This window comes from Buteo buteo, chromosome 3 (assembly GCF_964188355.1).
Source record: "Buteo buteo chromosome 3, bButBut1.hap1.1, whole genome shotgun sequence".
NCBI lineage: Eukaryota > Metazoa > Chordata > Aves > Accipitriformes > Accipitridae > Buteo > Buteo buteo.
The window spans coordinates 46,505,677-46,577,765 of NC_134173.1; the positions used below are offsets into that span (position 1 = coordinate 46,505,677).

Consider the following 72,089-nt stretch of genomic DNA (forward strand, 5'->3'; position numbering starts at 1 on the left):
TTTTTTTAAGATGTTAAAAAAGAAGGACAGAAATGAAATAAGAAGAGCCATAAAGCTCAGGCCTAAGATAATGCCTTAAAGCAAGAAACTTGAGGTGCCAGATCACCTTGCTTTTTCAGAAAAAGGACTGAGAAGAGACTGGAAACTAAAACAGAAAAAGGCACAAAGAAAACCAGAAGGTGGACTCAGAAGGCAGATAAATTCAACTTAAAAACTAGACATCATAGTTTTACAAAGTTTAGTGGATTTTTCATCTCTCAGTGCCTTCAGGTGAAGACTAGATACCTTTCTAGAAAATGTTTAGGAAAATATGAGTCATTTTGCCAAACAGTTGTTAGAATGTAAGAGTAACTGCGTATTTATTTGTTCAATACATGAAATAAAGAGACTTTATGATTTACTATTCTGTTCTGTCCATCTGCAAAGGTAGAAAGGTCAGTGGAGCAAGGATTTTGGCTAAAGGAGATCAAAGTTTTCTGGTTCAATGAATCTTGTTGCCAGAAATTCACTGCCAACCAGGCATCTAACAAGCAATTTCAGAAGATCCACATCTTGAAAGAATGGAATTTGATCCTTGCCTAACTGTTCAATCCACAGATCCAAGAGCTTAAAGTTGTCATCCTGAAAGTCATATTGCTACATTTGTAGTACCCTCCTCATATTGCATGATCTTATGTCACGTATACACTGCAATATTTTAATGCAACAGCCTCAAAAGGAGATGAGTTTACAGTCTTAGTTTTCTTGGGTTTGTGAGCTTCAGTCAGCACCAAAATGTTATTTATACTTTAGAGACATGTTAGACTACCAAGGACAGCAGCAAGTTTGGGGTTAGCAGCTGGATTTTCTACTGCAAAGCATCATATAAACATGGTATTCTAAATTCTGAATTTTGGGGTCATGAAATGCTTCTAATTCTAAAATTGACTTAATTCTAAAAGCTATCAGCCTTGGGAAGCTGATATCCTATAGTAGTCCACAGACTACAACTGTGGCTAGCAATAGAAGTACATGTTCATCTGCCAGTGTAGATTCCTACTTGAATCTTCCCTAGAAAGGGAGTGTTTCACTCTTCAGCTTACAACCTCATTTGTTCCCCAGGAACTTCCCTCAATCATCTCTCCTTTTCACCCTTCACATAAAAACAGCTTTCATGTGTTGAGTAAAGATATAATCTGTAGGTTACCAACACTACAGCCCATCCAGACTTCTCTAGCTACCACTCCAAAACCCCACACTTCAAAGAACTTTGAACAATTTGAATTTAAGTTTAAAAACCAGTATGAAAATTCACTCCCATCCAGTCCCATTCAGCTGCTGAACTGGAAGTTTTAATCTAATGTGATTTTCTATGTTTGGTTATTACAATGGCTACATATCATGGAGTCAGTGACAAAGGAAGGCAGCTTTTGCTCTTTTTTTTTTTTTTTCATTTTCTGGCTAAAGTTAGAGCCCTTACATGACTTGAATCTAATAGCGTTTGACTGAATAGGAAATCAGAAGTCAGACAGGAATTTTTCAGCCCTAGAAAAGATAAAAGTGAGTTACTGCTTTAATTGGCTGTTGAATTAGCTCATATGAATAATAGCTCACGGTCTTTTCAAGTTCTGTGGTTTAATAAGACTCCCTTTTACTTCTTTGTCTGAAGATTTACTGGAAAAGATTCATTCCTTTGGGACATAGTGATTACATTCAAACTCCAGATGTGAAAAAAGAAATAGCTATGCAAAGCAAAAAGCATAAATAGTACAGGCTGCTGGTAGCACTGGTTTTTTACCACCTTCTCCATGTGGCAAACACAAAGCTCTGTTTTAATTATGGTACAGGGCAAAAACTGAGGCGGCACTTCATGACATGGGACTGCACCATATGGGCCTTGCAGAGCTGCATATAAAAATAAAAAGAAGAAAACACAAAAAGGGACAGAACAGATGTATGCCAGTCAGCAGAACCGTCATCCATGTCACATGGTTGGAATTCAGGTGGTACACAGGCTTTTGTAAGTTCAGAGCTGAACCAACAAACATGGGGAGAAATTTTATGTGATCCAAAAAGTAGATTCTTATTGAGACCCATACCTACGGTACCTACAAGCAGATACTACCAAAAGCCACTTTGTGTGTATCAATAATCAAAATGAAAGGTCAATACAAAAGGAAACAATTCCTTATTCTCTTTGAATTATTTTTGTTGTGAGTTAGTAAGCCCGTAGCTCCCTGCCTGCATGAACTCTTACTGTAATACCTTTTTCCTTGCAAACAGTAGCATTAAACATGTTTATCTAATCTCCAACCAGGCACAAGCCATTAATGCATTGCCGCTATCTTCCATGGCACCCATTAAATCTCTACCGAAGCACTATTTACCCTTAGTGTACCCAACCATACTACTCGGAGGCAGTAACTATGTGGGGCATAGTATGGAGCAAATTCCCACAAAAGACAAGAACGTCCAAAAAACTCCATCACCTTCTACTCTCAGCACAAAGTGCACTTCTGAACCCTACACATTTAAAATAGGAGTATAGCTATTAAAGTACTCATCACAAACCTGAAACTCTGTACTAGACAAACAAACAACCCTGCCCTAGAGACAGAAAAAGGCACATGGGGCATCAGCACATTGTTTAATCCCTCTCTTGGAGGTGATAATGACGTCTTATATCTATGCATTTTGACACAGTCTTTAATCACTATTTTTGCATAGGACCACTGCTTCATTCACCAAACAGCTAATCAATATTTTGCTTTCACCTCATAACTCACTGTGTGGCCCATACTTTGTTTACTGCCCATTATTCAATTGTGTTATGACGGCAGAATTATTAATTTCCTCCAGGGCTTCTCAATGGTGCTCATCACTTCAATATCTGAGTGCTGCACAAATGCAAATTAATTTAGCTTCGCAAAAATCCACAGTGGCAAAGAAAAGGTACTACTGCTGTCTAAAATGTAGGGCATGGAGGCACAGAAAAATTAAAGGCAGAGGTATTCACTGATTTTAGATGTCCTGTCTGAGGCATCATAGATGTAATTTTAAAGTATTTAACAATATCTCAAGCACAGAGGTTGCAGCATCAGTCACAGGTGTGACTGCTGAGCAAATTGGATTTAGGACCATAAATAAAGGTGGTCATTAAAAATTAGATAATTAGAAGCTATTAGACTCTTAGAGGTTCCACATACAGAGATCACAGAACTGGTTTAAGTGGCTATATTAGCACTAGATAGGAAAAGTCCAGTGCAAAAGTGCATTATTCCAGTCACATGATCTTCCTTTACCCTCCCTTGCTTCATTCATTAATGACTTCCCAATTCAAGCAATAAATGAGGCAGGAGTCACGTGGGCATCACTCGCCTCTCCTGCATGGCCCTTGTACATCCCTAGAGCAGGTCCATCCTGCATGATGCTCGAGCCAGAAATCCTGCATAAAAACAGTCTGTGATCACACATGTATTATAAGGGGACCAAATTAAGGTTGCCAAGCAACCACCTCCCCACATTATGCCACAAATCCTTGTCCTTCATCTCTTCAGCAAACAAATGCCAGGCCCCATCTCACAACCCTACTCTTTCCCTAGTCTGCTTCTGCAACCCTAATTACCCATGCTCCCAAAGGCTTCTCCATTGCAGTTTCTTTGTCCAGACAGTACCAGCTTTCCCTCATTATTCCAGTTGTTATTCTGTCTTTGTGTTCTTCATAATTAGCATTTAATCCACCCCATTTCCTATTTCCCTGACCAGCTCTCAGTCCCAAAAGATGAGACAGACACTGTTAAAAAAAATAAAGCATGCTCAGTGAAGAGAGAAACTTCAGAGATTTTAGCTGTTAAGATTTTTAGCAAGTGTCTCCAAAAGCAGTATGAAGCACAGTTTTTTCTAAAGCATTAAAATGTTGCCAAGTTTAAGCGGATTTTTACAGTGAAAAGACAGTCCATTTCTCTGCTACCAAAACAATTGCCTGCCGGATTTCAATTATCTATTGCAGAATGGGTCATGCTACTGCATTTCCAAGAAAAGATCACCAGAAGGAGCAAAACATTGTCATATTGCATAAAATTTATCCTCAAAACCAGCAAAGACATCTCAGCTGACTTTTTTCAAACACAAACAATAATCAATGTGCATGCAACAGTGAAAATGTCGGATGAAGATAATGAAGTCTGGCAAAGCTGTGAGCAAAAACAGTTGTTAAATGAAATTTCCTGTAAACTTTTTAATGGGCTAAGAGCAAGACTAGAAATAAAAAAGTTCTCCTACACTTCATTCTCAAAGTGGTTTTCTGCTGCTGCTTCCCTGTAAGTGTGAATGTCACCCAAATGCAACCAATATCTTCAAAGTCTGTTTTATCTATCCTCAGAGTATTTTTACTTTATCATCATCTGTTGTCTTTACTGTGATAAATCACTGAGTATATCAAAATAAATTTTAGTTGCAAAAAGAATAGATGTGCCCAATATCAAGAACTGGATCCTTGTCTGAGAGCCAGCAATAACATAACACTTGTCCTAAAACACACATATCTATGGATATGCCTGACTACATAGAGAAAAATGGTCTAGAATATACTTGGAGCATCAAATGGTCTGTTGGTCTTCTCCAAGGGGTGTGAGACAAAAGCCATGACAAAACAGCTGATAGCCAGCCAACAGTCACAGGAAATTTAGTCAATCCAAAGACGAGCAAAAACAGCAAAAGAAAGTTTTAATAGTCGTGTACTCTCTCACTGCAAACAGTAAGGGAAACAGAGCAAAGTGAAATAGGCACTTTGCAGCATAATTTTGTTGTTGATTTCCTGCTGCACAAGGCAGTTACTGTTCAGAAAACTGTAGTCAGGAAACCAAATCAGAAACGTGCCAGTATATGCCCCATTTCAATAGGACATTTGGAGGACACTTTCAAATTGGCCTACTGGTCTTGGAAAGACTTGTGATTTAGATCTGCTGAGTATTGGCACTTTTGTTTTTCTAGAAAAATTTCATTGTGACCTTATGAGGTGCAGTGGAAGGTGTTGTCCCCCATCAGCCTAATCTTAACTCCTTCTGCATCATCTACTTGTCTCCTCCCATTTTAAAAGGAGAATCAGATCTGGTATTCTTCCCTCTGTTACTTTTTACTTTAAAAAGTGAAGACCCCTATGATTCTAGGACTGAAAGTGTACTTAGTATCCCACATATAGATAAACATAATAGGTCTTGGTAGGACACACGCTTAAAATAAGCAAAAGAAGATGCCTTTTTACGTAGCAAGGAGCCACCCCATGGAACCGACTTCCATGGGGCATTGTGGACATTGTAGAAGAAAGAAAGATCCATCAAGAGTTACTGAGTAGAAAAACTGTATCAGGCTCAGGCATCTCCCGAGAGCAGTCAGTGGCTGGAATGATCCTGGGGGAATATGGCAGGCACTTCTCCTACTCTCAGCCATCCCTGCAGCATTTGCCTACAGCCAGTGATAACAGGGAGAGGCTGGACTACCAGAGGGTTACTAAATGTGTAAAGACCACAGGAAAGCCTCAAACTGCATATATTGTGGGAACAATAGGAGCTCTGTCATACATGCTTGCCGTCTGCTGATACTCCTAGGCCTGCGTTTATGGCTGCTCTTCCTACACGGTTTCCTATTTCAGAGACAGGTGTCAGCTCTTGTCTAAAAAAAAGAAAAACAAACAAACAAACAACCCCAAACCCTAAGACTTTACCTGTGAATAGTGAACTAAAGAGGAAGGAAATTAGGGAAAACAACCTCAAAGGAATGTGGAAGTGGAAACAAGAGGGCAGGGGAGAGTCAAAGGATTACAAATGTAGAAAACAGGGATTCACAGGGGAACATCAAGCTGAGCATCCCTAACAGCACTTCTGTCGGCACTCTGAACATATGCAAGGATGCGGAGAGGCTGCCCAGGGGTGGCCTACCCGGACATGGATGGGTCAGGAGGAGAGAACCAAAATAGTCCCACAGGCCCTGGCATTCCCCTTCAAGTTACCTCCTCTAAGAGCTGCTGACTACAGGTTGACCCAAGGCAAGAACGTCACTGACTACAAAATCCCGTTATCTGGTGGGGCCTTGGAATGGGAAGATATAGAATTTACAGGCTACTGGATGGATGGCCCTGTGGTCTGATCCCATGCAACAGTTCTCATGGTCTCATGAACAAGGGTGTTTCCCACAAGGCCTATGGTGGTTTATGTATATGCAGCACAGGACAGAGTCTAGATGCAAGCAAGTCCCTCCCATCATGCGGCCTTGCACAGTTCTAGCTCATGTCTCATGGACAAGGGCGTTGAGGGAGAACCCACTATGTACAATCCCCCCATTAGCATTATGCCATTGCTTACAGATTTCTAGGAAAAGAAATATCTGCAAATACCATAATACCATTATTCAGCTTCCCCATGGTGATCCTGAATGCTGCTGAAAGGAACACCATGTGCAGCCGTGCAAGTATAAAAGCTTGCATGAAACCAGGCGAGCACTAAAGCTGCACTGTTCCAACATGTATGTGGAATGAGCCGCAACTGAAATCATTAATGGTGACATTGTTTGCAGCTGGCTTATCAAGCCACTATCAAGCTTTAACAAGATGATTTTCAGATAGGCTATGCCCAGCAAAATAGCACAATTTCAGAAGTGGAGAAATGCTAATAGAAATGTAACAGCACATTACTGCTTTGTAACTCAAATGTTATGTAGGAAAATGAAAGGGTAAGAAAAATAATTCAGGAAGAAAATGGTCACCGTGCTTCAGATATAAGACACAGTTACGCATATGTATCAGTGCTCTTTCTTTCTCCCTATGCTTTCAGTTACAGCTAATCTTTTAATCTGCTTGGTATATTTATGAAGTTCTGCAGAAAGTTTCAGAAGTTAGTTACAAAAAACATTACAAAAATTACAAAATCACACATGCATATGTTTGTAGTCTTCTGTCTCTAAATTTCACATTAACGTACACAGGGTTTAGTTGCTTACTGAAACACAAACTATGCTAACAACTTTTAACCTATACTTAACCTGCTGTGAAGAATAAGGCTAGACAAAAGATTCTTTCACCCATGTTAGGAAAATATTATGGCAAACATTCCTGCAAGAAAATCTTTATCGTACCCATGCTTTCAAGGGCACAGAGGACTGTGTCAAGGTTCTGGTTTAGGAGAACAGAATGAAAATAAAATATCAAATAGTGCTTACCAAGGGAGTACCATCTATCTTGTTATGTACGTAGGGAGAATCTGGTGGAAAAAATAGCACGTGAGTATATAATTAATAACTGTATCATGATATATATGCATAGGAAGGGTAATTAAGGTTGCACAGGCACCATTCTTCTCTGACTTTTGAGGACTTCATCGTACAGTCTGAATAGTATCTTTTACCATAGGTTTTGGTGAGGGGTTGGAAGCAACAGGGATGAAAACAAGCCGATCATGAACTAATTACTAATTAATTTTCTAAAATTGCATAGACACAAAGAGAAATTGCTCCAGGAGGCCTAAAGAAGAAGTACGAGTGACCAAAGGAAAAAAAAAAAAATCAGCTGCTCTAAATAAGGTCCATTACATTTCCTAATGACAAAGGCTGAGTGCAAACAAGTCTCCCAAAATTCAGTAAGAAAAAGCTGAATTTCTCAAGTTATTTAAGAAAGCAAAACAAGGCTGCAGAGTCTCCCAGCCTATGCAGCAGAGACACAAAGCACAGGGAGAGAGTAACAGATTCATGGCCTACTCCCATCTCTGCCATTTGTATTATTTCAGTGGCAATGTAGTTCATTTACCTAGCAACAATAGCCTTTAAAGTGCTGTGTGAACATTTATCTTTCCAGTATCACCAACTTCCCTTCTCTGCAAGGGGGCAAAAAGTAAGATTCTTTCAAACAAATGGAGAAGAGAGCAAATGGGGAAAGAAAAACCAAGAGCTTTTCAATGACCTGGCCAAGGCCACAGAAGAAGTGTCCAGCAAAAAAGCGGGATGAAAGCCCCCCCAGTTATACCCCACTGCTATTCAGAAGCCGTTAAGGAGTGCTTTGCTCAGCAGAACATCCTTACAGCCCGTACATCCACAGACCTGGAAGTAGGCTGGGCTGCAGATGCATTTTAATGTCAATCAAGAGAAGGCCCGGCCTGTGAAAGAAAACAAGTGCTAGCCTTGCTAGGACGTGCTGGAGCTTAATTCACGCTCCTCTAAAATTGATGTGAAACGCAACGTTAAAGGGTGGCAGCGGCTCAGAAGTGATTTATGGAGTGTCTAATAACTGCTCCCGTATATGCCAAGGCTTTGACGTGACAGTGACGGCCATGCAATTTCTCGCACCGCTTTCTCGGCAGCCCCCTCCCCAGGAGCCCGGTACCCCCTTCTCGGGGGCGACCCGAGCCGTGTGTCCCGTCGTCTGTCCTCCCCCCCGCCCCCGGCCCGACAACCCGCGGCAGCACCGCGCCGGCTCCCTCGGGAGGGGCTGCGGAGCCTCCCGGCCCCGGCCCCGGCCCGGGGCACCCGGGGGGCCGGGCAGAGGAGCCGCTCCCGCACCGCCGGGCGGCAACGGCCAAGGCAGCGGGGACGTGCTGCCGGCACGGTGGCGGCGGCGGCTAGGGGAAAGCCGAACGCGGGCTCCCGCCTTGCCAGGGGCTGTGGGAACCCACCGCCGACGGGACCCCTCCCGCTCCGCCTGCCGCCCTTTGCTCCTGGTTTAGCAGAGGAAAAACGGAATTAACTGAGAAAGATGCCAGGGCGGCTTTGCTGCCTGCTGGGCGTGCCGGCTGCCGCGGCGGGGGTGGGGAGCCGAGCCGAGCCAAGACGCATCAGGGCAGCGCGGTCCCGGTGTCGCCCCCGCCCCCGGGCAGCTGAGCCCCGCAGAGCCAAGCCGGGCCCAGCCCAGCCCAGCCCAGCCCGCTTCCCCGGTGCCGCCCCGCGCCGGCTGGGCGGCGGGGGACGGCCGGGCCGGGCCGGGCCGGGCGGAGCCGCCGCCGCAGCCCCTCACCCGCTCCGCGCTGCGGCTGGCGCCGGGCCCGCGGGGGGGGCGGGCGGCCGCGCCTAACCCCTGCCCGCCCCGCCCCGCCTGCCCCCTCCCCGTTCCGTCCCCGCTCGTCCCTGCCCGTCTCCCTGCCTGCCCCGGCCCCCGCCCCGGCCGGGACGCAGCTGCCCCGGGGCGCGCCGCCGCCTGCAGCACCACGGAGAGCGCCCGGGCGCCCCACCGAGCCGGGCCGGGCCGGGCCGGGCCGGCGCCCCACCGCGGCATGCATCCGCCTCAGCCCGGGGCAGGGCCACCCCTGCCGGGCCACCGGGGGCCGGGGGGCGTCCCTCGGTTGGGGCGAGGCTCCCCAGCCCTGCGAGGCGTCTCCCGCCCTCCGCCCTTCGGTGCGCAGCACTCGGTCGTTTCTCACCATTTCCTCTGAGGAATAAGCTCCTCTCACTACAGACATCCCGGCGCAATTAGATCTCTTGTCTCCTGGTCACCCTGCCCCGCACGCAGCTGAAGGCCCCGAAGCGCTTCACCCCACAAGGCCGCGGGGGCCCCGGGCAGGGCCTTCCAGGAAGGGGGATCACCCCCTGCGCCCCGGCAAACCTGCCTCGTCCCCCTCTGGCCGCCCAGCCGGCCGCCCGGCCAGCCAAGGCCGCCTCAGCAGGGAGCCATCGCAGCATCTGCCGCGCTGCAGCTCACACGCTGGTGAACCACACGCGCCTCTCTGTGTGCCCTGCACAGGCTGGGGATATTTCTCGCCCCGAACTCGCTTCCAGACTTTGCTATTCTCGTTTTAAAGAAAAAAAAAAAAAAAAAAAAACAAACCACAAAACAGTTCCTGCAATTCAGCAATCGTCAAGAGCGACTCAAAAGAGACAGCTGGCCTCAGGCTCATGCTCTGGGCCCGGCTTTACTCAAAGATGCTGTTTACTGACCTCAGGGAGGCTTGAAAAGCATAATCCTGCGTTACCTGTCCTAGGGAAGCACACATGGAGAGAGAGCATCCCCGTTAGCGGTGGCACGCTGCGTGGACTGTGCAGCTAGCTGCAAATGGCACCGCTGAAAGAAGGAGAAGGAAGGGTGCCAATGCCCTGCCTGCTCTGGGAGAACGCAGCTCCACCCTGGAGACCTCTGCCCGCTCTCCTACTTTTCTCACCCACCCACACACACCATGAAACAACTCCACAAGTCGTGTCCTACGAATTCCAAGCTGAAAATTTGCCCTATGCCCCGTCTGTCTGCAAGCAGCGTGGGAGGCTGCTATCACTGCAGGCTTTTGACAATGAGGCTGGTTTTCCCCTGGGAGAGGCAGATGAGCTCCAGCTGGACAGTGTGAGGATGAGAAGGTAAAGAAGGAACGTCCTCCTGTTTCTACCACCATCTTGCATACTGCCTCCTCCAGCCCAGGGACTGCTTCCAGCCCTGGGAGGTGTACGGATAGGTCCCATCACTGCCGTGTTTCTAGCAAGAGTTTCAATTAACCGCCCACATTGTTTGGTGGCTGTCAGGCTTGTCACTGGCTTTCCTCTTGCTGGGGATAGAGAATCCTTAAAATTAGTGTAGAGAACGCTTAGACTGTTTCCATCCCCTTTCATGTGACAATCATGTCGGGTCCCATTCTGCACACTTTATCAAGTGAATCAAGCTCGCAGCTTCCCAGTGGCTCTCGTTACAGTACCTCAGGGAAGTGGTTAATGACAGTTTTTTTCATGTTTATCCTGGTTTTGGCTTTCCAGAGCCCTTTGAGAGTGTGAGCAGGCCCAGCTGCCATTCCCCATGTTTTAGCAGAGCTCGGGTTGTCCAGCGTTGTTAGGTCTGGGGGTACTAAAACAAACAGCGAAATACAGAAACATTCAGCATAAAACAATTGTATATGGTATCTTGTATGCACTTGTAGGAAATGGGATGCAGAGGCAAGAATAATCTGAGCAGCTGTTTTACTGAAACAGTTTAGGAAATCCCGTGCATGGGTCCCTTTTTTTGTTGTATCTTTGGAATAAAATGTGCTAAAACAAATTTGTGCGTGTTTTACAGGTAGCAACAGCAGAACCTTCAACACCAATAGGCTTTTTTCCTGTAAGACATAAAACATTTGACATGGAATGTACTATTAAAGCCAGACTGAGGGGGGAGAGGCATTCAAGGACTGATTTCCATTTCAAACTGCATTTTGGCACTTTGTACTCCAGCACCATTGGTGGATCAATATTTAATGCCCGGAGATTCTGGCTCCGCAGGAGTCATGTCAGGGGACCTCTAGAGCCAATCTGCTTGGGTAGAGGAGTGATAATTATTCATGGGCTCCTGCCTCTTGCTCCTTCTCTTGCACAGCCCCACTCTGCTGACTCAGTGCCTTATTCAGTCTTCTCTCCCTCTCTCCACTGCTGTAGCTGGACCCCTTTGCCTTCACCGCCTGTGAGAGCCTGCACGTCCCACCATGGCTAAAACGGCAATGGGTAAGAAACCACCTCTCTTTTTCTTCAGCCCGTGCAACGGCCACTATTTCCTGGGACCGCTACCTACACCGGGTGCTCTTCTCAGTGTCCCTCAAGTTTAGGAAAAAATCAAGACAACGCTAAACGTATTTTTAATTTCTTTGATGGGAATAAAAGGGAGGGGGTGGGGGATCCCGGGGCTCTTTTAGAGTCCTAACCTGAGCTCAGCTTCATTATTGACTGATGGGTGAGGTCGGCACAGGAGCACAGCCTGATTTTGAAACGGCTTTCATTATTTTAAAGACGAATATATATACTATGGCATATTTTTTTAAAAGAAAAAAAAAAAAAAAGGAGAAAAAGAGCCGGAAAGTTATCCCCGCTATAAATACGCCTCCCACCGCCCCCGTAGCCCCCGTCGGCCGGGGCCAGCGCTCCCCTCTGCTTCTGAAAGGAACCGCGTGGGGAGGAGAAGAAAGGAGGGCAGGAGGAAAAGCACCGACGACCGAAACACAGCACGGCGGGGGGGGGGGCTGCGGGCGGCGGCCCGGCCCGGGGGGGGGTCGGGGGGGCGCGGGGGGCCCGTGCTACCGGCGGCGGGGGCTGCAGCGGGGCGGGCACCTGCGGCGGCGCGCACTGCGGGCCGGCCGCGCCCAGCCCGGCACTAGGGGCTGCGGGGGCGGGGGGGAGCGGGGAGGGGGGGGCGAGAAGAAGGAGCCGCCGCTTGCCTGCTGCCCCGGCGCTGCCCGCACCTGCAGTCTGCGGGGCGGGGGGGGGAGCCGAAGTAGGTCACTGCATTATGGGTGGCTGGTATTTTCTAGCAGTTCCCACCCTGTTTTTCTCTCCCGGGGGGCAGCTCTCAGGGCCGGTGGTAGCTTGCGTTTTTCAGCCGCAAGCGAAGCATCCTCCCCCCCCCCACCCCGGTTCCCGCCCCCGGCCAGGAGCCGCACCCTGCGCCCTGCCGCCGCGGCGCGCCGCCCCCCGGGGAGCGGCCGGGCGGGGCGGGGCGGGGTGCGGCCGCAGGAGGGGCGGGCTCCCCGCCGCAGCCCCGGCCGCGGGGACCCTGCGGGTCTAGGGGAGCCCTTTGCCCTCGTGGGGGGTCCCTCGTGGGCACGGGGGGCTCGTCCCGGCGCCGGCGGCGGGAGCGGAAGGCAGCGGCCCGGCCCCGGCCCCGGCCCCTTTGTTCGAGGGAGGCTGCCCGAGCGGGGGGGGGAGCGGAAGGCGGCGGCGGAGGGTGTGGGAGCGAGAGAAGAACGACCGTGGGGTCCGGCTGCTGAAAGCATCCAGACCCTATTGCTCCTCCATTCGTTTTTCTGGTGGGGTTTCTTTCTTTTTTTTCTTTTTTTTTTTTTGGGGGGGGGGCGGGAATGAGGCAGAGCCTACGTTTGACGCATTCAAATTCGAGTTTTCACAATCATTCACCATTAAATTCGTGTACACACAAATCCCACAGAATAAGGACGGAGAGCTCCAACACAATCATTATCCTTCCCCAAGAAGCAAATCCCACTCAAATTCCCGTTCTGTCCAGACTCTGTTACCACTCTTAATCACATTGCACAAAGTTATACCGAATCCTCCTGGCACTGGCTGCATCCGATGCATTACACATTTATTTATTTGAATGCTGGTGTTCTGCTCCCGAGGAATAACGGGTGTGGATTGAAAGCGTTTTAACCTGGCTGTGGCACCCCTGGGAACAAGGCATGAGACAGCTGTAGATGCAAATAGAGGAGGGAGACAAGGGCTGTGGGAGTCTGGCCAGCCCTGCAGTGCCGAGCACGCCGTCCCCTCCCCACTGCAGTAATCTGGTAATCAGTATTGATAATTTGTAGTCGGTTGGAGACTTATCACTGCAGAAGGCCCTGTTAGGGATTCTGTCACTAGGGAAGAAAGGGCTCTTCAGCCTTAGGTTAACGACCTCACAGCACACAAATACGAAGGTTTCTGCAGCAAGAGAGATGCCTGCAATCGTTAGGTTTGCCCAGAGATGGGTTGACTGTGTCACGCCAGTTTGCCTATTAATACCTGGTTAACAAGCTACATACACAAGCAATAAAAAGCAATGTAACTACCTAGTTCAGGTTTCTAAAAATACTAATTACAGCAGGATTCAATTAAAAAATGAAAGATAGGTTATTAAAAGCATCTTCCCTCTTTAAACTCACAAAGGTTAAGGGTTCTCTTCACCTTTTCTTTAAACCTTATTCTTCCTTATTATAGTTATTTGTTGAGAAAATTTGGATCTAGGCAGCCTATTAGAATAAGCCACTTTATTTCAAGAGCTTCTTCAAAGCAACAAATTTTATTTTCATGGGGAAAAATAGAGGCATTCTCAGTCATACACATTTCCAGTTAGTGCTAAATAAGCTACATTTGTTTTGCACTCAAGCTTTACCCAATGGACCACTGAGAGAACTACAGAGCGCCTGATTTTTTTCCCCTGTTGAGCACCATATTTTGCAAAGTGGCAATAAAGGCTAGATCCTGCTGCCACTGGAGCCAACAGTACACTTCTAATCAGCTTAAGCTGGCCCGCTATTATGTTTCTGGCCCTGGTCCAGCAAGGCACTTAAGCAGGTGTCTGAGTTTGAGCATGTGAATAGTGCTACTGGCTTTGGACAGAACTCTTCACGTGACTCAGGTTAGGCAGACGCTAAATAACTTGATAAGCCTGTGTTTATATTCTGCCACAGAAAGCAAAATTAAGCGTCATTTTCTCCTAGGCTCCATTAAATAAAAGGTTTTCAAGAAAAGCTCCTTTGACTTACGTAGGCATTTCAATAGCTGCAAGAACTTCTGGAGCTCAGCACACCCTGAATGCCCATGAAGTTCTTCCTTCTGTTTAGTTTACATAGTACATGAACAATGGACACCAGGCGTGCACGCACGCACATGCATCTATTTATTTATTTATTTATTTGTCTTTGTATCTTATTTTAAAATTCCATATAACATGACTGTACAGAAATTCTGAGGGCTTTTAAATTGCATCTTCCCCTTGATGCCATCTTCCAAATGAAATCTGGATTGTATGGATGGACTCCTTCATACCTTATCCTCCCCACCATACAGGATGTGTGTTAGATAAATCAGCAGCTTTTGCAGGTGTGGTCACTGCAGACCTGGTAGGCAATGTACTTGGTTGGATAAACTTTCTTAGGGTATGTATGTGGCAGTGTGAGGGTGAAGCAGCCAGTGATGGCACCGGAACAAAAAAAGGTGTCCGAAACTGTTATTTCGTTGTTTCCTTGCAGTGTTTAATTTAAAGAATATTATTATGAAAACACCTTCAGACAATTATCATAGAGAAAGTCTCAGTCCCAGTTATGGTTCTTGTTTATTTTATAGGAAGTTGTTTAACAGAAATACATGGGGTATGTGTTAATAATGTGTTAAAGAAGTCTTTTAATTCAGGCTCCTTTTGAGATAGTCAGGAACTCTGTGAGGTGATAAATGGGTGGGATTATGAGGGTATGGGAATTCAGGCAGCGCCACGCTGCCTCCTTTGCATATCTCAGTAAGACTGATTAAACTGTTGTAAAAGTGCTTCAGAGTTGTTCTTCTACTTTGTCATTCGCACTTTAGTTACAAGCTCAGACCTCGATACTTAGCTTGATGGATGCAGTATCACTGCTAAGTTTGTCTATTAACTGAGTACTACATTATTGTTTTATCTGGTATGTAAACATAACTATGAACTTGTAAATAAGTGTATGGTTGTGAGTTTAACTGGTTCAATTATTTTAATAACTAGGCTTTTTTACTGCAAAGGGGTAAGCATTCTGCCTCTGATCTGCCAGTACACTTCAACAGTTGCTTGATCTTCAACGATTGCACATGAGTAGTCATCTGGACATCAATGGCAGCGACAAGCTTCAAGTTAAACAACATATGGCTAAGCGCCAGGCTGAATTTGGACTGAACATGCTTCTTTCCATATTATGCAGTTTTTAGCAGAAGGTTTTTACCTTCCCCTTTTATAAATAAATGCAGTTCTTCCCTTTTTATAAATAAATGAACACAAGTCAAGACCGAATTATTTTCAACTGTCAGAAAATTATATATCTGAAAAGACAAATAGGAAATTACTTTAAAGATGAGAATGAATGTAGACAAGATTCAGAAAAGAGTTTATTGCCTCATAATGTTAGCAGAAATGTGATTTGACTGGGACACCATTATTCCAAATTTTGTCAAGATCTAGCAGAAGAAACATCTCAATTTGTTTATTTTTCTGAGAATTGTGGTTACTAAGCTAATATAAAGTTACTGGCAAGTACAATTCACTGGAGAAATGAAGGTTAACACCTATTCACATTCTTTTCCTGTTTTTAAAGAGTAGATTACTTTTCCTGCTATTGAGAATTAAGGCAGTAATAATTTTAAAAACAGTCCATATGGCTAAGAATTTATACTGCCTCATAGCAGTTCTTTACTTACCCTGTGAAGTATACAGGCAGGAGGATGGAGTGTCATCTATTCCGTCATCTTATGGAAGAGATCCCATAACATGCTGAGGAAATAAAAATAAAATTCAGCTGCTTGAACACTTCCAAAATGTTCTCTCACCTCCCCCTCTATCACCTCTTTGTCCCAATATAAGTTCTATTTAGACTAAAGGCTTCCCTGTTTAATAACCTATTCCTGTAATTCATTCACATTGATTTTTTTCAATTTATATTTCCTTTGATTGATTAATTAAGCCTGGATAATTTTTTTTCATTTCTTTGGTATTTGTACTACAATAATACATTTCACTAGATCACATTTTGCATGCCTATTTTTTACTATAAATATATGTGTAATCTAACCTCATGGTTAGATTTTTCTCAGGTGACATTGATATTCATCTCTTTAGAAAAGAATTCTCCATTTTCAAATTAATAGCATTAATTTAAAAAGCTCATTACAGAAGAGAGGTGGGACACTCATATCCAGCAATATATTTAGATAGCATTTTAGCATTCAAAGACTATACAACATTAACTAATTAATTCTGCTAAAAGCCTTCTGTGAGAAGTAGGCTTTATTATATAGTCTGAAACACAGAGATCAGAGGGTTCCCATGACAGGTAGGTCTGAGCAATGCTTGACCTGTGCTGCAGCATTTTCATGTAGGTCTAATTTAACTACCTTATTAGTCTGTAGTCAAAAGGAACAAGAGATCTTCAGCACTCCTGAAAAACATCAAGCCTTAGGTGTCTTAAAGTAGGCATCCTAAAATGGTACCACTCCAAACAATTGATATAGTTGGAAAATTAACTCACTAAAAGCTTTGCTAAAGATTATACAGCAAGAAAGCCATCACTTGAACGTACGGGACTGAGGGTGGCTCCTAGCCCTGTGACCAGTGGGCAGCGACACAGCTGGAAGTGAAGTCCTCCCACAAGTCTTCTTGCAGCACATGCTCTCCCCAGGCTGGATATATATTGAGTACATTTGCTTTTCAACTTAAATTATCAGGCTTCAAAGCCCTTTATCCTGGCACTGCCAGTAGTTCTGCCCAATGCTTTAAGGAGGAGCAAATGTCGTATCATGAACCAGCAGTGCTTACTTACCTCTGCAGTAACTACCTTCAAAAATCCAATGTTAGTTCTCCATATAAATCACCTTTATAAATAAAAACACTTGCTCTCATCAGGTGGCTTGTAGAGAACATGTCTTCTTCAGCAGTATCCATAAAATGAATGATAGATGAACCAACTTTGCAAATGAGTCTTGCCTCACTGGAGCCAGTGGAGTTCAGCCACTGGCCTCAGCACAACCAGCTGATCTTTAGCCCGTGGGGACACAGAAATTGATAGCTGATTTGAAGGAATGGCTGCTATTCACAATTCTTTCTAGGCTATGCACAGTTGTCATGCTATGAATTCTGTGGACACAGTCTGAGCTGGTGTTGGTTTTCATTCAGTTTAAAAATACTGTTGATCTCACTTGGAAGTGTGAGTCCCCCATAAACATCAGCCAGCAATTCTACCTGGGACGCATACCTCAGTCCTGCAAGGTGCTGGGCACCCATCACTACAGTGCAGGCAGTATCTATTGCTCTAGTTGCTCAGCACTTTTCAGAAAGAGAAAAAAACTGCTTTGGAGACCTCAGTCAGCGCAGACCTGCCTCCTCAGTCAAAAAAATGGACTGATGCGGAAAAGCTGGCTCCTGGGAACAAAGTGTTCAAGACATCGTGTGTCTGAGCAATACCAGCATACAAAGCTGCTCTGTAATTATTTCATTTTCTCTTCCACTTATGATGTTTTTCTTTCTCCTGTCTGCAAATACATAACTTAACAAATGAAGTGAATTTAAGCTCTTTCTGCCAGGATGTGCAGTTAAACTGATGCACAGCATCCACACAAAAGAGTAGACTTCGCTGAATACATTTAGAAATGTTATTTTTTTGCAGGTACAGCTGTCTAATCCAAAAAGTTCTTAAATAAATTATGATTTATGCACTCATTCTGATACACAAAACCCATCACTGTCGTAGCAGTTATTGCATGGAGAAATTGTGATCCTTCAGGGACGCAATCACAAAACAGGATTGTTGGGGTTTGGTGGGGTTTTTTCACCAGTTTTGCCCCAAGCAGGTGGTTTAGTTTAGAGAGGTGACTGAGGATAGAGTTCGTAAGGCTCTGAGGCACCTGCGGTGGGATACAGGTGTGACTGTACCTCCACAACACCTGGGCAGAGGTCAGTGCCTCTGGCTACGGTCAAAGAGCGCATTGCTGAGGTTTGCCCAGAGTGAAGGTACTCATCACTCAGTGACCCGGAGGGAGATGCAGGGGGGAGCGGTGAGACTTCAGCCGTCCTTGGGCACTTCACCCACAGCCACAGAAAAGCCCTGCTTCGGTCTGCTCCATCGTGGTGGGAGGAAAAAGAGGTGGCGATGGGCACACTCCTGCCCCTCAGCCAAACAGCTGGTGGTTGGCCTCCAGGTGTGGTGGTGGGATGTGGTGGCCCTTGTCCCTGCATGTCCTCCCTCCCCAGAGAACACCAGAGCCACCAAGCTGTGGGAAAAGCATCGTGCTGGAGAGGGGACGAGAGAGTACACGGGAAGGAGGATGACCTCCACCTAGGAACTGGGAAGCCCTGGCTTATAGGACCATCGCCAGATTTTGCATGATAAAGCAAAATAGAAACAGTTGTGGGAGCAGAAAATAAAACTTGAGTTTCTTTGGGTGGCAGTTAGGACCCTTCAGCTTGAATCCCCTCCTTTCTGGAAGAGATTGAACCCAGCTCTGGCATTTCCCAGTCGCAGGTGCTCACTGTAGACTGTTGTTGCAAAGGGCAGGAGTAAGATGGCCAGCAACGTTTGCCCTCAGCTGCATTTTAACAGAGAGCAGTGGCTGCCCCTGCATTTATGAAGGACCCTGTCCTATCTATGTGTGCCACGTGCTCTCAGGAAATAGGCTACACAGATTTCTTCAGAGGATGAGATCTGGGTTGGAAGAAGACCCAATTCCCAATGTTAGGGGATTAAACATTGCAAGTCTGAGGCACTCTTGCTTGTACAAAAAAGTAGCACCCTACAATGTACCACCAATTTGAAGAGCACAAATTGTGGTATTTACGGATTTTCATAACCTCTCTGCAGCCGTGCAGGATTTAGAAGCCTGAATTTTTCTTAAATATCATTTTAGGCACCTAGCTACTTTATTGGATTTGTCCCATAATCATTTTATGACCTGACTTTCTCTTCATTAAGATGGGGATAATCTTACATACTTACCTCAGAGCTGTGATGTGAGATTATGTTCCATATTGCAAGGAAATGTGTAACAATGCTCTGATGTTATAGAAGTTGCAAAAATCCATACTGATCAGATTAGGAAACAGAGCAACGTACCTTCTAAAGCTGTATTAGCATTCTGTGCTATTCAGGTACTTCTTATAATCCTTAGGGAATTTCTTAGGTAAAGAAAAAATAATTATGTGTATATTTTATACTACTGATTGGCGTAGAGGTCTTCAAATTGAGAATTTATATTAAGCTAAGGTATGCTTTACCTGAAGCTAGCTAAGGTACCTTTTAATGCTTAAGTTTTTTTACATTTAAATATATTCATTGGCCACTAAGTGGCTACATAGCTATAACTTTTGATCTTGATACTATTTTTGATCCTTTCTAAAGTTATTGAAAACACAAATTGTCCTTTTGGCCTAAGATTTCTAATACACACATGTTCAAATTCGTCCTCTGGTTTCCACTAGGATGACTCCTGATGTGATTCCATTAGCAGGGCTCCCTGAAGTGTCTAATACTATTACGGTTATTATTTTTTCCTTTCAAAAGACTGTAGAGACCACAGCCAGGCCAAAGATGCACAAAAATGTTTACCTACATTTGTATATAAAAGTGTAGCAAAAATGAAATTTTTTGGTTTACTGTATATTTGCACTCCAAATCCTCCATTACCTGAATGGAGCTGTAAGAAACATTTGCAAGCTCCAAGGAAATCTTAATTTAAAATGAATGCATGAATCAAGCTCCGTAATTTTTCAAAGACATTTTTTGGAAGTGAAATTCACTTCTCTAACCCATTTTATCAGCCATTACTAAATACCACATTTAATTATTTTGATATATTTGTTTCTTACATCACTCATGAAAAGAAAGAGCAACTGATGTCACTCAGGAGTCATGTTTATAGTCACTTGAATATACAGTCTTTGTCTCCAGGTACTGGCATTTATTCAATTTATTATGTAGGTGTAATACAAAAGACTATTTCTAAGCTAATATCTTTTCTGTGTGTTTAGACATTTTTTGATGCTGTCAAGACTGCAGTCAGGGAGCTTTCAATATTATATGTTGTAGATAGGAAAGAAGTCCATACTCACTGCTGTTTAAAAACTGAAATCTTTAATATTTGTCAAGAAAACAATTGTTCTCAAGGCAAACAGCTTCTTGCTGGGGAAACAATGTTCTACCTCTAAACATCATTATTTTCGAAGTAAAATACCAATAATGACTTCTTAAGAAAAGTAGTAGTAAGTTATATATATTTTAATCGGCACCGAGGATTCAAGTTACTCCCTTTTGAAGTGCATTCACATTTTTTGCAGTGAAATGTAAAGAAGGGAAATACCTTACTTAAAGAATCATACTGCGTTAGAGTAACAGTGTAAAAAATTTCACCTGCTAGTGGTGGGAGGCCTGAAAAACAGGATTAAACATGACAGAGGTACTTTTAAGTGCTCTGCAAAATTTTAAGTATTACTTTGCATAGCTTGGCAATGCTATTCAGAGGCCTCAGCTCTGCCAGCATCCTGATTTCTGCACAAAAGGTGAGAAAAGTACTGTCAAGGGTAAAAAATTGCAATAATAAAAATAAATACCGAACCCTGGCAGAAAATTCAAGGCATTCAGAGAAGCAAACAGGAGTGATCTACAATACAAAGGTTACAAAATTACATTTAGTACATTTCTATGTAGTTACACAGATGTAATTTCCTAGATTAAAACAAAAATTAAGAAAAGGTATCCTGGAAACAGAATATTATATCAGATGGACCTCAGTCTGTCCCTGAGCTGCTACTCTAATATTTTTACAGTCTTTTTAGCGCCATTTACATATGAGATAAAGGTCTGAGCTAGCAGTTAGGAAGATTTCTATTTCAGATGACTCTGAACTTTCTTGTGAGCAATCTGCCCTGCTAATCAGGGTTTCCCATCTGCTCCATCCCCACCACCTACTGATTTCCAGTTCCAGTCCATTTCCTCGGTACCCTTTCCCTCATTTTCTTAACCCAATCTCATTGTCCAGTCAGTTACAGTGTCACCCTCATTCTTGGTCCAGTTTCAATCATGCCATCCCTTGACTGACCTTACTTTTGGTTTTTTTTTTTTTCTTCTTCTTTTTTTAATTCATCTGCTCTCAGCAATTTCTTCCACCAGGCAGAGTCAACTCTCACCTCTTCACACAGCCCATTCCTTCTGGTAATCCTCCACACTTCCTGTGAGGCCAGAAGGGCAGGAATTAAGACCACAGGATAGTTGTTTCCTCCTCTTTTTTCCAATTTCCAGCGCTCCTCTGGTCCACAGTGACCAAGAGGAGCAGTGTTTGAAGCATCACTCTCAGCCCACGTGGAATCAGTCATGTCCAACACAAAGTGTCATCAGAGAAATTGGCTATAAAGCTTGGACATGTCTCTCCCAGCCATGGCTGAAGCCTGAAATCAGATATTTCAATGACTTATTCCACAGCCAGGCCTGGACAGATTTTTCAGATGAGGAATGATTTTCTGGCACAGAGTGCTAGAGCCTTTCAAACAAATGCAGTAAGTGCTTGTTTAGTTTACCATGTGCATGTATTTTTCCCTAGTCATCTTCCCAGAAATAGTGAAATTATTTTTGCTAAAAGCTTGTCCAAAATTCAGCAAGAGGCAGCCCTCCAGCCAAGAAAACTGTAGGCCAAATCATTGTAATTTAACAAAGCGATGGTCAGTGGAAGGAGGACTCCCATGTTTTCTAATGCAGTGGAAGAAAAAATGTGGCACTTGATGGGAAATAGCAATGGCTCACTGTGGTGTATGGGTCATACATTTAAGTGCCTAAGATGTGCAAGTGCCAGAAATACCAGTCTTGCTAGAATTTGATCCTAAACCAGTGGAAATCTATGGTAGTAGACTCATGTCAATTTACATCTGGTGAACCCATTTTTTCCCTCTTTAAATCTCCTGAAGCATCAGCTTAGGAAGGAAACCTCTCCTTTCTTATTTTGAAAAGTCATATAAAAGCCAGCTGCACTAATAAAGAAGAATTTGATTATACAGGAAAAGAGACTTTTTTATATGGGAAAAAGAATTTGATTATACAACAAAAGAGAAAAAACAGGCTGATGTAAGTTGACGTTTGGATATCTCCAGCTCCTGCTACTTTTAGAACATACTGAAAAATATGACGGCCAATCCAGTCCTGGAAGTTTGATAAGTTTGTTATAAAGGACGGGCTGAACAACACAGAAGAAGCTCTGATTTACCTTTAATGTCAGACTGTTGATGCTGGGATATGCTGGTGCATAGTCCCCTGAAAATATAGGTATTGCAAGTGATGACCCTTTTTTATTCTAAACGAGCCAAGCACCCTCACACCAGAGCCCCATAGAAATCAATGGAGCATCTCTGCAGGGATCAACTCCTCATGTGGTTAATTTAGTAGCAGTGCAGTGTCTCTGAATTCATCAAGAACGAATGTGTAAGTGGAGGCCAGTACTGCAGAAAAATAGAGATAGATAGATAGATCGCTACAGAGAAATAAATAGACTGACAGAGCAAATGAATTCTAGAAATCTTCAGTAATATTTCAGAACAGGAAAAAAATCACTAACTTGAAAAACAGTATAAAAGAGGGAAGGAGAAGACAAAAGATGAAAAACAGAGGTGGATCATGAAAGACTAAATCAGGAGCAGTCACATTACTGAAAGTCCATACAAATTGTTATAGTGTAGACATTTATGCATCAATTTTACATCTTCAAAAATCAATGTATTTCTATTATGCAAATCTGAGCAAAGTGACTTAAAACACTTCCTTTGACCGGTGGTTCTTGTTCTAGTTTTATTGTAGCATCAATTGCAACAAAAATATCCCATGAGCAAATGTTCTCTGTCAGCCAATTTAATCAATTCTGAATAATATACCAATTTCTTTGCACCATCAGCATGGTTTCAAAGAAGAGGCTGTCATTCTTTATTTTTCTTTTCTTCTCATTCATTTTACACATCTTCTGATTAAATTACTCAATAATATTTATAATCTATGCTTAACTATGATAAATTTTAGCAATATGCTGTTGAGTGGTATCATTATTTTCTTAATGGAGGCAATCAAATGTTTGAATATATGCATAAAGACATGGTAGGATACAATAGTAGAAGTATAAATCAGGTAATTAGTAATAATAGCTGTATAGATAGTTTAGTTAAAGATCATAGAGAAAAATCTGAAAGCCACAGAATAACAGATACGTAACGAATACCTCAAAAGTTTCATCTTAGAAAGCCCCCCCCAGAAAGCATCTATTGGATAAAACTTAAATGCACCAAAGTCAAAGAGAGCTTTTTGATTGACTTAAAATGAGGCTGGGATTTCATCCATGAATGATCTCATTGCTAGTAAAACAGTATTAATCAGCTCAAGATCAGGGCTGACATAAACTTCAAACTATTGTAATTAATTTTACTGGGAGTTAGGAGAAGTTCATGATGGTAGAGTGATGCAGGACACAGGCCATATCTTCTAGATGGGCTTCTAGAGGACCACTGATAAATGGATGCTCAGTGGATGCTCAAGCTGAAGCTTTATTTTAGCATACCTACTTTGCATGTATTTTTTCTCAGGCTAAGAAAGGACGTGCAAATTGGAAAATGCTTGTCACCTAGCAGGAGTCAAGGTTATTGACTTCACACAGGTCACTTCATTGATTGTTGTCACTGCTCAAATCAGTTTTACTAAAAAAAGCAAAGAACGACCAATTAAATAAATCTCTCAGAGTTATTTTATGGTCTGGATTAGGTCTTAAGTTTGATCTATATCAGTTTTTTCAATTGTGCCAATTTCTGGTTAAAACAAGCACATTTATATCCATGTGCTCTATTTCCAATATGATTTTATGGTTTTGCTCAATAACAAAACTTGCAGAGACACCAAATTTGTTGTGCTACATAAGTTAATACTCACTGATGACCAGACTGCTATTTTATTTGCAACAATTCCAAGAATAAAATGATCCACTGGCTACACAAAATCGTCCCAGTGAGGCAAAGCCAAAATTTAAAAGAATAGTGACAATAACTCTCTTTATTTGCTTTTATGTATCTTTTTTTATTGCCTGTGTCTACTCTGTATGGCTTATTGCTTGCTTTGCAAGCAAGCTTAAATGCTGAGAGAGTTTTTACCAAATCTGAAAGGGTACTTGGAAGACTGCATTTCAGAAAAGCGGTGGGATGGCTGGGGAAGTGGCCTATGGTGATGGCCACATCTGAAGTCCGGCCGCTGAACAGCTGGGGTCTCTTCCTGGTGCTAGCCCAATGAGATGCTCTTGCAACATGGCAAAAGGAAACCGGGAGGTTCTTTGGCAAGAAGGGAGGTTGGATGGAGGGCAGCAAGTGAGTGGGTGATTGGGGGAAGAGCTGGGAAAGGAGCCCAAGGGATTTGGTTCTGTAGTGTGCTGGGGATGAGCTTACCAAGAGTCTGCAGCCAATGCACAAATCCTGAATGACGGCAACAGTCAGAAGGCCAGTGAGATGAGATGTGTTTTTGTTGGGATAGCAAGCACTAAAAGATGTGAATAACAAAGAGGAGTGGAGCTGGGGCTGTAAGTTGCTAACAAGCCCTCCCGCCCACAATGGCACACAAAAAATTAAGCTCGCTCTGGGAATTGAACTATGGAGAAACTGGTTGGAAGGACATCTAGAGGTTATCTAGCCTGCCCTCCTGCTTGAAGAAGTACCATTGCCACTTTGTCTAGCCAGCTCCTGAATGGATGATCTTACAACTTCCCAAGCCATGATTTGTGGCTGTTGTTCTTTCTTCTGTTATCTGAAAAGAGTTTGGGTCTGTCTTTCATTGATCTTTCCTTCAAATAGTTGTAAGCAGCTTGTCCCTTAGCCACCTCTTTACCCAACTAAATAAACCTGACCCCCTCCATCACCCTTCACAGGCCACATGGTTAAGGTCCCTCACCTTCCTGGTAGCCCTCCACTGGACCTTCACCTCTTCCTCCATGTCCCTCTTAAATTGGGGGGCCCAAAACTGGATGTGGTACCTCAGGTGCACTCCACAGCATCACATACCTTCAACCACTGGTGAACCCAACCTCCCCTCCTGTTGTTTCACACACACCTCTGCTTCTGGCCTGCTGCTTCTCTCCATTTTCCCAGTATGACCCCTTTAAAAGAAAAGTGGAAGAAATTGCAAAAAAACTCCTCCTTGTGAGACTTTCAGAGCCAACCTACATAAGCTGAATTTATTTCTGTAATTTTTTTTTTTTAAAAGTCACTGCCCTAGTATCCATTCCTGTTTTGATGCTTAGACTTCATTTTCAGCACTGACCGTTATGGGTTTATGTAGCCACACACTGAAACATCCAAAATCTCACTTAGGCATTTTTACTCTCTTCAGGACTAGAAGAAAATTATCTTGTGTCTTTAAATGCTGTGAGAATAGATTTTCACAGTGAAAACACTGAACACTGAAATGTCTACAAGTAGCCCCAATTTCTAGATTTGGGGACCTGCCAAAAGATACTTTTCCTAGTCATTCTGCTGCCCACTTGTTAGGAGATAACACCAAGTGAAAAGTTGAGTTTTACAGAATCTGCTTTGTATCAACATGTTTGATCAGGGAGTTGCTGTCATTTTTGTTTACTCTGTGCAGTGCTTTCAAAGTCCTTCAAAACCTAAAGACATTATTTTTTAACCAAAGGATTTCTCCAAGCATAAACACACCATCGATAGGCTTCCTATGCAGGGAGACTCTTAAATTAGGGACTAAATTTCTCTAAACCCAGAAATTCAGTCCTTTGGAATATCTTGTAATTAAATAAATACAGCCCCTTGTTCCCAAATATACCCAATTGAGTAGACTTTTAAATTTGTATAAAAGCATTTAAGTTTCTATAGTCTTTGTTATGAAAAAAGGGATTTAAGCCATAGGATATAAAGTACCAGAGTATAAGGCGGAGTATCAGGTAATCTGCAACACAGTTTCCATTATCACACCTCCTTGGGTTTTAAAGCAAAATCCTCCACAAACACAAGTTATGTCAACAGGCAAACTGTAATACCAAACAGTTTTATACAGAAACTTAAAAGTCATTTACTAGTAGCTTATTTTGTTCTGGCATTCAAATTTAAAATACTACTATTAATTAACACAATTATATTATGTATGCCATTGTCTGTATTGCAAGAATAGGAACCCTTCATTTTTAAGTAATCTACTTACATACATTATTTCCAATTGTGTGCAGAAAGCAAACTAATGCCTTTTTCAAACTGATGAGACATCCTTATTTTAAAATGTCTCACAAAATTAAAATTCCATTCAAAACCCAGAAGAAAATTGGATTTTTCAAACTGTCTCCTTTCATTGTCTTTTGCATGTTGACATTTAGTCGGTAGTCATGGCAGCCAGTAAAAGTGATTGTGTAGCATAAAGATGCAGTTACACATATTTTGTTTTGGGTTAAGTACATTAAATACATGCAGATTGCTCAAAATCAACCAATAAACTTGCATTAAAAAAGCTCAAGGTATTTTTATGTATACACATATATGTAAACTAAATAATGAATTCTTCTATGTGTTTGCTATTCAGACACTGTAAAATGGGGTTTCTAGTCTATATTAAAAGATTAGTTTGAGGGGTACCTTCCACAGCCCTCACAGCAGCATATTGTCTCTAAAATGGATTCTCCTGATAATTATGGTATGAAAATAATTGCAATAGGTTCTGCACTCAGTGAAATGACTCAGCAAGCAAGGAATACATTGAATTACTGGAATGGAAAGATCAAGAGTCCAGGCCTACTGCAAATTATAATTGTGTTTATCACATATAATATAAACACAAATTTCTAGTTAGCTGATCGCCCTCAGTATTTTCTTTGCCTAAAGCAAAAAAAAAAAAGGCACCTTGCAATTGAATTTGCTTATTGTTTTCTGAGCCTTAAGTTATGACTAACTAATATTCTGGCCTTCATCAGTTCAAAGCACAATTTTTAAAATATTGGAAAACATCAAAGATATCTGCACTTTGGAGTGGCACAGGATATGTATTAGTGAGGGTTGTGGTTACAAGCCCTATATGAGTTATAAAAAAAAGTCACATTTTATATCCGACTTGCAGTTCTATTAAAACCACATGTGTATCTGATCCCAGAAAAATGGCAAGGACCAGCCTGTCTGTTAATGGAAACTGGCACTGTAGCAATGCATCTCTGTTCCCTTGATTGAGGTACTCTGTAACAGCTGAGATTCCCTGAATGATGAAAACACAGAAAGTTGGGTTCTTTACCCATTCTTTCTTAATTGTCTGCTTTGCTGAAGCATTTTGGGCCATTCCTTTGCTTGATGCTGTGTCAATGGCTTGCTTTCAGAATATATGGGTAATTCTGCTAAAAATTTGCTCTCTTGAGAAGCTCGGTATAGGTCTTAGAAAAATTTGACTGTAATCTCAGTCCAAAGATGGGGGGGAGGGGGGATTTTGTAATGTAATTGAAGTAATATCAGTACAAATCCAGAAAGGATCTACTGTGTCCAGATGAAAAGAAACAGCAGCAGAACTCTTACTTCAATTGCGAAGACTGACAGTATGCCAGGATTACATCATTACTCTCTAGGCATGATAATACACAGCCGCCATGGAATAAAATTACATCCAAAGTCAGTGGGTGATGCATGGCCGGGTGATGCAAGACCAGGAAGAGTTTGAGCCTACATAAAGGGATCAGGGTGATGCAAAATTAAGTCAGTGGAAGCCTCTGAAGAGATCATTGGTAAAAATTGAATAAATGCCACCATTCCAAGCACACATGGCTGAGGATGAGATTCAGAAAAATAAAAGAAATACTGGCAGCCAGCTCTGTCACACCCTGCTCTAGTAACCCAGTCTTACTGTGCTAAAACAGAACGCATAGCACGATTCATACCTTGGGAAGAGGCTGTTTGATCACAGTAGACTGCATAACTAAACTGTTGCCATTCTATTTCATCATACTTGATTTGCATCCTCACTCTAGGGGCTGTTTCACCAGCCAGCACCCGTATTGCCTGCAGCACTCCCAAAGAGACAGCCTGTGCCAGCGGAGGCGTCACTCATCCAGAAACCAGGAGACCCGTGTTCTCCATGAAGCTTTTCTGCAGAGCGGGACTGTTTCCACCTCTGGGTCCTTTCTCCCCCAGCATCCCTTGCCTGTCTTTCTCACTTACACCATAAGCTCTTTGGCATAGGGTGTTTGCACCCGACATGTTTGTACAGAAAGTAGTGCAGATCTCGGCTGGGCCTCCGCCTGCTCCCACGATACGATAACGAGATGACCTTAAGAGCATACTGGGAGGCAGCAGCCATCTCTGATAGCCTACTCCCTGACTGCTGGGTCCTCCAGGGCAAACTAGTGTGCTCAACAACAAGGACTCAGAATTGCCCTTTCCACCCAGCGCGTGGATGGGCAGCAAGCTGTAGGCACGCTGCTGCTGTGGCGACTGACACCTGCATGCCGGGGCTGTCAGGGGAAGGCGGGCTGCCTGCAGGCTCTGCAGCTTCCACGCTGTGACTCAGTCCACCCCACGCCACGCTTACAAAGACACTGAAGCCGTACCACCTCCCTCGCGAGTCCTTCCCTGGTGCTTCAGCCGCCAGCATGGCCCCAGGACCAAGCCAAGCACCACGGCTTTGCACCCAGGAAGCAGCATGGCTCGGGGGGCTCCTGAGCACTGCACGGCCACTTCTGCGGGAAGGATCATAAATCTGGGGGTTGTGCTGCTCTAGGGAAGTCCTGAACCAAACTCCACCAGGCTGCTGTTCTGGCAGGCTAGTACAGGCAGTAGCCCCAGTCTCAGAAATGCTGAGACAAGATAACCTGTGTACAGCAGGGTGTGTTGAGGAGAGTCTCCGAGAAGCCTTCTGCTTCTCTGGTCGCCTTCACGCGTGAATATGAGCATTCCTGAAAACACTGCTTTTAGCCTGCGTGGAGACAGATTCTGGTTCAGCGCTGCTTACCGGGGGGGGAAACTTCAAAGCCATGTTAGTGGAAATTTTGGAGTGAAATATCTGGCTTGTTAAGCCATTTTATATGTGACCTGTCTTAGAAGTAAGAGTTTAACGGCTTTGTGTGCTGGCAAAAGGGTATGTCACAATTCTTCAGGCATACAATGCAAAGGAAGTACGTTACACACAGTGAGCATTAAATCATGAAAAGCAAATCCGCCCATTCAAAAATTCCAGGGCTTAAGGTTTTGATTCTTATATAAGATTCTGAGTGATAGCCCAGGGGATAGGGATCTTTCTTGAGAACCGGAAAATTAATGATGGGATCAGACCCAGAATGATATGTGCAAACTCATTACTACTACTCTATCAGTAGTCCTAAACTAAAAGTAAAACTGAGGATTTTTCTGTAAGACATGACAGAGCCAAGCGTGCTACAATACCAGTCAAAAGAGACTGCTTTCCCTGCGTGCAGGTACGTAACAAAACCAACAACAGTTCTCACGCAGGTAAGGTGAGCCAAGTAAGGAGGGTTATTTCCTCCTGGTGCAGCTGCTACAGCCTATTCACTTTTTCCATCCAGTTCACATTCAGGAAAATTTCTTTAGTTCACATCATCCCGTAGCTGAATTTCCACAGTGTTTTGTGCTTCCGCAGAATACAGGGGACAGCAGAGAGCAGAATGGTTGCTGGATGGGGCTGCCTTAAAGATTTGCAAACTACTGATGCTTACATGACTTTCACACTTAGGTGACCATAGTGTATCAGGAACTATCGATGGCTGTGGTGAAATTATGAAGGTAGGCATAAGTTCAGCATCTTAAACATCAGCATCCTGCCAAAGCACCTGAAGAACGGGGGTTGAACTTCTCACTGCAAAAAATTAAACAGTTGTTTTCAGTTAACCAGTAGGAAATCAAACGGCCTTAGGAGTACTGTAGCCTTTGAGTTAATTCCTCACTGTTCATCCTCTCCATTGTCTTCAGAGTCTGTTTTAGTAGCTTACATCCTTTCCTACATAAAAAGCTCTATGGGAAGAAAATAGGGGGAAGGGAGACGGGATGTGGAGGTAGGGAGGGAAGTATGGGGGGATGCCTTGAAAAATTTGCAAAGGCAAAGCAGACCTTAAAGAAGGAGGTCTTCTCCCCTTGGGAAAAAAATCTCTGGAATTTTTATTTTCACCCTGGCTGAAGTTCCCTGAAGTTCAAATGGATTTTGGGAGGGCCACAGACCTCTGTATTAGCATTGGGCTCCATGGCCTTCCCCTCAGTCCTGGAGGACTGTTGAAACAGAAGTGCCAAGGGTTTCTTCATGCTGATGTGATGCACTGGCTCTCCAGAGGGGTGGCTCAGAAGAGGGAGTGCAGCATCTATCTCTGCCACTGCTACAGACCACTTTCTGCAGAGCTGGAGAAGGAGCAGAAGCTCACCCATAGCTTTCTTGTCTGTTCTACCCATGTTTCCACCAGCATGCAGTGTGGTGAGGCTGTCAGCGCCCTGGACAGGCTCTGGACAGACACAGGTCTGTGTTCCTTCCACACTGGAAGGAAATGGGTGTGTTTCCATTTCTATAAGCAGACAGTGCAATCTGGCCCAAAACTCTATTAGTGACTTCAGCAAGGCATCTGCATCACTGTTCGGTTTGAGTAACCATCATAAGACTTTTTTTTTCCAAATTCAAAAAACCCCTTCCATTAAAATCTCATTTTGACAATGCGGTGGCAGTAGCCCAACAAAATAGTCCCATTAACTCAAGTCGCAGATGACCATAACAGTCAGGGTTCAGTAACTGGGTTTTCTCATTGCTTCAGCAGTGAAAATCACATAAATTGAAATAATACAAAATAGTAACTTTACATCTTAACATTACATTCTGACATCAGAAAATAGAGTGAACAAAGACGTTTGAATCCAATCACACACATTAAGTAAAAATCACAGATATGGCATCTGGAGTAGTCCATTTTAGTCCAAAAATCCATAGTCATGATCAGTGATTAAGCTGTAAATTTAGGGGCAATTTTCAGTCAGACTTGTGCCACCCTCCAATCTGCATGTTTGCATGTGTTTGCATCTACACACCGTAGATGAAAGAAAATCATTACTGGGCAGTCTTTGCATAAGCAAACAGCTGTTGGTGTATTCCTCGGGATGGGTTTTCCAGCCAGATCCTGAACTATGCTGTAGAAGTGGCATGCAAGGGCTTGCACTTGAGGGCAGGGTTCATTGGTACAATTTGACACAATCTTAATAGGAAGCTGAAGGGTCAGATCTGTTGCATCTTTTTGTGTGTTTTGAAGAACTGATGCTACAGTGCTCCCGGATTTCACTGCCACCCTGTGCTTTTAGGAATGACACTAATGCTTGATTCCATGCCAAACCATTTTAAAGCTGTTTGTTAAAAGGATCTCTTGTTGGAGAGAATAAAATTGCTAATACTTCTGCCAAAACCTAGGTAGCTTTAGTGACCTCAGAACAGCCACGGAGGGCTATGGAAATTAATGCCTAAAACTACTTTTTAAAACTCAGTTGCCACAAAAGCAGATTAGATCTGTCCAAGTTCATTCTTTCTCATTTTCTGGACATATAATAGGAAATGCCAGTCACTGTTGACAGAGGAAACTCAGTAATTCGCAATTTCTTTTCCTCATTTTCTGTTTCTTGTTTCCTTTTCATAGTACCTGCTTTCTCTATGGCCTAGATACAGAAATATCAAATAATTCAGGGGTGAGGGACATGACCAAAACTCTATACTCATATCTATATTAAACTGTATTGCAGTATATGAAGAGTGCAATTTTAAAGACTTTTAAAGAATGGCCCCAGGTGAGTGAGGGTCCCATGCCCCCTTTCCCACCAGTGAAGCAGGTCTGTGCTGTAGAGCATTAAAGAGCCTATGAGCTGTTAGTACAATTTAAAGCAACCTTATTTTTGTTGGGGAAACTGGAAAAGCACACATATGCATAACATTGTGAGAGGGACTCACACCAAATACTCTGTTGAGCAGTGTTTTGCATTTGGAAAGACAGTAATAGAAATAAGCCCCACCTATGTGAACCACCAAAATGAGATGTCACTCACGACTGAATGTAAGGGAAGGATAAGATGTATTCAGTGCAGGGGCTTTTGCTTTCATTCTCTCCATCACTGGCAGCTCCATAAGCCTATAAGCATCCTTAGGTTTTTTGACAACAGAGAGAGATTCATTGGCCTTAAGACAACCTAATTCATTTATCTTAGACGTCTCTGTTGGAATGGGACCAGACACAGTCACTCTCTGGTATTGCTTATCTCTCCATTGACTAAAAAGAAAGCTTTCATAACTGCTGCAAACTAGCTGTCTTAAATACTAGATGGCCAACATTAATTAAAGTGAATCTCAGACAAGTGCCAAAAATTAAATGGTATGTAGGATCCCTCTCAGTCGTGCCCCATCTTGAGTTTTACTTCTACCCATCCCCATCCCATGTACTAGTCCCAGTATTAGTTCACCATTTTACCAGCACTCATCATGCAGCTTACTTCAAATACCCCACCAGCTATGGGGAAACAATTACAGTTATGATCATATAACACCTCTTCATTTGACAGAAAAGGATACAGCACGCTACTATAAAAAAAAAATTACTGGCCAACAGAGTGTTGGTGTTCACAAAATGACATGGCTTTTTGTGACTTAAAGCATTGTCTCGACAAACCAAAAACTCTAGCACCTCAAAGGAAGCATTAACAAAGTGAAATTTGTAACAAACTACTTTGTCAATAACATCCGCGAGAAATCGATGTAAAGGATGGCTGTGGTAGGTCTTCTCTACCTTGACATTCATGTTTCACCTAAACTTACTCTTGCAGTCTCTTCCAAAGCAGAAAACAAAGCAGGATTTCAGTTCAGTCTCAGAAACTGACTGTCTCACAGGTGCCTGGCAAGGGAACACGGGGCTGAACTGTGTTACGGGTTGCACATTTTGAACATGGGCAATGTGCCAGTTTCTGTTTCCTTCCAGGTGTGCAGAACTTCCAAAACTAGTTGGCTAGTGGGACTTGAAGTGTCAAAAATCAGTAACACTTTATGATATGTGGACTGGATTCAGTAAGGCAAAAGGCATCAACAGATTTGCCTTCATCAGATGTTAATTATAAGTAACATTTACACTTATCTCTCTGCTTTCATGTGTTAAAAATAGTCTTGCTTATGAATAATGGTCTCTGCTGTGACACAGCAATCTGTCCTAGCTGTGCTTTGCCAAGGAACAAAATGTGACCCAAATTGCCCATGGCCCATCAGTCAGGACAGATTTTCATTTTACAGTGTAAACTGTAAAAAATTCCTTATAGCTATTGGATAACCAACGAGAACAGACAGGGTGGTTTTACTGGTGTTTTCCCTAATCTTCCTGTTTCTCCCAGCAACAAATAACGGGCTGCTGACTTCTAATGGCAGCCATAGCATTCTTCCTTATTAGCTTCACTCAATGGGCAACTGAACTGCAGGACTGGTGATGGACTAATTTTCTGTCGTTTGTGGAGGAATATGGGATGTATCTGAATAGGCATATTATTTGAGATCAGGCGAGCACTTACAAAGAGAATCATCAAAACACCCCAGCTGACCATGCTTTGATCACACTGCAGAGCAATCTCAGAGTGCACAAACTGGTTTACTTGATAGGTAATGAAACTGGAAGATGTGCAATAGCAGTATATCTACTGTGCTCCAGGCACTAATGGTTGTTTAGACCATGGGACTGAACTAGGCTAAAGAAAAGACCCCCAAGATATATACAGCATCAGCATGGAGTCCTTAGGATTGCTTCCCCCAGAGATCCAGTCCTGTGCTTCCCTGCTTGCTCATGCAGACATAGCACTGGTGCCCTTGAAAGCCTCTGGGAGATCTTACTTGGACCAGCAAGTAAAGAGCCCACAAAGAAAGAGTCTGGAAATGTTCACCCAACACAGGGAGTGGTTTCACAGTTTCTAAACATAGCTGTTAAAACTAATGCCTGAAGTTTGAGAAAAATAGTGAGATTGGGTTAAAACAATGATATTAAGGTGCATTTGGGACTCATTCAGAAAAAAATCTTTCGTTCTTGAGTTTCAAAGCTATCTTGAGTTTCTTCTCTGAAGCTGTCAAAGCTTTTAGAGGCATTAGATAGTATTTCTAAGGTGTTCTCTGCAACTCCGAATATGAGGAAATTATTTTTTAAAAAGTAGATGAGGTTCTGAAATAATCACACAGCTTCACAATTTAAGAAGACCTGTAAATACTAGGCTATTCACAGAAAAACTGCAAGAATTGCTAATACTGAAATCCCTTTTGGTTTTAGCAAAAATCAGTGTTCTGCTCTTGCCCAGCCTTGAAGCTTTTAATGCATATAAACATTTAAATCTTGCTGCATATAACTAGGAAGATTCTGTTGCCATCTTTTGTCAACATTGTTCTTTCCTAGCAATTTCCCTCTCAAAGCTTTTGTAGCATTACGATTACCATCATTTACTTTCCTTCATTTAACTTGCACAGTTAATGGAATGATATGTACCCTACATGACTGCACAAGGAGCTATGTAATTAGCAAGCCAATTGAAACACATTTGGAAAATAAACTTTGTTGCAATCACTGCTTGTCTTCAAGGGTTTTTAAAAGCTCCGCTATAAGACAGATAAATTTTGTGCCTATTTCAGTTAACACAAGAGGTCCTGTGCAGATTGCATAAATGCTGTGCTGTTGGCTTTCTGGCCTAAGTGTGCTGCTTTTTTAATAGAAAAACATTTCTTTTTGGGAGAACAGACTTCCATAGCTAAAACACTAACTCCTCAGAATTTGGGAAAGCACAGTTATCTCCCTGTTCAACCTGTGTGACATGGGCCTGCCACTCTTAGCAGACCACTAACTGGGCTAACATTACGGCTCTTATTTTTTTTAATGTATGGCAGTTTAAGGAAAGGACAGCTGAGCAAAGCAGGGCTCCTGCCACTCCATGCTGCCAAATAAGCTGCTCTTTCCCTGGTCAAGGGGGACAAGCCATCACAGTGCTGATGCTGGACACCTGAGGAGCTGTGTAGCTCTTCCTCAGAGTTCCTTTGAGACCCTCAGCCCTTAAGTCTCCCAACAGGAAAACCGGTACTTGTCAACAGTACGGCAGGTTGGTTGGTTCCCAGCAGCCTCCAGAACTTTCTGTGAGTATTCAAGCCAAGTTCTGATTATGGTTGAAGGACTTTCTAGGGCAAGTGGAGACTAAATCAATACCATGAAAAAAGAAAATGTAATGCTTGTAAAGCATGGAAAGTCATCCTAATTCTGTCAGTGGCCGGAATGAAATAGGATAATGATTTCGCCAGCGTGCTTTCAGTGCAGCTATTGTTCCGAAAGGAAAGAGAGCTGAGCATGTCCTTATCTTTCTCCAGCCATGTTTTGCAGATGACAAGCTGGGAGAACAAACACCTTTTTCCAATTGTTTTAAATGCTGTTAGAAAACAAGACATATTCAATGTCAAGCAAAGATAAAAAATAATAACAAAGGCCCCAAAAGGCAGGATTCCTGGGACACTGCTTTGCATGCCTCTTTCTATACAGATATTTCAAGGTATACATTGTAGCAGGGATTCAGCAGACCTTGTGCAAGAACATGTAGCTTTCAGCTTGTGTCATCGATGGCCATGTCCTCAACACGCAACCCAGCATCCGTTTTCTGTATGTCTACCAGCCTCCTGGGCAGCGTGCGGGGTCTCGTGTGCTCCCACTCCACAACTTCCCTGCTGAAAAGGATGCAATTTTGGTGGTGTGGGCAGCTGGCTGGGCAAGCCCTCCTCAAAGGACAGTCCGGACAACCACACCTGTGTGCTTAGAATTACGCAGGCGGTTAAATGCTTTGTTGGATGGAGGCCTAAATGAACATATCATATTTGACTATTAACAGACATCAGCTGGCCATGACTTGTGTCTTCAGAAGATTTTTGAGTTACTCCTTGCAAGTTGGTACTTATGTTTCAAACCAAAAAACTTGTCAAGTCCAAGCTTCCTTGACAGCCTCGGTTCACAGAAAGCAAAATCTTGAGTACACTCTTGACCTGAGATGCTGGCTTTCACCAATTGTTTCCAAAAAGCTGTATGTCCTTTAGGTGGGTTATTTAGTGTCCATGATTAGAGATCCCCATGCAAAGCTTAGTTAGATTAATCAGTCATCCACTGACAGCTAGAAATTAATTCCTAAACTGATGGATCATTCAAATACCACCAAGCAGCACCCAAAGGCTCTGAAGCCTTCATCAACTTCAGAGGCCTTTCTGAGTAGGAAAAACAAATTCAAAAAGCGCAAAACCATCCATGAGAAAGGCTGAATGACAATTTCATATGTATCCACAATTTGACGATCAAAGGGCTGTCCAATTTTCCTTTAGTAACATCAAGGATTAATTTGGTCTAATCTGTTAAGTACAACACTTTCAGCCACAGTTATACTTTAAGCCATGTTTTCACATGCTGGCAGCAAGTGTGTGTTTGCCTCTGTAGATATGATTTTGATAATAGCAGGGATTTGTGTGTGCCAGGATGAATTTTGAAGCAATGCCCTTCCCCCCTGCCAACATATATACTTTATGCAGTGTGGGCAGTGGCTAGGGTATTGCTCCAGGACCCAGAAGAGCTAGCTTTAGTCTGGGCTCTGTCATTGACTTGCCAAGTGACCAGATACAAGACAATTTTCCTACTTACAAGCTGGGATGATAGCAATTAGAAGGGGTGAATGCAGAACATTGTATAACGGTTAGGTATTGGTATCACCATTTCTAGACCAACTCCTCCTCAGTCCATGACTGGGGCCTATAGGCATTACAAAGTCAATAAAAGTAACACCGTAAAGGTAAATTACAAGGGTATTTGTTGCATCAAGTGATATAAACTAGACCCGAGTATGGAAGCGACATGTTTTGGCCAGTAAATGAAGAAGGAGAAGCTTTCTTTCAAGTCATTACGCATATTAAGGACATTATGCAAAGGATTTGATAAATGTATCCTCATTTCTGGTTTCATTTTTAATTATCTGGATGACATTTTCATTTGTAACAGATAATGTCTTTAGCATCTGCCTATGGCAACACATGGGCAGCATTTCAGAGCTGTTCTCAATTGCATTTGGATACGTCAGAGAATTTGTAAGACCTTCATGTCTCTCCACCTGCCAGGAGAGAGTGTAGTCATGGCACTCTTCCAATGCTAAATACATTTCCTAGTAGCCATATCCACTTTCTATAAACCAGAGAGAATGGTCTGCATTACACCCAAGTCTGAGGTCATGTAGGAGATCAGAAGCAGTCCCTGCCGTACCAAGCATCTCATGTGTGAATTGATAAAGGCTCAATGTTCAGAAGAAATAGTTGAAGGTAAATATTCTAGAGAAATCTGCCAGATGGGTGATAGACCAGATTTGCTGGTACCCAGCCAGCCACCTCAGCTAGAGATTCACTAAGGAGGAGCTGGGGAAGTGAAGCATGCTAACAAGATCTCTCATTTCAGCTTACAAGGAAAAGATGAAGGAGCTGTCCATGCTCTCTCTGATCTGCTCCTGTTTTTACCCGGAACCTCGCAACATGAACATCTATAAATATGATGGTGAGTGGCTTTCACTGGAAATCGTCCTGCAGGTCAGATAATGTGCTAGTGCTGGGAAATGACTCACTTCACCATCCCAGTTCATAGTGTTAGTCAGTGGATATTTTGCTGATGTAACAATTTATTTGCTGCTTTGGGCTATTACTATCTACTGATTGTGTATTACCCATGATGCTGGATATTGTTCCTAATAGCAACTGACTAAACTCTTAAAGCTAGCCCTTTCATACTGAGCTGTACTTTTCCTACTACCCATTTGAGAATTACAGCTCTTCACAGCTGACATAATTCCCAAGGAAACCAAGAAAAGATGAAAGCATGCTTAAAAAATTAATCAGCTTGGGCACTGCTCACAGGAGGTGTGAAATGACACAGAACACCAATAAGCTTCCAAAACTGCTGTAAATTTTTATCTTTATGAGATTAAGGTATAATTAAGCTATTACAGATAAAATGGAATGTACTTCTCCTGAGAACAGTTTTCAGCCCATAATCTGCCATTGCATTTGGAATGCCCAAGGCAAAGATGCTAAATCTTTTGTCTGTACTTCTGATCCCACACTAACATCTGTGCTGCTTCTCTCCTCAATACTGCTGAGGTATTGACGGGCTTACCATTTCTCACTTTATTGTGCAGACATGGAAGTGAAACAAATCAACAAACGTGCCTCGGGCCAGGCCTTTGAACTGATCCTAAAGCCGCCTTCTCCGGTCTCAGAAGCACCACGAACTTTAGCTTCTCCAAAGAAGAAAGAACTCTCTCTTGAGGAGATCCAGAAAAAGCTGGAGGCTGCAGAGGAGAGGAGAAAGGTATCTTTCCTTAAAAAAATGCTAGTAATTAGACCTGACTTAGTGTACAGAATAGCAGCCAAGTTTCCATTGCCATCACTAACCCACAGTGGCCTGCAGGGACAAAAATTATTAACATGTTTGAATGAACAAATGAGTTTATTTTCTTTCAGCAGCTTGCAAACAAACCTCACTGGTTTTGATGCTTGGGAAGTACGCATCACAAAATACAGATAGCTTTGGACAGGAGGCCCAAATGGGTTCAAATACGCATGCTTACTGTGTGAGTGTGAGTGAGTGATTCATTCAGAGCATCTGTAATAGTTGCTGAAAACCAGTGCAATTCTTCTGGTGTCTTAAGTTTAAGAGATGGATGTGCAATTCAAACAGCTACTGTCTGGGCTGCCAGATCTTGACTCCTTGTAGCGCCCATGGAAATTACTCACAAGTCCTGCCAGAGGCAGCTAAAATGCCTTATTTATGTAGTATGGAGGCATGTCAGCCCTGAATAAAGAGCATTCTGAATCGTTCACCACATGCTTGAATGAAAACGCTAAGCATGGTGCAGCTACTAAGAGAGGCATTTCTAGCAGTCAGTCTCAATAGTGCTGGAAGTTGGCCTTGTAGGGTTATCTACAGACTAAGTCTTCCCTTCTTTATGACCTTACCCATAATGGTAAAACCCTGTTTTATAATCAAGAAGTTTTGCCACATAGGGTTTGGAAGGGTTGTTGCACCTTCTTCACAAAGGTTCGCACAAATGCAGGGTGCATACAGCAGGAAGTCCACATTAACTCTTTCTTTGGCTTTCATCATGACTGATGTGTTGAAGAGGTCTTTATTTGCTCTAAGTCAGAGCTAGCCCAGATAGCTTTTTTTTTTGCAGAAGATAAAAGGACAAATTCAAGGTCAAGTAAGTCGGTGGATGACAGGCAAAGCCAAGGAGACACTCACCATAGCCAGCCTGAATTGCCAGTCTGGAAATCAGCAGTGTTCCGCATGGGCCCAGTGTTTATGCTGTGTTGCACCATTTCAGGAAAGTCATGGCTGGCTGCAGTGGCCACAGAAAACTCGAGATGTGGTAATATATTGTCCTGCTTAATTCATGTTTCCTTTTGCTATGGCACAAAAGGAGAGCCACAGAAGCGTCAAGAGCCATAGAAGGACTTTCTGTGTCCTTCAAGCAGGTGATCAAAGTTATTTTGTGGCAAATCTGCTTGCACCACTTAAATTGGAGTTAGAAACCTTCCACCTGCTCATGGAGTCCCTGGTAGAGGGTATCTGAAAATGAAACAAGCTTAGGTGTCTCTAAGCCTTTCATTTATCCCTTAAAGAGTGTGATTTGTTACTAAAACTGATGTTTACAGAATCTTTCCAGATAAGGACAAAAATGTATACAGAAGACCAGGGACAACAGATATGCCACAGATAGCACATGGAGCAGCTCCAACAAAAGCAGCTCCAGTCTCCTTTCCCTCCTGCCAGACCAGATCAGGGTCTCTTCCAAGAAACCCAATGGAGTGATTACACTGATGTATGGTGAGATGTGAGTCCATTAAGTCAGTAGATCTGGATTACTGACAAGTGCTTAAAACCTGGCCCTCAGATTTGATTTGCAGTGAAACCTGACTGTTCTGGAACTCACTAATTTGAACAATTCATGTAGATGAACACTGAAGTGTTGCCACAGTTGCCATTTTTGCTGCCTTGCTAACACAAGACTGTATGCTTCTAATGCACACACGTTAGCACTATTGCTTCTTTCAAAGAAATACTTCTGCCAGAGTATTTGTTTCAGTAAAAGGACATGACTGTATGTGAAAGGAATATGCATTTGCACTAGCACTTGCCCACCCAAAGATGATATGCCCCAAGGACTCAATCTGTGAAGTGCCTCTGTACTGAGTACAAATACTCAAGTAAAGATATGGACACAGAATGAAATGGCAGCAATTAAGAAGCCTGATATTATGCATATACTTAGTGGGAAATATAAATTGAATGTTCCAGAGATTTCATTTCATTGATTCCATTACTGTTCATTTCTTCCTAAAGAAAAACTCATTACGCAATAAACTGGCAATCAGTGATAGCAATACAGACACCTGCCATTTCTTCCCCTTGGTACTATATTCATTTTGAATGAACATATAACTGAGTTATTTTAATAGACAAGATCCTCCACATTAGCATTGCAGCAGAAATTGCTGAAAAAGGAACGAAGAACAGAGCAAAAAAATTCATTATATCACTGTTAAAATCCCTGGTGCTCTCACATCTCAGCTATTGCCTTCATTTTTTGTCCTGAAAAAGAGTATAGTGCAGAGAAGGATAAAAAAGCAATCAGAGGAATAGATAATCTTCCATAAGAAGATAAATTAAATAGTCCACTTTTCAGTTAGGAAAGAGACGACAGATGAAAGATAAGATAGAAGTCTACAGTCATGAATGGTAATGAGAAGATGAACAGGAACAATTATATTCTGTTTCACAGAATCCAAAGGGGAAGAAATGTTCAATGAAATCATCAGACAGCAACTTCAAAACGGAGAGAGAGAATCACCTTTTCATGTATTGTTTAATTGAGCTAATTTGTTATCACAGACTATTTAGAGATTATTAAAATATTATTTATTTCAAAAAGATAATAGCAAAATTGATAGAGCACTACCTTGTGGAAACGATTATGTGAATGCAACCTCTGGCTCAGAAAATATGTAACTTGGTGACTGCTGAAAGCTAGGAAGCTCTATCTATCTATCTATCTATCTATCTCAAGGAAAGGACCAGGCAGATTTGCTCAACTTCATCTACACTTTGCCTAAGCATCTTCCACTTTCTGCTGCTAGACCAACCAAGCAGACTTTTTCTGACAACCAGCATGGCAGTTGTTACCATACTTTTCAGGCTATGTACAACAGCTGTCAGGCATGACCATTCTAGATCGTGTCCTTCCAGCACAGTTCTAATTAAAATCAAGTATAACTAATGGATGAGAATTGCCTTTTCAGAAAAAATACTAATTGATTTCACACTGTTTAGGAATTAGGTTCTGCTCTGTTAATTAGACAATGTTCATTAATAACTTTTCAAACTCATGAGAACATCTACAGCAACACATGGTCTTCAGCAGTCTCCTGCTTATGCTGTTTCCTGTTTATCATTCTTGTTTATTCCTTTATAAGGTTCTACAGGGCTCTTTCCTTTTCTCCTTTTTCTCTACCTCACTTGACAGTCATGACCTCATACTCTCGGACCAAATTGAGAGTTTCACCTGAGGCATTTTTTCCTTTTGCGCCACACAGTGAGACCCATTTGGGCTAGTTACAAATTTGTCCTTTCCATTTATAGAATCCTCTTTACAGCATGTCGTTATTATCCCATTATTTTTTTGCCATATGTGTGCTATATTTTTCCACCTTGGTGGATAATCAGAAAGATCTTTTCATCCTTCTCACTTAAGAAATTAGAACACAGTGACATTGTATGCAGCAGAAGTTTATTTCTTACAGAATCTTTAACCTTTATCAGTTTTTACCTGTTGGCCTTGAATGTTCAGTTGTTATTACCCTTGATGTACAGACTTCAAGAGCCATATGTTGAATTATATATCTTTATTTCCCATGTTCAACATACTAGCATAAAAATGAAACACTAAAGGAAGGCACACTTCTACAAGACTTTGGATTATGGGAGAGAAATTGTATGTAATTAAATCCTTTTAATGGCTTTGTATTGGGATGAAATTGAATCCGGCTTGTCCCTAGAGCTTAGTGCTACAAAGAATGCAGGAGAACAGTCGTATTTTTTTAACTTTCATGCTGTTGGATGTAGACTTACAGCTACATGAGTTTTTAATACCATTACTATGAAACGCTGCGAGATAAGCCCCGCCTGGGCAAGGCTCGCTGTGCTCCCCGCAGCAGGCAGTCAGCTCGCAGCATCTCTGCCAGCATCATGGCCGCACTCTGCGTCGGGCTTCAGCACCCAACTCGCTGCCCCTTCGAGCCAGCCCCACAGCCTGCCCAGAGGCACTTCTTAATACTCTTGATTAATCTCTCCTTTGGCATTGAAAAAGCCACCCGTGCTTTGCGACACGGGTCAGCAGGCTGTTGGGGGAAAAGGCTTCACCAAGGCGGGGAAGGCAGCGGAGCTGGGGGACAAATGCTTCCTCCTAGACATTGCATGGGACATACAAAACTGCCGCTCCAGAAAAGAAGAGGAGCAGAGAAGGGATCAGCACCTTCCCTGGCAAAAGTGGGCCTTGCTCACTTCTTCCAATTCATTCCTGCTCTTCTCCTTTGTTTCCCACCAAATCTGTAAGTGAGCAGGCTGGGAGGGACGACAGGCACTGCCCAAGACATTTGCCTCCCGTGTTGCCCATCTACTGATCTCCCTTTCTGTTCCTGCTGGCCCTCGGCTGTGCTCGTGCCGAGGTGGAATACAGCAGGAAGTGCTTTTCCATGTAAAGTCCCAGTAATATGTGTGGAATCAGCACCAGAATTGGGTGTTTCTGCTGCACTTTGATTTACACCGTAGCATTTCCATACATGGTGCTTAACCCCTAATGTTTACAAAAGATAGCAAAAACTGCAAGCCACTTCACAGTTCCTCACCCAAAAAGTGTAAGCCTATGGAATATGTGCCTGCAGGAAGATGTTTGCTACCAGCTAGGAGAGGGTTTGGTGTGAGACACCAGGGTCTGTCTTGGAGCACATGGAGTCATGAGCAGAGGCAGATTGCATCCCAGTGCTGGCAAAGCTTGTCCCCACAGTCTGCCATGTGCTTTGCTGTTAATGAACAATCATAAGAAAATCTTGACATTGATCTTCATTAACCTTAAAACGCCAGGCCTCAAACTGCAGCAGATCGCGAAATGCCTCATCAGCAGGTAGGGGAGTATCAGACAGAGGGCTCAGGTGGTACCTCTTGCATCCCTCCAACATGCCTTGTTCACCCCCATGGGTCACAACCCTGAGAGCATGAATTTTGTGCCAGTTGAGGAAGAGAGAGTTTTCTTGAATCATATCATGGATGGACTCTTTATTTTTTTTTACTCTTCTTCACGTTCTTAGTAGCCCTGGCCCAACGGACCCTTGGCAGACTGAACCAAAAAAAAAAGATCCTCATCTAAATTCAAGCAAAATTTTGCACCATCTAGTTTCAGTAGAAGCAGGACTTCACCTATGGTTACAGCTTAGATGTCTCTGACTCTCGTGCGGTATGGCCATTTCACTTCTTTACAGGAGCATCCGCCTCTTCTTTGTGTCTCTTTAGACTGTCCTTGCTTTGGGAGAGGAACTGCCTCTCCCTGTGTATTTGCACACGCCCTGGGATAGTGAGTTCTCACAAAAGCCAGAACAGGTGCTAATGTAGTACAAATAATAGTATTCCCAGTGAAGAATAGGATGTAACCGTGCAGAGATTTGAAGAAGCCAGTGCCATGATTGAGGTCTAACTCGAGTCCATTCCCTTGCTTTTATGTGGGAAAATCTCGACCTCAATTGCTTCCCCTGAAAACATTGCTATTTCAAGTCACCATTTCCTTCTGGTTGATGCCTAGGCTTCACCTTGGCATTTACATTGCAGTAGGGGCCTTTAATCCTGACTTCACATTCTGCTCCATTAATAGTATCTCTTAAATACATAAAACACTGAAGAATTCCAAGGTTAATGCAGCTTCTGCTGAACAATTGAATTTTAAAAAATCCAGCCAGTGAATGAATGTGTTATGAAAGTGGAGCTCTCATGACTGGTAGCACGCCTCATACATCCTAGTAACTAAGGATCCTGGTAACTAAGGTGAATGCATACAAGCTGAAATTTCCAGTTTAAAAGCAGTTGTCTGAGCTCCTTTCTTGCCTAAAAGTAATCCTGTAATTTTATCTCTGCATAAATTACTTCAATATTTGTATGTACATGTCAAAGAAAAATAGATAAATGTGAGAAAATAAAACACCTGTTACTCGGATAAGTAGAATTTTCTTCCTGTGAGTAATAATTTTAAAATATATGTATCTCCAAAGCCAGTTCCCATAAATAATTTTGCTCATGAAGGGAGTGTTTAGTTGTCTGCATCTATCTCTGGCCGGCTAAGTATGAGATGTGGATTTCCTTTTGAGGCAGTCATCTCTGCAAACTGAGGGTGCACATGATCTTTTAGAAATATGACTTGAATATCATAGGAGTTTGCCTGCATTAGCCATCTTTTTAGCACAGCAGTACATTTGTAGGTATCTGTACCAGGAATGTTTTGCAACATTTTTATTCCTCCACATCTAGCACTAGATGCTGCAGCTGTAGCTGCCTTGATTATGCCTTGTTATATTTAAGAGTCTTCTGGATATTCCCACTTGAGTACTGCTTTTTTTCTTTCTCCATCATTTCATACTTTTGTCTCCTTATTAATTTTTATCTTTCATCCCATTTCCAGCCTTTTTTACTGATTTTTTCACAACAGCTATACAAGAAGCACCTACCGTAAGCCAATTACAAGTATGTTAGAACATGGACTATCAAGGATTAGAAAACACCCTTTCCAGCACTTCAAACAATACAATGTTGAAAAAAACTTGGAATAAAAACTTCCTATGTGTGTTGGAATCCTGTATCAAGACCATGGGAGTCCAAGCACAGCAGTTAAAAGCCAACACAAACAACAAAGGGAGTCTATTAATCCCAGCCCTGCTAGGTATCTGGGGTCATTCATCTACCCATTTCTGGATGTGTAGTAGACTTTGAACAGACAGGGTGGCCAAGTTCTTCTGCCAACGTGTTGGAAACAGAAAATCGTTTGACAATCCAGTACAAAAACATACTAACTGCTTTCCAAAATTGTCGTAAGGGGATTTAAAAAATGGTCTGAACACCAGGGAAACAGGCAGACTCACAGCTGGCGTACAACGGCATTAGAAGAGGGATGTCAGTCTAAATGAGACTCTACCCCGTGGATGTTTTGTGGTGGAGAGGGGGGTCCCTTTGTTTTGAACCAGTCCTGGGTACCTTGAACATTTTGACTGAGGAAAAGGAATGCCATTTAAGGCATATCGTAAAGGAAAATCGCATTAGGGGTGTGCAGTCAGTTTCTGAGCCCTGGTTTAGCTTTCATTCAGACTCGTACTGCTGCCAACACAATTTGCATCCGGTAAATACTGAATTAGAGTGTAAGGATTTTCTTCATTATCATGCATTAGTGGACAAGTTGTTTTTTAATGTGTTGTCTTCTAGTGTAGCCTCCAGAACTGTGTGTGCTTTGATATGGAACTCTTAATTTTTCACTGTTTTCCTGGATTTATGATAATAAGAAGTAGTTCCAGAAGGCAAAGGGTTTGAACGGAAGAAAACAAATCCTGAAAAATGGACAAGTGCCCAAAAGTCTCAAAGGCATTTTGCTACCTCCTGTTGAAAGCCAAGGCTCTTTTAAAAAATGCTGGTTATAGGCACAGTCCAAATCTTACTTTTTATTATAGCATCTCTACAGGCCCTGTCTATGTCCTTGGACATGTCTGTTTTCCAAATCTGCAAAGGTTTGATTTTATAACACATTATATATACATATGTAAACACCATGAAATGTTAACCTTTCAAATTAACAAGTCACCTCTTAAACATTTCATGGGGAAGGAAATTACAATTGGTATCATAGTCCCTTTTCTATTCAAATTCCCAATAGGAAGGGGAATAGATACTGAGATTATCAAAGTTACTTTTAGATCACTTAAGCAAAGGGTTCACAAAATTCATATCAGCAGCAACCAAAATTTAATGACAATAACTTTTCCAAAAGTAGATGAAAGGTTGCCATTGAATACTAAATTAAACAGAAAATGCAGAACAACTTCACAAGCACTGGTTAAACTGAGCCACCCAAGTTGGTCCAAAAATGGTAAAGCAAGATGAAGATGTTCAATTATTTCAGTTTTATGTTGTACCAAATCTTTCAAAATAACTTTTTTCCATTTTGAAATAGCCTACAGTTAAATAAATCTTAAATGCTAAGTATCTGAAATCAAATATTGTGTTTCAAAATAACTTATTTTTATTATATTATTATTGAAATTATTGGTGGTTTTGTTAAACTTATGGGGCTTCTATGATTTTTCAGTTAGTCTACAAAATTCCTTCTTTGCCCAGCTCTTCTTCCCTTTCGCTCATCCTCCTTCCATTCTCCACCAGTGAAACTCCCTCTGCTTTTGGCTGCATCTCTCTGGGGTCATTTTGTTCCCATTTGCAACATCTTTTGGCCTGCAGAGCAGTTATTTTCTCTGAGCCAAAGATCTGAAAAATGTTTGCTCTGCTACTTTATGTTCAGCATACGCTACAATGGAGGTAAGAGCCAGGAAGAGCCTCTGTAAGGTACCAACCATTTCAGTAGACCGTTTCCATCTGCAAGTGCTCCAGGGATCACAGTTTGAGAAATGAGCCCTTTACTGCAACCAGGCCAGAGGTGAAAGCAGATACATTAAGTGGCCAAGATGGATGAAAGTAGCTCTTTCCTCTGATCTCACGCAAGCCATTACAACCTTTCAAAGCCAGATATGTTTTACTCCAGTGTCTTGCTGCAAGATGTTCTGCCTGGCTTTTGCAGCATTTTCTAGAATCTGCTTAATTTGCCTTATCAGTGCATTTGGCTTTATGTGTATCTTACCTTTGTTAAAATACTTGTTTTCCCCTCCTAGCTGGATCTTGCTCACGTAAAAGAATTGCAGCCTTTTTCACTCCATTTAAAGCCATGCAACAGAATTTAATAGGATTCATTACCGCTAATTGTAATTATTGGTTAAAGCCCTTAATTTAGGCCTTAAACTAATTCATTTTTGTGGATAACAATGGCAACAGTGCATTGTGATCTGCACTGAAATACGCACTTAGCTTCCCAGAGCCATATTTCATTCCCCGTTTTCTGTTTGCTTCTCATGCTTCCTCTAATTTATTTTATCCAACAGCGTACAATGTTATTTATCATTTCCAAATAACCCCTCTGAAACATACTGTCTTTTCGACTAGACTTGCCTGGAGGATAGGTCCAATGCTGCAAGTGCTTTGGCTTCTCTCCTAGGATTAGTGGTCTCATGTTAGTAATTTGATTTAAGATAAATAACAAAGCTGATGCTTCTGAGCAGTGCGTTTACAAAGAAGAATAACAGTATTGCACATAGGATGCATCCATTTAACCCCTAGCTGCAGTTTTCATCTTCCTTGCAAAATTTGAACTTTTAACTAAAAAAAGCTTTTTTGTTATTTTCCATAGAATAAACCCATTTTTTCCTTTCCTCATCAGTGAGATGAAGCCAAACATAAATATCATGGGAAAAAAACATTGTCTGAATTGATTCTGTCTGTCTTTCACAACAGGAAACTTCAAAGCCTGTTACTAACTATTCAAATACTTTAAAAGGATAGTCCAACCTAGGCAAAAAATGCACCTCTCCTGTGTCGGCAACCTCCCTTTTAACACTGTACATACCTTCAACCCCCAGTCCCCTATCTCTACAAATAAAATGCTCATAGCTAAAAGACTGCAGCTGTCAGAGGTTGAGCAACAGCTGCAGTAACCAAGGCAGCCCAGGGCAGTAACACATGACAGCATTTCTCGTGAAGTGCTCCGGCCACTTCTCTGCTGCTGCCTCAGGCGTGTACCCCACATTTAGCCAGCGCCTATAAGCCCCTGTTACTGAAGATAATCTGGTTTATACACAGAAGTGACCTTTCCAGGCAATGCATATAACAACAAAGCAACAAACTTTATGCAGTTTCTGAACTCAGTAAACTGTTGCCTGATGGGGGTTACTTTGCTCCGCATGAGTACTTCTTTTCAGCTGTGTGTCTCTCTGTTTCCAGTCCCAGGAGGCCCAGGTGCTGAAACATCTGGCAGAGAAGAGAGAACATGAGCGAGAAGTGCTTCAAAAAGCTTTGGAGGAGAATAATAACTTCAGCAAAATGGCAGAGGAAAAGCTGATACTGAAAATGGAACAGATCAAAGAAAACCGTGAAGCTAATTTAGCTGCTCTTATTGAACGTCTCCAAGAGAAGGTAACCACGCCATCACTCCTCACCTTAGACTAGAGAGAAAAATCTAATCGATGTTTTGAAGAGAAGTTGTGGGTAGCCCTTATCTCGGTTGCTACACATGAGCAATTTTTAAGTCAGAGCCCCTGATGGCTATCTAAACCACCACTCACTTTTGTAAAAGATTGAATGTCTATAATCACACAATCACAGGATAGTTGAGGTTGGAAGGGACATCTGGAAGTCATCTGGTCCAACCACCCTAGGAGTCCCCAGCCCCCTAGAGCCAGTTGCCCAGGACCATGTCCAGACGGCTTTTGAGTATCTCCACGGATGGAGACTCCACAGCATTCCTGGGCAACCTGTGCCAGTGCTCGGTCACCCTCACAGTGAAAAAGTGTTTCCTGATGTTCAGAGGGAACCTCCTCTGTTTCAGGGTGTGCCCATTGCCTCTGGTCCTGGCACTGGGCACCACTGACAAGAGCCTGGCTCTGTCCTCTTTGCACCCTCCCTTCAGGTATTTATAGGCATTGGTGAGATCCTGCTGAGCCTTCTCTTCTCCAGGCTGAACAGTCCCAGCTCTCTCAGCCTTTCCTCATAGGAGAGACTGAGAGGTGCTCCAGGTCCTTAACATTCATGGCTCTTTGCTGGACCCTTTCCAGAGAAAGGCTGATTTTCTAGCTTTTAAGAAGTGCTGTGAACGAATGAAGTGTCACTTGTGTTTAGATTTCGGCTTTTAAGAAAAGTCATTCATCAAATCAAACAATTGTCCTATGTCTGTAGTTATTGGTTTTTCAGAGGAGAAAGACGAAAAAATATGGGGGAAAAAAATCTTTCCTATGCATCAAAAGGGGTCTGTTCTTCCATAAGTCTTGCAGCTAAAAGAGAGTAAATTTTCTTTTGGAGATCTTTGGTACAGCCAGAGGAAACAGGTCAATCACAAACCCCACCATGCAGAACCAAGTATGCCCTTCTTCAAAACAACCCGTCCACACAAGAGAAGTAAACATGCGAATTAAGATTTAGAAGTGTTAAGAAAAAATTAATTAGATCTGCATGAGTGATGACACGTTTCCTTAATGACGAACTTTCTAATATGTTAGTAAATTGACTAACAGAAAGAAAATAGCACTCAGTGATTTTCAATTAGATCTTCTGCATAAGCACCTCTGCTTCTTTGATAGAGACAAAAGTCTCGGAGAGTAGGAAAGAACAACAGAAACCAAAGGATGACATTACAAGTAACTGCACAAAGGGGATGGTTCTTGAGCTTAGGAACTGTACCCAGATTACTTGACGTTTTTGCATTGGATTAGTTTGCAGGCACGTGTCCCAAAGCTTATGAAAACAAAGGGAAAAGCCAATTAGCCATCCTTGAGGTCCAAAAGGAAATGGGAAGGACAGCTGAAGCATCCCTCTGTCCTAGGTTAATGTTAACAGACTGTTAGACCCCGTTGCCACACCAATATGATAGCATATGTGCATGAAATCCAAAGAAAGCTTCTGACCAAAGATGACAATAACTCACTTGGGAACATTTGTCCAGACTGGTAATTAAAAATTGCATGACTATACAGTTTGGCCAACACAAAAGCGAACCCTGAATATGCAGGAAAAGAATAAGTGAGATATCTGGGTCTAAATCTTCAAAAGTTACACAGAACTGTGGACACCATGAGGTATTGGTATCTAGAAGTTCCTGCAATCAAAGATAACTTCTGTATACTGCAGTTAATAGAAGCCCCGAGGAACAAGTACCTTATGAAATCTAGCATTCACAATTACGGATCTTATAAGAACTGTGATTTACAGGTTCATTTGGTGCAATAAGCTGTCTTGGCCTGTGATCCATAGCCCAACTCAGACAATAAAAAGATAACTGTTGTCTTCTGTGAATTTTTTACCATAGAAGACCCTCTAATGCATGGAGATACCTAGAGAGTGCCTTAAACTCAAGTCAGCTAGGGATGGATGTTTGCTTCTGTAGTCACCTTGTGCTTGTCATTTGGTTGTCTGTGTTTTTTTCAGTGATCAGACATAAGAGGTAGAAGTCTGATAGTTTGACAGTTGAAAGGAGAGAGACATAAACCAAAAACCCTAAAACCCAGAAGCTGCCAAAAACAATAGTTTTATAAACACCCTAAGTAGAACGTTCCTAAATTCATTTGACAGCTGTTGTTCCTGACCACAGGCCTATTTCCATGGAAGTATCTGAATATACAGTGACTCAAATAAGTCTAAATTAATTATGACTGCTTTTGTAAAAGGGAAGACAATATGGCTGAAAGTGGACAGAAGGGCTTAGCATTGACCTTTGGTAACGTTGTCCCTTCTCCATCAGAGCCAGAGAAAGAATGGAGAGGACAGCTAGCTTCATCGTTCAGTCTAAGGGGGTGTTTGAGATGTTCGGATTGACACATCTTGGTGGAACTAAATTCTTGGACCTTTATTTATGGTTCCTAAATACTACAGATAACACAGTAACTAACACTTCTTCTGCATACAGTGTGCAAGCAGTTGATTCAAGCCCACTCATCCTTCCCTATATTTAGTTTAACATCTAGGAATTCAAAGGGCAAATGTGAGCACATGGCACATCTTATATAGCTGCAAGCAGCACCTCTCAATGTGGAACTTTAAAATGAAACTCTGTGAGGTGCTGAGGATTATAAGGCCATATCAAATAAAAGACTGAGCTCCAGAGCATAAGTGGAATGTAAGCACTGAACGCACCTCAGGCTGGTCTGGTGGATGACACCTCTCCTGAGTTGCATCCTTTAAAGATGGCTGTGCTGTGAAACAAGTTTGGCACAAGCATCAAATGCACAACCTACATGGGTTGTCATCAGGAGCATCCCTGGGCAGGTGGAATGAAAAAGAGATTTGATTTTTTCCTTTCTTGATGTTTTCCAGGAGAGGCATGCTGCAGAGGTCCGTAGAAACAAGGAGCTCCAGGTGGAACTGTCTGGCTGAAAACAGCAATGGTGGATGTGACCCATCCCCACCATTAGTAAACTTCCCCTGCCTATATTATTATGGATCATGCGATATCAGTATGGGAAATGTATGACATGGTTTAAAAAAAAAAAAATAAAAATCAAGAACTCAATAAAAAACTTTAAAAAAGAAACAAAAATAAAAACAAAACCAGTGCGGTCTCTTTGCAGAATGATTTGCTTGATGTTTAAAAAACTTGGATCTTATTTTGTAAATACTTACATTTTTGTTAAAAAATACAAGTATTGCATTATGCAAGTTATTTCATAATCTTACATGTCCTGTAACAGGCTTCTGATGTTGTCTATTTCCACTCGGTTGAATTTGCTGGGTCTGTTCATTTGAAGCACCTCACGTCTAATTCCATTCCCTGCGACTTTCATTCCAACCCACCACGAGGTCAGTAGTAGTTCTATGGTGCTAGAGACCAGTCATTGCCTAATAAACTAGACTGCTTTGCCATCAATAAGCTTTGTTGAAACAGTGACTAGATCACAGGTATTGTGATTTCACATTCAGCTGTCCAAGACAAAAGGCTCTTAAAATGTAGTTTCTTCAAATGCAACTTAATGCTACAGGACTCTGTAGTGTGCTATACAACTGAGGTTAAATTGCCACATGCAGTACTTGTTGCTTCTGTTTTTTGAGGTGAGAGGCAACAAATACAGCTGTGCAACAGAATGAAAGCAAGTGGGATCAGTCTGAGGCAAATTTAAGAGGCACATCGTAACCATCAAGCTATGACAAATTCTGGATGATGCCAAACAGCCATACAAATGCTAATTGTAAAGTGAGCTTAATTCACCACTTGAAAATTTATTGATGGAGCAACTAATAGATAGCATCAAGTGGCTTTATCTGTAGGTGCCATGATCTATGATACTTACCTGATGCTACCACATTACATGTGCAATAGTACAAGAAGCTACCGAATATTTCACCTGGAACCCATGAGCCAGTTGTTACCTTTTTTTGACACTGCTGACTTCCATTTGTCATGACCTTTACTCTTCAGTGTTAGCCAACCCTACCTAGTGACAGACATCTAGGAATAAGAGGGCTGAAGCAGGAGGAATGACTAGACAGGGTGCTTGTGCCAAGTACAGTATCACCAAACCTAACACATCATCCCCAAAATAGCTGCAGTTTTGAAGTTGTCCCTACCCCCCTGGAGGTTGCTGCCTGCATATTCTACTCTTCATTAGTGCTATTTTCCTGTATGTCATTGTGAGCAAGCTGTGATTAATAAAGAATTGGGGTTCTGTGAACTGAAAAAGGGCTTGTCTCTTCTCTCGCTCCATTACTTCTCTGACATGTGCCCATGTGAGGTGAAAACCTAATGTAGTCATAAAAGCATGGAAATGAGACTTAAATAAGACGTATTAATAAACCAAGCCTATTTCTCTGCTAATACAGAACTGACCCCTGCTATGTGTTTTCCAGTGCTTAGGCTGGTTGTTTTTAAAGATTACCATATAAACTAAGCCTATAAATGTGACCGCTAGCACTGAGTTTATTAAAAAAGAGAACTAGCTACACATACATGCACATGCAAACCTTAATCCTGTCTCAATATTGGCGTGAGAAAAAAAGAAATTTGGGGAAAGAAATGTGAATAATGTAACCTGGGTACATACCTGAATAGCTGCAGCAAGATTCTGGCTCTTAACACACTGATTTTCAGGGTAAAAGGCTTTCATTTACAGGATTTATTGAAAAACACAAAATAGCTAGGGAAGCTGCTGAGCTGCAGAGCTGAGATACAAAATTGGATCGGATCCCGTTTAGAACTGGACAGATGATCAAGAATTGCTTCTAGGATTAGTTTTCTGATTTGAAGTCATGAAAGTGGCATCATTTACTTGCTCTTTTGGAGAGATGGCTCCAGATCTGCAACAGTGGGAGCCAACCTATGTCCCTGGAAGACTTGGCCCACAGTCAAAAAGCAGCAGAAGCTGATCCAGGCGCAAGGCTGCAAGCTCTGCTGTGTGCAGTGAGCTCTGTACCACAGAATGAAAGTACTCCACCTTGTTATGGCAGCTGGGTTTCCTTGCCTAAATTCCTTGTCTTTCTGGCAAAATTACGAGAAGCAAACCTGGCAGAGAAGCCAAACAGCAAACTTTGAAATCTGGATGTCATGAGCTTCAATGTCACCAAGCCTTCAAAGTTTGTGTATTGCTTTAAGCCCCAGTGAAAAAGGTCATTCAGTCAAGTTTATATTTCAGTTTAAGGTCCATGATCTTGGTTGGAGGGCTCCTGGATTTTAGTTTCGTTTCCCAACGGCAAGTCACTTACAGTTTTCCCTGTTCATTGACTTAACAAGCTCTGGTCATGCTTCCAGCCCTTTTCCTGTTTGTCCTGGTGGCTATGCTTGCTCGGAGAACAGGCCAAGGACACATCTCTGGTGCTGAGGCCAAGCAGGGCAGCCCGCCTTGCCTCCATGGGGCTAAACTCTCTTCCCCCACAAATGCGGGTGTCCACATCCAAAGTGCCTGTTGGGATGGTCCCCGGCACATGCTCACCCCAGCACAGACCCTGGATTTGCCTGGGAAATGCTTCTCAACAGGGACCAAGACTGCACCAGGGCAATGGGTGAAGAACAAGGCAGTGTGAGCACTGTAGGGCCATGTCAGAACCCATGCTCTGCTGCGGTTTGCTTGGACCTTTTAACAGTCATGGGTCTGGCCTTCATTTTATTAAGGTATAACTACATTTTGAAAGCCCGTTTGCAGATACACTGCATATTTAATCTATAGCAGCAAAAAGAAATACCTGGAGAGCTGCAGTGTGGATGTTTTGTTATATTACTCCTGATTCCTTATATTAGTTCCTCATATTGTGCTTTAGTACTGCCTTCCTAGCTCCTCCCTGCTTGTGCTAGCAAAAGTGTATTGGTTCCATGGGTCTCTCATGTGGAGTTACAGATTAAGGATCTCCTTGAAAAGTAATAAAATATTCAAAACAACCATTTTTAAAGTATTACCATTCTGGCTACTTGAAATATCTCAGGTGGTTATTTTAATTCAATGTCAAGCAGAGTGCTCAGGACTTTTAGATAAAAAAAAATTAGGCCGCTTCTTTGATGAGCTGTAGATGCCCAACTACATGCCGTGAGCTGTGAGCAGCTGATGCAGCAATGGAGAGCATTTTTTATGTAGGCTGCCTGAAACCTCCCGCAGTTCAGGAGGGAGCCTGGAGCGCTGGCATTGTACAAGGCAGATGCTCCCTCCTCCCACGGAGATTTACAGTGGCTCAGCAGCAGGGCAGAGCTGTGCAGCACATTGAGAAAGGCAATTCTGACCTGTGGCCTCGGCGGGGAGGGCTCGGTTTCCTATTAGTTAACCCATCAGTTATGTCAAGGCTGCCATGAGGAGACTGCCCGAGTAATCAAACAGGAAAGATCCAAACCTGTCTCAGTTCACGTGGTCCTACTGAAGCCACAAAATTTATGCTCACACCAAGTCAAACATTTCCAAAGTCAGGAGGCTTTCATGTAGGGTTTAAACCCACCACTGACCCAGAACTTGAAAACAATGCCTTTTTTTTCCCTTTGTTATCATGCTTCCTGCCAGGGGGAGGTGGTTTTTTTGAATGACTGGAACAAAATCCTAACCCTTCTATAGCCAAATAGCAATGTCTGTCTGTTCCTTCACTCCCCAATCCCCAAACACGTCACTGATCTACAGCAAGATCCTATGCACACAGGCACAGAGTTGTCTGCCTTTCAGCAGTCTTTTCAGATGTGATCGGTGTAGGAAAGAGCTTTACTCGCAGCACCTTAAACCATATAGAGAAGAGAACTACTTCTCTCTCATCTCCCAGAAGGAGATGGACATGGTTTAAAACCTACATTTAGGGCAGCACGAACGAACACCTTCTTTCTCATCCAACTGTTACCAGATCCCATCATGCCAAATCAAACCCTCTCATCAGGTTTTTGGTGGAGAGAAGAGAGGATTGCACAGGATGAGGCAGGCCCTATTGACATCTTGCAGCACATGCCCCATTCTGAGCATATTTCAGCAGTGGAAGGAGGCAGCCGTTCACTCAGCAGAAGGGCTATTAATGGGAGAATTTAAAATAATCTTTCCCATGCCCCAGGGCTGGTGCCGCAGTGATCCTGGTGCAAGAGTGCCATGCAGTGGTCGGTCCTATTAATGGAGATCGCCTCTAAATAGACCAGGGATTGTAAGGATTTCCTCTGAAGTATACCCATTCAGTCTGCTGCACAGTTTACACTAAGTCTTCATGTAAGGTGGATGGTGGCTCTGAAATCTGAAGACTGAGTTCAGACATTTGCAGGTTTAACTCCATTGTAACATGAGTGGCACAACCACAAATAGCTGTGAGACCAAAAAGGGCTGATATTTTTGTGTGGAACAAGAAGCAGCCAGAATTACAACTGTTGCACCACCACCACCAGAAACTCTCATGACTATGAGAATATCTGCATTACTGAAACTTCAAACATTCCTAGAAAGCAACAGATAATACACAGCGGCCAGCTCAGAAGAAAGACCAAGGACATGATAAAAGCAACATCAGAAGTAGAGAGAAGAGTAAGAAAAGCTAGCATCAAAAACCACCAGCAGATCGGGGTCTAAAAGAACCATGAAATAACTCTCAGATTTGAAATGTAGATTTCAACTCCCAGCAAAGGAGAGAGGATGGTCACCCTTGAAAAACACTGAACTCTTTCTCCACCCTTACCCCAATATTTGGAACTAGGGCCCAAGACAGAAGAGCCTAAAATCCAGCCTACAGTATATATGCAAATGTAACCCATAGCTCTGTGAGCAGCAGAAACGAGAGTATGCTATGGACTCCCATGGATTAGGGGGTCCTCCAAGGTACAATAAAATGCCTGTGCTTCAGCCGTTCATAATTTCAGTGTTATGCCGATGCTCTGATAACATCTGAGCTTTAACTTTTCCTCTGGGGAAATTAATGGGCATTCCTTTTTCTATTCAAATGTCCACAAAGACCATAGGAATGCATATAATTGATAATTTACTTAGGGAAACAATCACCTTTTTCAATGTGATGCCATACTTCCTTTCTTTTGGGTGGCAGTAAATAGCTGCTGGAAAATGTCTTCCTATTGTAACAGGTTGGCTTTGGTCAAATGGGTCCCAGAAAAGGAAGCTCCTGGGCAGCTCCTGAAGATGGAGGACATGAAAGGTACTATCCAAGATAAAGCCCGGACAAGTGTGATATAAGAAAACAGCCGAGCTACAATTTAAATTTCTTTTAGCTATTATAGATGCAACAGATTTTCTAAACAAACTTTGAAAAACAAGTACACCATAATAAAATACATTTTTTAAAACATTAACTCTTAAAATACGCAATTTTCCAAGGAGTCTTTTAGATAATAATTTCCACAGGCTCACAATTTGCAAACCCCCCCATGTACAACTGCTTGTGACCAGAAGAGGGCAAGCTCTGATTATTTAACAGGCAACTACAGATGGTAAATTTTATTTTGAAAAGCCTGTCAAGCTGTACACTATGCTGAAATCCTGCTTTGTGGAGATTGATGTTCTGTATTTGCCCTAAAATCTGGATTTAGTTTTATATGCAACATAAAAGATAGTACTTTTTCCTTGGGCAAAATTCATCACTTTTGCTACATTTCCTTAAGAATGCAGCACTGAGCAGGCATTGTATATAAGCTAAAGGACAAGGTAGCCATGCAAATAAACAGGTTAGAATTAGCTGTTCCATTAGTCTGCAGTTTGGGAGCTGGTTCTAATTCTAGACAGTCTGAACCAGCTCTCCTGTGTGCTGGATGGAGGCAGGAAAACCTCACTGCTGTTCAGCTGGATTTCGAGCAGGCTAGGAAGGGTGATGCTCACAGCAGAAGCAACCAGACTCAACAGCTGGGACACCCCTTCCTGCACTGCGTTTTACACTTACACATTTGTGAATAATGAAAAAAATGGTGGAGCGCAGTGGTATATCAACAGCTCTCAATGAACCAGGAACGGGTTGCGGGGATTGCAGATTATCCCTGACATAGGTATTAGCTTGGGAGCAGCACCGGATAAATGCATATCTTCTGCCTCCAGGGACAGGTTTGGAAGCAGCACAGTTCGTCGCTCACAAAACACAGCCTGCGCCTGTATTAACAGTTTCTGTTAGACCTTTAAATGTCCCCATGAAGGGCCAGCTCAGTTTTCCTTGTGCCATGCTCCTAGGACACCCTGCCAATGCTGGAGGGAGCCTGACCCACTCCAGCCTGGTGTGTCAGCTTGGGTGCCTGCCTACGCAGCCACAGCCCGCAGCAGAGCTCAAGGGGAAGGAGAAGACATCCCCCAGGCAGCGCAGGGAAGGAGGAGGCTGCCACTGGGAGACAGCAGAAAATTGGGAGCTGCACCCGAGCTGGGGGGAGGAGAAGGGCGAAGCTGGGGGTGCCGCTTCTGCTGTGAGCCCCCCCCCATCCGTGGGACCTCAGGAGGGGTGCTGTGGGAAGGTGTGCTGTGCGTGGCATCACAGGGTGTCCTGGGAGCTGCGCTCCGGAGCCATCCAAGGCGCTCTCCAGCCCTGACACCGCGCGTGGGTGCGTGTCCCTGTGCTCCCCAGCTCACAGCAGGCCATCAGCCTTGGGCATGATCTGCGTGTCCCGGCCAGCTGATGGCTCCATATTAGAGCTGGCTGTAGAAATTATACTACTTTTTTATTTTCAGTACATTTTTACCCCCCCTGCTTTATGCAATAATCAAATGCTTGGGCTAGTCTTAAAAAAGTTAGTATTTTTCCATGAAGGGATTCGTGATGACTTTTAAAAGCAGGCAGGCAACTCTGTTCTCTCAGGAGGCTACCTCCATAGCTTTGATACAGCTCATCAGCAAATCAAGCTGGAATTTACAACATTGAAGTTAGAGAGATTCTTCCTCATTATTTCCCATTATCTTTATGGTTATTATTTCCCATTATCTTTATGGTTATCCAAGGTTGCCAGCGTCTCCACATCAAGGCCGCGGGCACATTTTTTTCTTTCAAAGCTACCTAGTAGTGGAGGACTAGGAGGCAATGAAAATAAAAGAGCCACCTAGTATCATTCTTCTCTACCTAATCATTTTAACAAGAAGCTGATAATTTGGACATCTTCCAGAGCTCTGGAACATGCAAAGTTCAATGTTGCCAGGCTCACTTTTGGCCAGTGCAAGCTGCTGCTGTGCCAGGCAGGTCCCGGGCAGGGTTGGGGAGTTCCACGGTCCTTCCAGTCAGCCTGCACGCAGCTGCACTGCTTGGGCACTGGAGATTGTTTGCTGAGACACGGGTTGTTTGCACCATTTGGCCTCCATGCCGAGGCATGTTTAATGCTCATAGATGTAGCAAGTGCTCTTGGCTATACAAAGTGCTTTGCATTGCCCAAGGCATCTGCTGGCTCTTGCCGCACATGTGCAAGGATGTATCCAAACAGCCCTAAGGTCCCTGGCCTGGGCTCAGGGCTGGCCGAGCTCAGCCAGCTTGAAAACAGGATCTCCCCAGCTAAAAAACTCCATGCTGGGAGTCTCGGGACATGCCGGTGCAAGTGCTCAGCAGCCGTAGCACACTTACCCGGGCTCCAGCTCCCTGCTGGCTCGGCTCAGGCGGTGCGGAGGGCAGGCAGAGCCACCACGGCTGCCAGGTCTCTGCAGACCCCGGAGTCAAGGCAGAGTTGGCGCTTTGTCCTCCACCAAATTCTGGCTCTTTTTCCCCAACCCCATCAGGTTCCTCTGGTCAAGACTTCCCATGCCATGGGTCCCCAGTCTTCCTGTGGCCAAGCTGGCTGCTCCTGGCTCTTTTCTACTAAAGCCCAGTTAGTCCTCGGAGGGTTTTGTGAGTATTAAAGCGGATTTGATTCCTTCTCTCCTCCAGGAGGCATTGGGTAAGTCCAGTCGACTGCCGTGATGCTGAGGTTGGCTGCCAAAGCCACTCGGCCACCTCACCCCAGCCCCGAGACCTCCACCAAAGGCAGATAGGAAGGGAAGGGTGTGGGCAGGACTTGCAGATTTGTTCTGTACCTCTGAGCCGGGCTCCCCAACGCATTGACTGACTTTACAAGCTTTTCCACACTCCTCCTATTGATTCCCTCTGAATTAAACAAGTACCTAACTGCGTGAATGATGTATTGCAGATTTGATTAATTCTGCATCTTTTGAACCTTCACTTGCAAGAGCAACTGCACTGGGTGAGACCAAGTACCCATTTGGCCCAGTCCTTGGCCGCTGCTGGTGGGCAGTAACAGATGCTCGAAAATGAGTATAAAAACACTACAGCCTCCAACAATAGGCACTCCTGAAGCTGCCTGAGCAAGAATTACTTAGTACGGTTAACATCCCTGATGCATATTTTCTTTTATTAATACATCTAATCACTTTTTGAGGCCAATGCAAACTTCTGCTATCCGTAACAGCTCGTGACTGTGAGCCCCACAGGTGTTTGATTTCACCTGGTAGTGGTGTCTGCTATCTGCTACATCTTCAAGCAGCTCATCAGTTCTTTCAAAAAAGGAGAGAAAGGCAAGAAACTTTGAATTTGTTGGCAAAGAAGGAAAATTTCCTGGACAAAGTTATTTCCTTCCTCCAGACCAGCAGCTCCCCAAGTCTCTCAACTCTACTCACCCACCCCCTATTCAAACACCAGCATGAAGGCAGAATCATGCCTCAAAAGTACAGTTTGCTTGTCTGTATGTTCCCAAATTGTTCTGTTTCTTCCCAGTTTAAGCAGCGTAACTCTTGAGGCTCGGGCTGCTTTCACAGACATGCTCCGAGGTGTTAAAACAGCGGACATGCAGATGTGCCTTCCTGGTCTGCACAGGCCAGCTCCTGTTCTTGGCAGTCACCAGCCAAAGAGTAGTCCTTTCCCTAAGGAGCAGGTCTCTCTCCATCCAGGGTCTCAGAAGTGGAGTGGCTCTTCTCCTCACTCACTGGAAACGGATACCCATGCACACTTCATATTTTCAAAGCTTCTGGCCTGGGGTGAAAAGCTGCCACATGGGAATCCTCCTAGCTAGCACAGGTCACCCAGAGAAGTTACTGCTTACTACTGTAAGCATGGAGTACTGTCTCAGACTATATGGAAAACTGGAATTTTTTTCTATGTTTTAATACTGGAAAAATTCCTCTCTTTTTATTTGACCCAATGTAATATAGGGTATGTTTTTTCATCTTCCTATTTTACTCCTTTGCTAGAGAAATTAGATTTTTCTTAGTTTGGAGGAGAATAATTCTCTACACTGGAAGGGGATCCCTGCTTTCCCCTGTCCTGTAACACGGGGGAACACCATGCAGTCAGATACTATTATTTTACCTGTAGCCTTCTATGGATTCTCCAGGCAAAGAGAGAAAAGCAAGAGGTTTCTAAATCAAAGATAATTGCTTCCCAGGGGAATAAAGCACATAGGTGTAGCCTGTATCTCTCCTTTTTTCCACCATGTTTCAGACTATTTTCCAATGGGCTTAAAGGCAGGACAAAACCAAGAAATCAACTAAGTATTCCAGTTTCCTAAAGAGCTCTGTATGCATTTTGTAGGTCAGAAGTCCTATGCCTAGCATAGGATGATGTACAGATCTGGAGTGTAAACAAAAATGAATGATTAAAAAAGAAACACACTATGTTTCTAAGCAGTATGTTGATTTCTGCTGAATGTAGTATTGAGCTTTCCCTCTCTGCAGTGGAAATCAAACACAAATACTCTGATAGTGAATCCTGGCATAGCTATACCCATAAACTTAATCTTTCTTGGTTTGGGTAACATGGGAAAACATGATGTTTCTCCTTATTCTGCTCAGTGATTTATTTATTATTCTGGGATTAACAATGACTTATTTTCTTTCCACTAGCCCTTTAGTTGAAGCTATAGTTGACTGAAAGCACAGAAAAGCTTTTGCACAGTGCATGTTATCTCACTAAGAAAAAGGCTTAGAACATGCTTTTGCATCTTTGCATCACTATGAAGACAGTATTGTTCTTCAAATGGCCCCTATGTTTACAGTGGTCTTAAAAGAAAGCAAACAGAAATTTAAAATTAAATTATCTCCATTATATTTGGCCATACAAGGGCTGGCTGAAAAGACAGCTGCAAGTGGCTAGAGCAGTTGCAGTTTTATTCAGCAGCTGGCCTTAGAGAAAGACTATGAATTTAAGTTACCAAAATGCCTAAAGAAGAGTTGGAACAACTCCACAATTTTCTCAGAATTAGGTAAGACTCATGAATCTCGCCATCTTGAGGGCTATTTCTGAGAAAATGCCTGGAGATGGAGATAAATTGCATCAATGGAGCGACTTTAGGAAGACAAAAGCAAGTGGGTATGTGGGTGATACTATGAATATTCATGGTATCCATTGCATTGCATGAGGTAGCTGCTATACATCAACAGAGGTAACCATGTCAGTAACTGCTGATATTTTATTAAATTTAAATCTGAGGAACAAGCCCACTATGAAATTGCACATGTAGCACTTCAATAGCAAGTGCAACAATCAGCCTGCTACTGGAGAAACCATTCACTACTTGTATTCATAGGTTTTGGGTACAATATGCCCCTAAAGTAATACAATCTATGAAGCATTAACAACTCCATATGGAATCATAAAAATCTTTTCACATAAATATCAAAAAAGCTGCAGAAAAAAAACACCCTCTGACAAGGGGCCAGCAAGGAGGATTCTTCATGCAGAAGAGGAGAAACGGTCTATAGTCCTGCACAGAAATGGCCTCCTCATGAACCAGTGGCCACATGCGAGACACAGAATGGCCACTCCTGCAAACAGCAGGCCAGATAGGTACATGATTCTGGTGAAAATATCCTGCTTTCAGGTAGCTGCAATCACCCAGGCCACTGCTGGCAGATTTTAAGCTGCCTTCAGAAAGTTGTGGAAGCATAGACACTGTTGCTGTAAATAGTATTAAGTTCAAGGCAACTCAAAGCAGAAATAAAGCTTCTCTCATTTTGTCTTCTCACCCACACTTTGGATGACTCACACGTTACCTACTTTAGTTAAGTGGGCCTCCTTCATGACCCAAGTCCTCCAGACAACTGCCCTAGGTACCATTACAAGCTACCCATCCTCTGAGTAAGCCTGTGCGTGGCATGGGGCTTCATTTGGTACAGCAGTCATAAAAGAATGTGAATCCATGAACTTCTCAAGTGCTACTGAAGGTCTTAGAAAGAACACCCCCTCTTACTACAAACTGCGTAATATTTTCTGGCAACAGAGGTCTCAGAGGCCATTGTAGAGAAAAATATGTAAAGGAGAAGGCAGAGAGTTTCTAAAATATGTCGGGTTTACCCCATCTTATGCATTTTGTCCATCATGGCATAAAATAAGATAATACTCACAAGTCCTGGTAAAAGTGTTTCATGATAAATGCAGGTCATTCTTTGGGATTTGCACGAGGGGATGAAACAACATAAATAATGAGGTAACACATCATTTTGAGTGTTTGGACCTCATCTATTCATGTGTGCTTCTTGAAACAGTGCAATGCTTACCCTATGGAAACCTGTTTAAGTCACACACAAGGAATTGCACGGAATCCAATACTTGTTGTGAAACTGAAGAAGTGTTTTACTTTGTGAAGAATTAACATTGCCTCTCAAAAACCAGATGTGGATCTGCAAAATGACTTAAGAACAAGTTTCTTTCCTTTTCTTTCCCATTAATCACAATGCAATTTACTTCATTTACTTAAAGGTGGACCATTTTCATGGGTTCTTAAAAGAGAATGGATTATAATGAAATTGCTGTGGCATTCTGAACTATATGGAATTCCTTAACTGGACATTACTATTAAGTGCTGCAAATGTTTTTTATTACATTAGCATTTAATTGGTTTTGATCATTCATGTTTTCAGCCCTGAGAGAATACTGAATGAATTCTTGGTGTTGAAACATTATCTCAGTTTTTATTATTCTAAAGAAAAACTGATGGTACTACAACAGTCACAGATAGATACATCCTCAGAGTAAAATCTTCTTAGTTATAGATTTAAACCTTTGCATTTTGACTGTACTTAAAAAAAAATCCTGCAATCTAAAATTAACTGTAAACTTCATAGAAAAGGACAAAATAACACTTAAGAGGTGTGGTTGTTCATTTGATCTTTGCACGGCTAATAAAAGATCTGACCTCAATATTCGTTAATACCAATAGAAATCTGTTCCACAATGTCAGTAAATGTTGAATCAGGCTCCAAATAGGTCATTCAAAATCTCAGAGTTGAAAAGCTGAGTCATTGTAGAAAGGAAACATTTAGAGTCACTTGAGTAAATAAGAAAAGGCACATACTATGGCCCTTCAGACAACATCTGCTTTTTATCTAGACACCATGGCATAATTTTCCCTAATAAGGAAAGTACATTGCTGTTGATCTGGGACTATGGCAACCATTCATTCATCACGTGTATCCAAACAGTACCTGTATCTGACTGCAAACTGAAAAAAGTAGCATCAGCAAAAGAAACACTCTCTTTGCCTTCCTACAAAGAAAAAAAAGTTACCTGGTAAGTACCTGTGACCCCATGTGAGACTCAGCTCAGGAGCTGCATCTCTCCATTCTCTGACACAGATGAACTTTCTGGTTGGGCTACCTTCCTGCCTTCCTGCTTGCCAGAGCTCTCATGAGTTTGTCAATTCTTGTTGTGTTATTAATAAAGCCATCAGAATAGTAGGTTTGGTACAAGACATACAAACAATAACAGACTCTACATCTCAATAAAGTACCTAAGCAGTGGCTTGTATTAAGAGCAAGTCCTCGTGTGCTGGATGCAGGCAACACTGATCTCATGTTGACAGCAGGAAGAAATGCAGGGAGGAGCTTGCCTGCTTTACCGTAACTCTCAGTCACAAATCAACCTATCCTCAAAGTAGAAAGTCAAGCCACAGCCCTGTGCATCCTATCTAATTCTCCCATCATGTTAGATGCTAAACCTAAAGTCAAGGACATATTGTATAGGTTGTAGTTAGGCATGTGTGAAGATGACTGCCAAGATCACTTATATCTATTTTAATCCACCCCAAAGAGGAGTTTCTTTATCAGCCCTTTTGGGGAGAGATATAAATGATAGAACCTTTATGCTCACTTGATTTAATGATACATGGTTTTGGGCGTGCTCCCAGTGGCCCATCACCCAGAGCCTTTGAGGGAACCAGAAGAACCTGCCAGGAATAGGAGAGCTCAGTAGTGATCCCACATCATTTAGGATTATTTAGGATTCTGGCAGGATACGCCAAGTGAGCACAGCACCAGGTAAGAGCCAAATGAAGGAAGAATCTGGTTCATCCCAGTGTTAAAAAATGACTGACCTTTGAGCAAATCTGCTGGTAGTTGTATGTACCAGAGCAGGCCTGAAGTAACAACAAATGATGCCTGGCGATAACAGTTAAAGCAGAGTCCTAAAACATGTATTTGCTGAACAGAGCCAAGCAAATCATGAGCTGGTACCTCTGATCAAAGGCCACCAAGCAAGAGCTGCAGCATTCCTTGGCACGTTCAGGAGATCCCATGGCTATTTTTGACAACTACCATGTGGTGGCCAGCCAATATATTCTGCAGATGGGCAGATGATCACATCTTGTTGTCAAAAAGCTTTAACAGATTTACTGTCTTAAAGAGATCCACAGTGTTTCTAAGCTCTCTCCCAGGCAGTAGCATCTCAGCACGGGGTGAGCTGCAACAACGTGTCCAGGAGGTTACGGGGCACTTCAGCTTACTTCTCAAAAGATATCGCAGAGCTTATGGTGCTCTTTTAACCAATTCAGGGGACACCTCAAAGCCACCGATAGGCCCTGGGGAAGGATTGTGTCAAGGCCATGAAGGTGCCTTTGTCACGGATAAAATCTGTTGCTGGGCACAGACATGCTGTTTTGCAGTGCGTCTCAGGCAACCAGTGAAAACATAAATCTGTTCAAGTTTGAGGGGTGCTTTACAGAGAGCTGAAGCCCCTTTGAGTAACACTCTTCTGTCAGCAGAAAATAAATCGTGTAGATATTATGCTGACTGAGCATCGCTTTTAGCATTTTCAAACACAATGTCACGTAGGAGGATGCCAGAGAAGTAGTCAGAAAACAAAAGAAACTGCAAGCCAGGGTCTTGCAAGTCTCCAGTGGAAATGGTTTTCATGTCAAATGACATGAGTGTCAAACATGAGTCACTGCTGCCATTTCTCCCCGCCCAGAAGAGTGAAATGTATACTCTGTGGTCAAGGCAGAGCAGGACAGGATGATAGATAGTATGCAGTTTGACTCCAGTGCAAATGAGCTGTTAGGCTTTAATAAAGGTATCTCTCTATAATGCATATTACATTTCCATAGCACTCCATGAAGGACTGGAAACTGAGCCTACCAGCCCGTGTGAATTTACCAACTTTTCAGTGACAGAAAGCAATACTCTTGGAAAGCTCTCCTGAACCGCTGCCCGCATTTAGTAGCTGTGGTGACTAATACGAAGCTGTTGTTTTAAAAGCAGCGTTGGAACAAGAAAACTGTAGTTCTCCTTCATTTCCCCCCCGATTTTATGCCAAGTGCCAGCAATGACTGACAGTTTGATGCAAAGAAAAGTTTAGGTTGGGGTGTAATTATTTAGACATAAAAAAGATGAAGCACCTGCAAAAGTGTGTACAAATAAGACACATCTTTTCTTTTTGAGAGCATGGCTTTATATAAAGAGGGCTGCTTAAACTAAGAGCAAAAAGTGGGCCAATCCTCAGCCATGGCAATATTTTAAGCAAAGCTCCACCAGCTCACGAATACCAGGAATCTGGCCTATTGTCTGCCTTTCAACCTCACTTCATTGTCTGTGAGATTTGCCTTCGATTTACCCACGTTTAGTGTACTACAGTAACTCAGTCAACAGAGGGAAGTAGATGGCAAACATTCCCTGCCAGAAGCATGGGCTTACTTTCTGGCAGTTTAGCAACATGAGAGCTGTCGGTGGCTGATGCAAATTCTCCAGCCAGAACTGCTGTGCTTTGCCATCAAGTTTCCTCTCTAGTCAAGACATCGCTGCCTCTTAAAAGTCAGTGGCCTGGTTCGTTTTCAGTACCAGCAGTATATGTGGTTTGAATCATATCTCACTTCTTCAACGATTTGTCCAGAATGAAGCATCTGTTAGGAAGAAAATTGTAGCGCTGCTCCTTCCCTGCTCATCTGAACACCTTAGAGGCATGCGTGTCGTTAAGGTCACACTGTGTCATCCCTTGCATGTGATGCGCAGGCTGCGTTATCGCTGAGATTATAGGAGAAAGTTCAGGGCCCAGGAGGGAGGACTTGCAGTGATGCCTGCAACTGCTGTTACTTTTTAGGTATGCTTGTATGTGAGCCTGTAGGACTCTGACAGTTCAGTGCGCTCACCGCATTTCACTTTTCAGACTGGGCTTCCCCGTACTGTTTTCTCATTTTTTAATAACAGTTAATTCAAACCTATTAATAGTGACTATTTCAACAGAGCATAAACATAACATCTCACCTGGAATAGGCATTTGCAGGAGTGTAACGCTCTCGCTCCAGAGAGATGCCAGTACAGCTTCAGAGCAGAAAGATATTTTCTGACACTAGATCATTTTCTGTAAGGGATCTCCCAGGACTCAGTGGCACTGAAATTACTATTTTGCAGTTTTGACCACATAATACTTGGTCCCACAGGTCCCAGGAAGAAAAGGCACTCTTGGACTGCAAGACGGATCTCATGCCCGTGAAGACAGCAGGATGAAACATTCAATTATTACCCATCATGCCAAGCCTCTGCACAGGTTTGGTTTTGTTTTCATTTCTTTTTTTGAAGGAACTCCTCCTTCCCTTGTGCCCTACATGTTAGAACTGAGCCCAGCCACAGTTGCTGGCCTTAGAGGGACAGGAAGGAAAACCAAGGGGAGTCAGCCCACTGCGCCCCAACCTGCAGAAAGCCACAGAGACATCAGGAGACAATACATCCTATAAAGTCCCCTCCTGGAACAAAAGCACCCTCATTGCACTCTCATTCTCTTTTAAATCAACAGAGTTGTAAAAGTTATTTCTATAGGCACCTATTTTCTCTCTCTCATAAAATCTTATGGAAGTGTTCCCCAAACAGCTCCATCTCTATTGTGCAGCCAGCACCCCCACCCCAAACGGCGCTCCTTCGCTCCCACGGGCCACGCCACTGAATACAGCAATTGCTCTGCTGCCTCACAGCCTTCCTCCTCTGTCTTGTGAAAGCCAGAGCATAAACCAAAATTGTTCCAGAGACACTCATCTGTCATGGGTTCTCTGTACACTCCCTAAGAAGAGACACAACTGACATATTTTTGTATGTCCTCCAGAAAAGACTTTTCCTTCCTGCTCTAAAGAGATATAGTGTTTCTTTCCTTATGGAGGATCCCTAAACAAGCCTCCTGTCCAAATTACGATTTTTTTTCCTGACATCATCATGAGGAGACCACTTGCCCAAGGTTATAAGGGCTCCTTGTTCCTTTTTTGAATAGGATCTTGCCATCACTCCAAGGTACAGATTGGCTATTTGAAGCAACTGAGCCATGTGTAGGCACAAAGGCTTTGCTGAAGCATCTAGCTGTTTATTTAGCACTACATATTTGTGATTGTTCCTGGTATCAGGCAGCAGAACTACAGAGGTGTCCTGGTTTCAGCTGGGATAGAGATCATTTTCTTTCTAGTAGCTGGTAGAGTGTTATGTTTTGGATTCAGTATGTGAAGAATGTTGGTAACACTGATGTTTTCAGTTGTTGCTCAGTAGTGTTTAGACTAAAGTCAAGGATTTTTCAGCTTCTCATGCTCAGCCAGCGAGAGAGCTGGAGGGGCACAAGAAGTTGGCACAGGACACAGCCAGGGCACCTGACCCAAAGTGGCCAAAGGGGTATTCCAGACCATGTGATGTCATGGCCAGTATATAAACGGGGCAGGGGGAGTTGGCCTGGGCGGCTGATTGCTGCTTGGGAACTAACTGGGCATCGGTCAGCGAGTAGTGAGCAATTGCATTGTGCATCACTTGTTTTGTGTATTCCAATCCTTTTATTATTATGGTCATTTTGCTATTGTTATTATCTTCATTATTAGTTTCTTCCTTTCTGTTCTATTAAACTGTTCTTGTCTCGACCCACAAGTTTTACCTTTTCCTTCAGATTCTCTCCCCCATCCCACTGGGTGGGAGGAAGTGAGTGAGCAGCTGTGTGGTGCTCAATTGCTGGCTGGGGTTAAACCACGACAAGAGGCAACAGAAGGCAAACAAGCAATTATTCAGGGGAAAAATAATCTACTACAGTACTGCTTGTGCTCAGGGAAGACTGTAAGAGCACAGCTGTGTCTGTGGCAATTCAGGTTCTGGGCCACCTTGTGCAAAAGGAGCTATGTTTTATTGCCAGCTTCTCATCCAGGTAATTATGTTCATTTCATGAATAGAGGCAACTTCAGCTGGAATAAAGGTCCAGCCCAGCTGATGGTGATCCTACCTCTCATGTCCAAGTTACTGATGAGTCATGCAGGGTTGGTAACCACCATGACACTTCTGGCAAATGAGGAAGATTGTGGGGAGTATCCTCTCCCTTCACACACGAGCCTTTCCTCAACCTTAACCTCTTTCCACAGTCCCAACCAGTTTCCTTTCATGCCTTTAATTCCTCCCAAAGCTGCACTCTAACTGCCAATTTTCACATCCTAGACATTTTTATCACTACAAGATTTTCCACTGGGATCCAAGCTTGCACCTCCCCATGTCCCTACCGTGACCCAGTGCCACACTGGCAATCTATGCCATCTCAACAGAGCCTTCAGCTGTGCATCCCCCACCATCATCCTGACACGGAGCTCCTCAAATGGATACTTTTCTCCCTGCTAAACCCACTCTTCTCTAGATCTGGTCCACATGAAGATAACCTACATGTCACCAATTATCCCTCCCAGTTGAAGGGGTCTAAGCAGCAAATCCAAGACCTTCAGCCCTGCTGATGAACTATGCACATGATGATCTGAGATACCATAAGGGAAGCTGTGCCTTCAAATAATTTATTTAAGACCTAGTACATTATACACAAAAGACTGTGTTAAAAATACAATGTTGAGTTGTGAAGTCAAACACACAAAAACACATCTAAGGGGAGTATTAATGTTGCCTAAGAAATCTGTTTCATTCCAACCACTGGCTGGATTTTCTTTCATCAGGGAGTAGTGAAGGGGTCTAGTTGTTGCTGAAATAGTTGAATGTGTTAGGAGACTTCGAAATGTGAAATACAGTCTTTCAGTTAAGGATACTGAAAAGTACTGTGGGAACTGGATTGTTTGGGGGGTTTTTTTGCTTCCATTTGTTTAAGACCTGTAGGAGACTAGGAAAAGGCTTCCTAAATGTTCCTGGTGCTTCTCATTGCCTGAAACTCTGGCATGGGAAGTAGCTCAGTCTGATGTGAAGTACTCACCCGCTGCAGCTTCCAGAATGTCAAGGGCAGCTGTGCTTTAATCCCGGAACTGCTGCAGAAGTCCTGAAGAAAAAAAACAACCCAGTCTGCAACACCTCAGCCAAGCAACTCAATCAACTATTTGATTTTCAACTTTCTGAGTCTAACACCCTACCCAGAATTTACTGCTACACCTCCACAGGACATTGCAAATATCACTTAACTTTGGGGGACCAATGTAGTAGTGCTCAGACTGAAAAGCCCTGGGGATAGGGAGAAGGAGGCTTATTAATAAAAACCTCCTCTTTAGAATCAGGCTTCAACATAGAAGGGGTCTCAACTTTTCCCCTCTGCCCTACCCGCTCCCCTGTGTGCTGGTTTTGGCTGGGATAGAGTTAATTTTCTTCACAGTACCTGGTATAGGGCTATGGTTTGGATTTGTGCTGGGAACAGTGTTGATAACACAGGGGTATTTTCATTACTGCTGAGCAGCCCTTACACAGAGCCAAGGCCTTTTCTGCTCCTCACCCCACCCCACCAGCGAGGAGGCTGGGGGGGCACAAGGAGTTGGGGGGGACACAGCTGGGACAGCTGACCCCAGCTGACCACAGGGATATGCCAGACCACAGGACGTCACGCTCAGCATATACAGCTGGGGGAAAGAAGAAGAAAGGGGGGATGTTCAGTGTGATGGCATTTGTCTTCCCAAGTCACCATTCTGGGTGATGGAGCCCTGCTTTCCTGGAGATGGCCGAACACCTGCCTGCCCATGGGAAGTGGTGAATGAATTCCTGGTTTTGCTTTGCTTGCGCACGTGGCTTTTGCCTGACCTATTAAACTGTCTTTATCTCAACCCACGAGTTTTCTCACTTTTTTTTCTTCCAATTCTCTCCCCCACCTCACCAGAGGGGAGTGAGCAAGAGGCTGTGTGGGGTTTAGTTGCTGGCTGGGGTTAAACCATGACACCCTGGAACACATTTTACTCTGCAGCTTCTGCAATCTTGAAACAAAGTGAGGCTAGATGCTGGGTACAAGTTCTGTATACAAATTTATCTTCATCATCTCTCACTGTCCCATGGGATTAACAGCAGTGTTGCAACAGTTCTTCTAGTACAAACAAGTGAGGAGCAGACACTGTCGCCAAAAAATTAAATCTGAGGTGGCACTAGCCCCTGGCAAAGTCTTCTCTAGCCTTTTTCAGTCAGTCAGACGTAGTTATTAAAGGAACATTGTTTGGGGAGTGTCAAATACAATCTCATAAAAATCTCCTTTCTGATGGGAGTTTTGGGTTATAAAAGTTAACGCCATGCAGATAGCTGAGCTGAACAGGCTGTTTCCCAATAGACTCTGGTATAAAAAGTATTTCATTATATAAAGCTTGAATCATAGCTTTCTCAGCAACTGTTTGATACAGACTGGGTTTCTATCTCACGCAAGGCAATGAAAATAGTATGGAGGGAAAGCTCCACTTCCTAGCAGCTGACCTGGCAATAAGAAGGGATTTTGAACCTTTTTTTTTCTTCATTAAGAAGTATACAGCCAAAATAAAAACTAGAGAATAATTTCATTATTGCTCCCTTTTTGCTTAAAAAATGCATAAAGTCAGACTGTCTGGCTAGCACATTATGAGGATACTGATGCTGTTAAAAAAAAAAAAAAGCAAAGCAGGGATTTTTCTACCCGGAAACCTGATGCGTCACTCCTTCAGCTTTGTCCCTGGGGGCAGTCCATGGGAATTCCCAGTCTTGGGCCCCTGTGGCTCTCAGCCAGCCCTGTCACTGAAGCCGTGCTTTCAGCCTGGGATGTTGCTGTGCTGCAGGGACGGAAAACGAGGCTTTAGCTTGTTAACTGGCAGGATGAGGTCGGGCCTGAGGGGGCTGTGTAAAGAGTCCTGCAGACCTCTGTCAGCACCATGAAGAAGCAGGGAGTCTTCCTTCCCAGAGAGGAGATAAAAATTGGACAACATTTGTTACCTAAAACAACAACTACCCAAAGTTTTTTTAAAGCCTCATGACAGATTTTGCTTTAACTTCTTTCAGTGAGTATCTGATTCATTCAGGGCTCTCACAGCTTCATGGCTGGTTGGGCTGGGGCAGGTACGTGGGATTTCAATCCTCTCCTTTGAAACAGGCACAGATTTAACAGGTGAGGGAGTGACAACCATTTAGCTTTAGATCTACAGTCACGCCTCTTGGTGTGCTTGGTTGATT

General features: G+C 43.0%; 1 protein-coding gene across 1 annotated transcript; it reads left to right on the forward strand.

The window, feature by feature from the left end:
* The first annotated feature begins 11,170 nt into the window (after positions 1-11,170).
* Positions 11,171-52,796, forward strand: STMN2 (stathmin 2). Its single transcript, XM_075024356.1, has 5 exons — positions 11,171-11,412; positions 37,615-37,710; positions 38,348-38,520; positions 48,340-48,531; positions 51,421-52,796. The coding sequence occupies exons 1-5, from the start codon at positions 11,394-11,396 to the stop codon at positions 51,478-51,480; spliced, it is 540 nt and encodes a 179-aa protein (XP_074880457.1). The 5' UTR covers positions 11,171-11,393; the 3' UTR covers positions 51,481-52,796.
* The last annotated feature ends 19,293 nt before the right edge of the window (positions 52,797-72,089 follow it).

Excerpts from the sequence above, each read along its gene's own strand:
- STMN2 (XM_075024356.1), top strand. Across the intron at positions 37,711-38,347 it reads GAACATCTATAAATATGATG|ACATGGAAGTGAAACAAATC; the intron begins GTGAGTGGCTTT and ends TTTATTGTGCAG. Across the intron at positions 38,521-48,339 it reads CTGCAGAGGAGAGGAGAAAG|TCCCAGGAGGCCCAGGTGCT; the intron begins GTATCTTTCCTT and ends CTCTGTTTCCAG.